General features: G+C 46.7%; 1 protein-coding gene across 3 annotated transcripts; it reads left to right on the top strand.

The window, feature by feature from the left end:
* Positions 1–19,563: 19,563 nt before the first annotated feature.
* Nr4a3 (nuclear receptor subfamily 4 group A member 3) lies at positions 19,564–60,609 on the top strand. Of its 3 annotated transcripts, none has more exons than XM_032904273.1 (8): positions 19,564–20,092; positions 23,311–23,490; positions 25,622–26,580; positions 30,340–30,469; positions 30,930–31,102; positions 41,793–41,992; positions 45,320–45,498; positions 57,292–60,609. In XM_032904273.1, exons 3-8 carry the CDS (start codon positions 25,624–25,626, stop codon positions 57,537–57,539), a joined length of 1,887 nt encoding a protein of 628 aa, XP_032760164.1. In that variant the 5' UTR covers positions 19,564–20,092; positions 23,311–23,490; positions 25,622–25,623; the 3' UTR covers positions 57,540–60,609. The 3 variants fall into 3 exon arrangements, with proteins under 3 accessions (XP_032760164.1, XP_032760172.1, XP_032760180.1); XM_032904281.1 differs by lacking the exon at positions 19,564–20,092 and adding an exon at positions 21,655–21,812 and having other exon boundaries at positions 57,292–57,751; XM_032904289.1 differs by lacking the exons at positions 19,564–20,092; positions 23,311–23,490 and adding an exon at positions 24,233–24,363 and having other exon boundaries at positions 57,292–57,751.
* The last annotated feature ends 339 nt before the right edge of the window (positions 60,610–60,948 follow it).

Raw genomic sequence — 60,948 nt, forward strand, 5'->3', positions numbered from 1 at the left:
GGGTTTCTCTATGTAGCCCTGGCTGTTCTGGACCTTGCTTTGTAGGCCAGGCTAGCCTAGAACTTGAAGATTCACCTGGCCTTGCCTCTCCAGTGCTGGGATTAAAGGTGTGTGACACCATACCTGCCTGTTTTGGGTAACGGGGTGAGGGGGTCCCTCTCTTAAAGTTGTTATTGCACCAATATTTCCCAAAAATTAAACAGCCTCACATTTCTGATGTAGACCATGCTTACAGAAGTAAACATGCTCTATTTGTATATGTTATTGAATTCTAGATATAGAAATCAAAATAATAGATTGGCAAATTCTTTAGGCATCATTTATAAATTTTAAATTCCCACGGAAAAAAAATAAAATAAAATGTGTAACTGACTCTCTGAAGGACAAATTTGTTGTTTGCAAAGCAATGAATAGAAATTACACAACCCAGACCAAAAGTAAAAATAGGAGAGAGAGAGAGAGAGAGAGAGAGAGAGAGAGAGAGAGAGAGAGAGAGAGAGAGAGAGAGAAACAGCAGGCCTTCTAAAGCCAGAGAAAACCAGTTCCAAGAGCAGAGAAAGGTGATCCACACACAGAAGCACCTCCCTGGAAGAATCAGTGCCAGGCCTGAGAGGCTCATGTCACTGGTCAGGGCTAATGAGATAAGCACACCATGATGTATTCTGGAGAAATTTCTAGGCTAGCAGAGTAAAGGGAAAGCCTTGGTTTCCATAAAGAAAACACAAGTTACATGCAAAAACAAACAAACAAAACCAAAAAATGAAAAGGAACAAGATATGGCCCAGTAATGAACAGCTCTCCTAACACCCAAGAGTCTCCAGGAAAGAAACAGTATAAGGCTTGGGGCTATCCAGTGTGGGTGTCATCAGACTTGCGTCATTTACACAAGTGTTGTCTGAGCGTGCCTGAACTGGGAGCCTAACTGCATACAAGTGTCACAAGTCTCTGTCACAGAATTTACATACATGGGTTATTTTGACTTAGAAGACCCAAGTGAGGCATTCTAACGTAATCAAATGTAAGAAACTGATCATACTGACTGAAACCCATTACAAATGTCTCTCCTTTCCCACTCTACCTTTTGGTCTAATTACACAAGAACTATAATAGTCAGCTTTTAGTCATGTCAATCATGCAAAACTGAATATTTTAATTTATTTTGGTTGTTTAAGCTGACTCAACAACTTTGGGGGAACTTCTGCATGAATTCCTTCGGTTCTCCACAAAGGCTTTCTCATTGATGGCCTTTTGGAAAGAACATTTTTTCACTTTATACCAACCAGTTCACTCTGTCTGAAGCTTGAGTTGAAGAGATAATTGATCTCTCAAAGTTTAACACTTAGCACCAGCCAGAATTTCCTTAGTGTCCCTCCACCTTCTAGCTCAAAGTTCCTAGCCCACTTGCCCATTTTCCGGACAGAATCTTACTTTCTCAGTACAAAAGGAAGATGTAGCACTAAATGCATACAATCAATATATCAGGATCGGGGGAGAAAAATTAAGTTTATGAGCCCATCCCCAGTGGCTGAATTACCTTATTTGGAAAGCGTCCTCATGGGTATCGTTGAGTACCAATAGATAAGAGTGTCCCAACTAACCCATAGGACCCTAAATCTAATGATAGAAAGGCAGAAATGGATTTAAGAGATCCCAAAGAGAAAACCCAGAACAGAAAGGAAGCCAATACAGCCATACAGCCGTAGAGGTAGAGGTGGAGTGAAGCTGCCACAAGCCAAGGAAAACAGAGATGCTTCCCTAGAGCTTCCGGGGGCTCCTGGCCATTCCACCAGCTTACAGCACTTTGCTATAGCAACCGCGGGAAAGAAGCACAGTGAACAAATGAGGGAGACATCTTGGTGGGGCCCTGGGTCCAAGTCCTCCTCCTATCATTCAACCCCATCTGCTCTAATTTACTAATTCCATTTACCCCCTCTGAGCCTCCAGAGGCACCACCTTCCTCCAGAGATCTCAATAAAAATGAGTATGCATAAATAAGAGTGCTAAAAATACTGTATCTGTGTGAATACAAACCAGGATGTATACTTGCCTGAGATGTCAAACAGGGGTTGGAGCCTGCACCCTCTACTCAAGCCCGTTTACTGCAAATCTTTGCACACACCAATGCATGCCTAATTTTGGCAATACCATCATCATATCGATTCTTAATATCAACTTTTATATATGGAAGCAAGCAGTCACTGAGGTACAGTTGTCTCTCTTTGCCTCTGAGATCTACTCACTTCCTGCAGACAACCTTACCCCAGTCACGCTAATTCAGTGGGGACCACCCAATCAGCTTACTTCTCCCGTAGACACAAATGAATCATTTAGAGTTAAGTCGATTTCTGCATTATTTGTGGACTCACTCACCATGATCCTAATTCTCACTCTCACTCGCCTAACTTACTCTCTTGTTCCTTGCTGACCTCTACCTCCAGGTCCTGGATTTCCCCACCAGGTGACCCTGCCCTCCTCCCAGACCTAGTTCCTCTTGCCTGAGAGATGAGTACCTCCATGGGCTGCCTGCTGAGCTCTCCAGCTCCATGAAAGTCCATGTCAGAATGCCACACTCTCCCCTTGGCCACATCCACATAAAGTGTTCATTTGTATTTTCTTATAATTACCGTCACTGTGGCAATAAGAAATACCACTGTACATGTTAAAAATTATGGAAAGGCTGCTCTTCTACAAGCCTCAACTTTCTTGAGGATAAGAAGATTTAAAACTTAAAAAGAATACATGACAGTAGTCATGGCCTTTAATCCCAGCTCTTTAGATGCTTGGGCAAGTGGATCTTTTTTAGTTCAAGGCCAGCCTGATCTATATAGTGAATTCCAGACCAGCCAAAGCTATATAATAAGAGCCTGTCTCAAGTAAATACATAAATGGCATACCAATAAATATGTTCTTGTACCACAGTTTATCATCTTGTACCTTAGCCACTTTTTTCTGCACTAGAGACGGTGCAGTATTTAAATCCTCCTGGTTATATCAGAGTGTCAGAAAAATACTATTCTCTGAACTTTTACCTCTTCGAAAATCTTTAAATGAGCATTAAAAAAAAATCTTCCCAAGCAGGAATTAAAATAGTCACAGAATTGTGGCCATCCCATGTGCCAGTGAGAGGGCTCACTAGGTAAAGACATTTGCTTTCAAGCCGACCTGAGTTTTATCCCCAGGACCTATAGGCTGGGAAGGGCGAACCAACTCCCACATGTGTCCACTGACCTGTACATGTGTGCTGTGGTATGAACACCACACAGGTGTACACAGAACAAGGAACACACATAAAAAGAAAACGGGCCTTTGAGACTTATAAACAATCACAATCTCTATTATCAGCAACATACATTCACAACGCGAGACATCTTTCAAGTGCACTGAACCTTGGGAAATACAGTATTCAGTACAGTTAGCTTCACTGCCTGTCTCCAGGCAGAAATTAAATCACTTCTAATACGAAAATTAAATATCTGGTGGTCAGAATTACTACTAAAGATTTCCAACCAAGGTCACACTTTGAAAATGTACAGCCAGCATGCTACACAAATGTCAGTGAATGCTGCTGCACATGCTACATGTGTGTCAGTGAATGCTGCTGTACATGCTACATGTGTGTCTGTGAATGCTGCTGCATGGCATTACCTGCTTTGTCATTTTTAAGTTTTTATATTTATTATATGTATGTGTGTGTGAACTGAGAGGGTCAAAGGATAACTTGCCAGAGTCAGTTTTCTCTTTCTGCTATGTAGTTCCAGGGATTGAGTCTGGGTCACCAGGTCTGGCAGAAAGTGCCTTTGTCACCTAAACCACCTTAAAGACCCAACCCACAACTTTTAATATGACTTCTCTCTGTCTCTCTGTCTCTCTATCTCTCTGTCTTTGTCTCTGTCTCTCTGTCTTTGTCTCTGTCTCTCTGTCTCTATGTGTGTGTCTCTCTCTGTTGTTCTCTCTCTCCTCTCTCTCCTCTCTCTCTCTCTCTCTCTCTCTCTCTCTCTCTCTCTCTCTCTCTCTGGATGGAATTAAAAGACACCTACTCTATCACTTCTTTCTAACAATAAGTTTAGCAGTAATGATCTAACTTCGGACCATTCTACAACCTTCGTAAAAATGGACTCTGAACATCTCTCCACTATCTCGACCTCTACGTTTTCCAGTGAGTTTTTATCCCGATAAACCTGTTTCCCGGTAAGGAAACCTAAAGATCTTAACTCCAAGGACTCAGGATCCCTTTTAGCACACAGACATCTTAGAAATCTTCCATTCCACCACTCACCACAGCAGCCAAGTGTAGAATCTGGCCCCTCGCCACTAGAGGGGGTATTTCACTATCTCCTAATTTGAGAAATTCTGGTCCAACAAGAAATTAAGACCCAAGCCTGGCACCCAGTCCTTTACTTCTCTTGTACAGTGTCCCTGTCCTCTTCTTCTTCTTCTTCTTCTTCTTCTTCTTCTTCTTCTTCTTCTTCTTCTTCTTCTTCTTCTTCTTCTTCTTCTTCTTCTTCTTCTTCTTCTTCTTCTTCTTTTCTTTTCTTCTTCTTCTTCTTCTTCTTCTTCTTCTATTATTTCTTCCTCCTCCTCCTCCTCCTCCTCCTCCTCCTCCTCCTCCTCCTCCCTCCTCCTCCTCCTGACTTTTGGTGAGCAATAATACAAATCTCACTTCCTACTTTTATTATTCCCCACATCACCCTCATTACCTTTTCCAAACAGACTAATAAGCTACACAGGGCTCATCCTAAAGACTTAACATTAACTCACTGGAAAATAACCCTGAAACCCAACTAAGCTGTAGCAGATTTTTCTTTACTTTTTTAAAAATTTATCAAGTTCATACTCTTTCATTTAAGCCAGAATAAGTGCAAAAAATAGGGGGGAAAGTAGACAGTAACAAATTTGAAAGAATAAATTCAATGTCTTCTGGGATCTGCTCAAAGTTTCAGGTAGCAAATGGCGAGGCCGAAGTGAAGACCATTTGGGTGGCTGCTTATTCTTTGCCTTGAATAAAAGGATCTGGGTGAGAAACAGACCAATACTAACCTACTTCCTCCTGACCTTAAGGGTCTAGAGTCTAGACTCAAAACACAGGGGGCTACTTATTTCATTAAACTCCTTTTCACTCCTAGAAAACATCCTATGTCCCTACAGCAGCCAGTCCCTAAGTAAAAGACAAAAGGAGGAGGGGAGAGGAAGGAAGAGAGGGAAACAAAGATATCAATCTAGAGCCCAAGTTATCAGGTACCACACACAAGGGTCCAAGATCAAAGCCAGCATCAGAATCAGAAGTAAGAATGAATGGCAAATGGGAAGAACCTACCTTCCTACCTACCTACCTACCCTTAGCTACTTAAAGTCAAAAGGCTCTGTGGAGACAGTACTGCTCTCTTGTTCCCTACTGTTTTCCCTGAAGACCCCTGGTCTGAACATTGCACTAAGAGAAGACAGAAGAAGAAGTGGCCAGATAGGCTCTACATCTAAGTTATGAAGTCAGAAGATAGATGGGAGAAAATAAAAGAACCTCTGATAAGAGGAAAGCTATCAGAATATGATCAAATCTTCATGGCTTGGACCTGCCTGCGACTCGGGATGCTTTGACTGCAAGTGGCAAGGTCCCAGATCTCACTAACTTATACAAGGAACTGTGTTATCTCAGAGAACTGCAAGTTCCGAAGAAAGGCACAGTGTGGCCAGCAATTCCACAAGGTCAAGCTCAGGTTTCTGCTACACTCCCTGAGATTCACTCCATCTTCAAGTGGCTTTTCTCAGCATGTCAGGATGGCCAGAGTTGTTCTAGCCAGGATGCTCACATACATCCAAATAAAGAGCAGGAGCCACATGTATCTCCCCTCTTTTAATGTCAAGGAATCACTTCCTAAAAGCCTTTGGCCTCCATGTCTTACTGGCCAAAATAACTTACTTGATGCTCTTTGGGCAAAAGAAGTAGGATTTCCCCATGCTGATTTAGAATACTCATCTGAAGCAGAATGGGTGTTGGAGTACCTATCACTACAGCACAAACTCAGGAGCTCATGATGCTAAGTACTCCTGAGGAGCTCATGATGCTGAGTACTCCTGAGGAGCACATGATGCTGAGTACTCCTGAGGAGCTCATGATGCTGAGTACTCCTGAGGAGCTCATGATGCTGAGTACTCCTGAGGAGCACATGATGCTGAGTACTCCTGAGGAGCTCATGATGCTGAGTACTCCTGAGGAGCTCATGATGCTGAGTACTCCTAACATCATTTTCAGTCCACACCGAGCCTACAGCTGCACTGTTTCCATGATCATAACTGAGATGGCTGAGCTTTGAGGTTACTATTTGCCCACTTCCCATCATGAACTTATATGTCAGCTATAAGATATGGGAACTTGCTTGATCTATCTGCTTGAGGAAAAAATGTAACACGGAGATGGGTTTAGATCCCAGCACCCATGTGCACCCATGTGATTGTGGCAGCTCACAATCACTTGTATCTCTAGAGGGCTCCAATGCCTCTTCCAACCTCTGTGGACATCTGTACACATGTGGCACACACACACATACACTTTATTGCATGCAAGTACATGCACACAGACACACAACACATACACACACACACAGACACACACACACACACTTAGTTGCATGTAAATATATGCACACACACAGAGAGATAAATACTTTTTAAACCACAACAAAGCAAGAACGGTAAGCAACTCACACAGCAACTGCAAAGAGGACAGCCTCTAGGGCCCCATTTTGAAAATGATTCATTCTGCCATTAGTCTGGCTCTGGAGAGATGTGGTAACTGGTGAGCTTACATACATATGGGCTTGGACTCAGGTACAGCACACAACATATATCAGACAACCTTGTTTTAGAGAAAAATCTCTTCAGTCATTTTCCTCCATGCTTGAGTACAGTGGTACAGGCCTGTTGTTCCTGCACTTGAGGGGTTGAAGCGAGAGAATCTGGAGCCGAAGACTGGCCTAGAGTACACTGCAGCACGTCTCTAAGAGCAGTAACTCCCTCCACTGAGGTGAGTTCTCTGTGGCAAACCGCATTCACGGTAAGGCAAACCTACTCCTTTGTATCTGCTGCTACTACTTAACTTGTACAGATAATATTTAGCAAGCATGAACGTCAAAAATATCATATGGAGAGGTGAAGGAAGGGAAAAAGAAAGGAAGGGAAGGAAGGAAGGAAGGAAGGAAGGAAGGAAGGAAGGAAGGAAGGAAGGAAAAGGATGAATTCCACAGGAATTCTCAACTAGTCCCCTTTGGGAATTTGAGAGAAAGGTTTGGTAGAATGGCTTCATTTACAAACTGTCCTACTTACAGCAAACAGGAGTGTCTAGAGAACCCAGGCTGAGGCAGAACGGACAGAAGGGAGGAGAATGGCAACCTATATATTAAATCTAATTATAATTTATCAAAAGTGGGCTAGTCCCCAGTTGTAAAATGAAAGGCTAAAGGGAACAGAAATCTAGTCTGGGGGACAAGGTGATAAAATAATACTTGAGGGACTCAGGTCAATCAGGGCAACTGATGACAGTGAGCAGAGTCAGTGCACAAAATGCCTTCCCAACACAGAGGGGCAGCGTAAGTTAGTCATAAACTCATCTGCAGCTCTTTTTATTCTTTTTGTCCTTCTATTCCTTATCTATATTTTTTTCTGAGTGTCCTGTACTGTATGCGAATGACCTTTTTAATGAAGGAAAAAGAAAACAATCAAGCCAACATGTTTTTATCTTGCTACTAGATGTTTTGATTCATTCCAAGTAGCCTCTGCTACTACTTAGTTAAGATCACTTTTGTCCAACTCTCCCCAGCCGCTGAACGGCTAAGCTGGCTTGCCTTAACGTTTTGATGTCACGAGCAAACACCATGCTGCTGTAGCTAAAAATGAAAAGACTATTTAAAAAAAAAAAAAAAAGCCTCAAGAACGAGTCAGTAGTGCTGGACCACTCCCATGAGGCTCTAATAACACCACTCAAAGCCTAATAGCTTAAGATACATTGTGGAGCAAACCGTTGTTGCTTTAACCAACTTCAATTTACATAAAGTATATTTGACCAGAATAACTTCTAAGCCAAACTGATACAGGGCAGAGTGTACCACCGCCCTCAGAGGGAAGTCTGAAGGTGGAGATAACAAACAGGATCAAAAAGTAAGACTCAAATCATAAAGAACAGGCAAGGTGGCCTAGGCAGGTTGGGGCGGCAGTTCAAAGTGGAAGGAAGTCTTTTATTAAAGTGCACTGCCAGGAGCCAAGGATAGAGTGGGTTTAGCCCTAGTAGCCTGGACGTGCTCTCCTGGGACGACAAAGCCAGGGTGCAAAACAAAAATGGTTCCCGTGCAGTGAGAGGTTTCATTCCGTCCATCCACAGCCACAGTTCCAGTGGAGGAAGAAAAGGGTTCCGGAGCTGGCTAGCACAGAGTGGAAACACGAGTACTGCTTTCTGCCATGTTGGTTCCCCTGGAAAGTATAGGAAAAGCTCACTCAGTCAGACAAAGCAGAGATGGCAGGAGAGGGGATTCCGCATAGAGAGAAACAAGCCAGACCTCAAGAGTAGAGGACTCTGGTAGTGTGGCTCGGCTTCTAGAGAGCTGGTCAGCCGTGAACATCGAGAGCCAGGGGCGACTTGGGGTTTGACGTCTCATGAATGAACTGTAGTAGACTTAGGATTCCTTTGGGGCTGATCTCTGCACCATGAGAACTGGCAAGCCTTCTAGTCAGCCTGGATCCACTCAAAAGACTGCCAGGCTGCCGGGGCTGTTGAGGAAGGCAGAGGAAGGCAGAGGCAGCACAGTGAAAGACAGCGGCACCACTGCAGAGGGGCTCGGCGTGAGGAAAAGCAGGAGTGTATTCATGTTCAGTCACGGCAAAGGTGTGAAAACAGGAAGTGGATGAATCAGCCCTGCTTCCAGAAGCAGCGAACTGGAGAGAGCAGACTGCTGACAAATGGGGCTGAGGCAGCTGGATGGCCACTAGGAAAACACACTACATTGGACTGCTTCCATACCATACACCAAGACAAGTGAATCAAATATGAAAACCTAAAATAGAAATGACAGAAGGATACAAGTCAACATGAAATCCTTCATAAACATGGGGTGGAGTGGGGTTTTCTAACTGACGAGTTCCAGAAGTCGCCAGAGTGAATACTGACAAGTAAGACCATATATTTTACAATCTATGTGACCACAAGACCATAAGCGAAGTTCAAAGGCTGGGGGAATGTGGTGCCATTCAGATTACGCCAGCAGATATGTATACTGTAACAGAGACTGCACAGGGATGTTTAATTCCCTCTACCTCCCAAAACATGGCAAAGGGTCTAGAAGATGCTTCACAAAAGAGGAAAGAGAAATGACTCTTGAATATAGGAAAAGGTGTTCACACTTACTCATAAGAGTAACAGAAAGTAAAACCACACCAACAGTTTTCACTTACCAGACTGAGAAAAATCCCGTTAAGAAATGTACCTTGCTGCCAAGAATATGCATTAACTGGTATTTGCCTTTGTTTCAAGAGAGGTATAAACTTTACAACTTCTGTGGAGGACAATTTGGCCTTGTTTATCAGGCTACTACCATATTTACTCTTTGGCCCAGCAACCCACTTCTAGGAATGTTATAAATATATTTGCACAAGTATAAAATCCTCCTCAACGCATTTATTGCGACAACACTTCTAACTACAGACTTGGAACTTCCTAAACGTCTATCAGCACAGGGCCTGCTAAGTGAATGATGCACGGCCAGCCATACGAAGCGATCGCTGAGACACACTAAGAGGAAGGTATCTAAGATTCCCTCCACTGATATGGAACCAACTGGATAGACTGTTGGAACCTCCACTGATATGGAACCAACTGGATAGACTGTTCAGTGAAAAAGGCAAGGACAGCAAGGAAGTGCCCTATCTGTCTAACAAAGAAAGCGACTTCATGTCTGCACCAGCTTGGAGATGTGTCTAAAACCTGTACAAGAGCCGGGCATAACGGTGCCCAGCTGCAACAACCTTGGAAAGCTGGAGCAGGACTTCACAACCTGGAAACCAGCCTGGCTCCAGTGCGAGAGACCCTGTGTCGGGGAGAAAGTAATGTCTGGAAGGATGGAAGGTGACAGCAGGTGGGGGCCGGTGGGAGGAGACAGCAGGTGAGAGGGGGAAGGGCATCAGGTGAGAGGGGGAAGGGCATCAGGTGAGAGGGGGAAGGGCAACAGGTGAGAGGGGAGAAGGGCAACAGGTGAGGGGGAAGGGCAGCAGGTGAGGGGGGAAGGGCAGCAGGTGAGGGGGGGGGGGGCAGCAGGTGAGGGGGAAGGGGCAGGTGAGAGGGGGAGCAGGTGAGAGGGGGAAGGGCAGCAGGTGAGGGGGGGGGCAGCAGGTGAGGGGGGAAGGGCAGCAGGTGAGAGAGGGGAGGGGAGGGGGGGAAGGGCAGCAGGTGAGGGGGGAAGGGCAGCAGGGGGGAGGGGGAAGGGCAGCAGGTGAGAGGGGGGAGGGGCAGCAGGGAAGGGGGGAGGGGCAGCAGGTGAGAGGGGGAAGGGCAGCAGGTGAGAGGGGGAAGGGCAGCAGGTGAGAGGGAGAAGGGCAGCAGGTGAGAGGGGGAAGGGCAGCAGGTGGAGGGGGGCAAGGGGCAGCAGGTGAGAGGGGAAGGGGTGAGAGGGAGCAGGGGAGAGGAGAAGGGCAGCAGGTGAGAGGGGGAAGGGCAGCAGGTGAGAGGGGGAAGGGCAGCAGGTGAGAGGGGGAAGGGCAGCAGGTGAGAGGGGGAAGGGCAGCAGGTGAGAGGGGGAAGGGCAGCAGGTGATGGGGGGAAGGGCAGCAGGTGATGGGGGGGAAGGGCAGCAGGTGAGAGGCGAGACAAGGGCACCCTCAGCACATACATAAATGACCTGAAGGCCTTGACAAGAAGCATAAAGGGCCAGAAAGCACAGTAAGAGGCATGGTTGGAAATCTACAACTACATGGGAGGATGTCACCAATGTCAACACTTTTAAACCAAGGACAGGGGCAGTGAAGAAAATAAGAATGAAGTCTTGCAAAGGCATCACAAATGGCTCATCAAAACAAAGAGACACCCAGAGATGTCTGTAAAGGCATGAACACTTCAGCTCAGATTCCCCCACACCCACGAAGAAAGCCACACTGCCTGTAAGAGTGCACATCTACAATCCCTGATCTAGAAACCATGGGTGGAAACACAAGGATTCTCAAAGCTCACCGACAAGCTAGTCTGACCCAGTCTATCAATTCCGCCACAAAAGCAATATCAATAAAGAGGGATAGACCTCTAGCCACCACTCCAGACAGAACCATACAAATACAGCATATATGACTGACTTAATTACGCACACACACACACACACACACACAAAACACACCTGTGTGCACACACAAAGTAGTACAACAACTCCTTCAAATGACTAAATTGGGTCTACATTTGTCAGTCTAAGTGACTCAGGAACATCCTAAAGTCTCAGTAGGGTAGGCCCAATGGTGCACAGGTGGTGTAGAATGGACTTTCTCTGCACCTCTTGTGCCTGAACCAGGAGTAAAACGACCTCAGGAAGCTCAGAGGGCTGTGGGTGGGTAAGAATAAAGAAAAGAGAATATTCTGAATAAACGTCTTGCAATCCAGTTTCATAGATTCATCAAAGGCCTTACAGAGTGCTTACCCTGATAAAGAACTGGATTGAGGGCTCAGTAAAGTCACCCAAAGAAATAGTCATGCCAAAGAATACAGAGACCCAAGACAACTGGAACAAGAGTCTCTCAAAAAATGTTTGAAAAATTAAAATGTGAATTCCACAACTATAAAATGGTATTGGCACTATGGTAAATACATTGCAATTTTTATCCAGTTTTTCTATTGTTGCTTTTTAACAGGGGAATAAAATTTTTTCAGAAATTAGAATAAGACAATTTATTCAATTTTACTGCACTTAAATAGCAGAAATCTTTAAAATATGGCTTTCTATTCTCCTCACCACAGTTGATAAAACAGGAAAACATAACTGGAATAGGGAACTAATCTAGAACAGATGTCAGGGAGGAATTTTTCCAGTACTGAACTATAAACATGCAGAATAAATACTGGAAAATGTACTATGGTAAAAAAAAAAAAAATCAGAATCAGTTACTAATTACACGATCTAAGTAGGAAACCAGATACCTAAATATGTGGAAAGGGTTCTTTAAAAATAACCCTAATGGACAAACGGTCTTTACTCTCCGAACTTGACTTCGACAACACAGAAACCTGCAATCTGCTAAAATTCAGAACTTTCCAGTGCCTACAGAGCTGGGTTATTCATTCAGAAGATGAATCCAACCACAGAACCAACACGTTCACGAGCAGAGTCTGCTGTGCTTCTCATCATCACTTTGCCCACGTTTCTTCCACTCGATATGCTCTTGGAACTGCTCAATGACCTTCCTCTACAGTCCCCTCGATATGCTCTTGGATCTTCCCAGTGACCTGCCTCTACAGTCCCCTCGATATGCTCTTGGATCTTCCCAGTGACCTGCCTCTATAGACCCCTCGATGTGATATGCTCTTGGATCTTCCCAGTGACCTGCCTCTATAGACCCCTCGATATGCTCTTGGATCTTCCCAGTGACCTGCCTCTATAGACCCCTCGATATGCTCTTGGATCTTCCCAGTGACCTGCCTCTACAGTCCCCTCGATATGCTCTTGGATCTTCCCAGTGACCTGCCTCTATAGACCCCTCAATATGCTCTTGGACCTGCCTCTATAGTCTACTCTACAGTCTACTCAGACTCAACACGACAGGCAAAGACTTACATCCCACTTCAGCTTCTCTAGGAAAAAAAAAAAAACAGAGGACAGCTCTGACCTGGCTGCTACTCTTGAGAACCCGCCTGTGCCTAGCATGCAGGAAGGAATGAAGAGCAGCAAACAACAGAATCGGCTCCAAGAAAGTTTGCTAATTTGTATGAAGTCAATTTGTGACTCATCCATATTCAGATGAATGTTCAAAGACAAATTCCAAGGCTAAATATAAAATGACTTTTGGACCATCCAGGCTTCTGCTCATTTCCAGCTTGCGGACAGGGATGGGGCTGTGATGTTGGCAGTCCACTAACTCTCTCAGACCACCGAGATCCCACTCATTTGATGGCTGGAGTTCAGAGTTCATTACCACGCAAGCCAAAGCAATTTAATAAAATACTACTACCAATGTAACAGTACTACCAAAAGCAAAACGCTACATAGAAGAGCTACTGAGCCTCCTGACCGCAGTGGTAACATAGGAGAGGGGACTGGGATAAGGCTGGCTCGTGATTCACGGAATTTAAGTGGTTCAAAAAAAAAAAAAAATGAGCATTCAACTTTAGAACCTTCGAGATCAGAAAGGTAACTCAACACTGTCATTTACAGATCCTGGCATTTAGGCCCCTAAAAGATTAATGTACCAAGGTTCAGTGGCTTCATGGTAGCCAAGGCTCGTCCCTGCCTCTGTGCCACACGGCCTCTCGCTTTTGGAGAGATGGAAGGCGCCAAACTTCTACACATGAGGCAGTTTTTTTTTGTTTTTTTTTCACAGCTAGGATAATGGGCAAGAATTGAGCAGCTAGGTAAAACCTAAGCCGGCTTATTACACATGACCAATAACCCTTCCCGCCTAAATGACTGCAGTCTTCCCCATGCCAGTGACCAGGGAGAACATGACTAAGAGATCAAATAATCTTTTAAACGAGATTACAAGCCTATCCTGGCCATTGGCCACTGTAACACAGTGGAGAGGAAGCCATTCACGACACTGTGGAATATCATTCGCCCTCACACCACAGATTAGTCTTTCCATCTCAGGTTTTAACATTTTAGAAAACATTCTGTAAGATCAGAAACCCTTCCTGCTTTGCTGTTTTGCTTTGTTAAAGTAAGATCTACCACTTTAAGTTACATGAGCTTCTAACAAATCATAATCCCCAAATCTTTGCCCACTTCGTCTCCCCACACAACAGAGCGGCATACGAGTCTATCTCAACGTTTGGAAAGATAAGAAATTCAAGAAATTTTTTTTTTTGCATCTAACTGACTGAACATAGATGTCATAGTTCCCGATTTTCTAAGTATTCAAGTAGTTTCCCCCCCAAGAAAAGACAGGAACACTTGCAAGCCTAAAGCATCCATACATAGTTCATTGTTGAAAGCAGCACAAGAGAAAGTACAAACGGAGAGGAAAGAACTTAGAACAGAGTAAGAGTCAAACCAAAAGTCTGCCAGGAAAGAAAAGAAAAGATCACAGCAGAGCTTCCTACGCAACAAGCCAAACTGTCATTTCCTTGTATCACCAGGCAGCCGTCTTGTGCTTCTGGCGGGCACCTTGACAAGCTGCCTTCAGTCAGGAATATGAAAAGTTCAGGTAAAGCAAACAATGCTAGTGACCTCAAGTACATCCATCCACGCCAAAAATGCCCTATCCGTCCACCGGCCATACAAATCCCCGTGGCAGTCATCTATCTGCATTCAAATTAGACAGGGCATATTTCATGGCTACTTATTGTCTTGGGACCCACAGAAGACTTGGGGATGTGTGAGGCAGGGTTTTGAAGCTTGTGACTTGGCAGGGGTTCTGGGCTATAGACAAAATCGGGAGAGAATGTCATGAAAGTCTCTGGCTCAAGCTGGTTCTTCACAAGCTCCTGTTAGACACCGGATAAGATCCCAACAAGTGGAGAAGGGGAAGAGTGTCCATTAAAAGAGAGAATGTGATGGAGCCTGTGTGGAAAACAGTGAAGATAACAGTCCGGCTATACCAGGAAAAGGCTGGAAATAATAGACCTTTGGCCTTGGGGGAGACAAAATCCAGCGGCTGGAGACGGTTAAGGCCATAGGTGCCAAAATGAAAGGTGTATTTTAGGAAGACTTATCTTACAAAGATAGAATTGATTTGAAAGTTTACAAGGGTCCTTGATTCGGGGGCCAGGTACAACTGAAGGGTGTGTATGTGTGTGTGTGTGTGTGTGTGTGTGTGTGTGTGTGTGTGTGTGCTGAAGTCAGTAAATTTTATATATACATGTTGTGTGTGTGCATGCATGTGTTGAATATGGAGCCTCTGCCCTGGTTTTAGAAAATAGACTTAAAATTCAAAACTTACTTTCCTTAGGTGATAACTTCTGGCTTGCAATTTGTGTGTGGCAGGGTGTGTGGTGTGTACAATGCATGTAGGTGTGTATATGATGCATGACTGTGTGAGAGTGCACATACATGTGTAAATCAGAGGTGGGCATACAATTCCCTCTGTAGCCTTCCACCTTATTCGCTTGAGACAGGGTCTCATAGAAGCAGAATTGCAACCTGGTTTAGCCAACAAACTCCCAGGATCCACCTGTCTCCTGTCTCCCAAAGCTAAGTTACAGACACAGAGTCATGCATGCATGGCTTTTAACATAGATGCTGGGGGTTCAAAGCCTGGTCTTCATGCTTGCATAGCAAATGTTCTTACCCACTGAGCCATCTCCTCAACTCCTGGATTATAGTTCTCTTTCACCTTTCCTTACTTGCAACAGTAACCATTCTTTACACACTGGTAAAACCAACAAGATTACACCTCATTCTTCTTAGGCAGCTGTTTTTAATCCTACTTTGTTCAAAAAAATAATAATTGCTTTATATAGAACACACAAAATTTCCTCAAATCCCTTATTTTATTTTTCGAGAGAATATATATCTTTCATTCTTACAGGCAGATTGGAGCTACAAATCCACATCAAAATAAAATAAATGAAAGTTATCTTACAAACCTATAATAATTACTGTATAGTTTTTAACAGATTGATGTTAAAAGAGATTACTTTCTTAACGTTACAAACTAGTACATGCATGAAAGTCCTTTCTTCTTTTTTTTTTTTCCTAGAAAAAAGCCCAAACTTGGGAAGTCTTCATTATGCCACAGACTAAGGCATTTATTCTAATTTAGTTTCTCAAAAATTGGAGATCTAGCTGTATCTAGTATTGAATTTCACTTAGGAATATTGTAATCAAAAAAGTAATGTAGATTTCTAAAAAAATCATTGCATAGGCCTCATAAAATATTATTTTCTATTTGTAGTAAATCTGACCTTTAAAGTGAAGAAAAGTATATATATATATATTTACAAAAAGTAAAAATAAAAAACAGGACAATTCTGTTTGGCTCATGGAAAGAGCTGCCTGCCTTTAGGGGCCTTTGATGAAGCAGAAAAGGGTATCTGTAAGAGAGCCCAACCCTGACTCTGCTTCCATGACTTTTCTTCTGAGTTTCAAAAATTTGTCAGTTATCAATAAATAACCACTGCAAACTCTCCAAGGATGACTCCAGCTTCCCACTCTCAGCAGCCCCAGCCAGGAACGGCAGACTAGCTCACCCTGACTGAGCATTAAGGAACTAAGGCAGGTGACCTGAATGATGCTCAGGACTGAAAGGAAGTAAAGGAAAGCACAAGAGGAAAGTAACATAAAACTAGCCGGGATAGGTCCCAATCGCACACCCACTCAAAAATCTGTTCCTGGAGATTTCCGGCTAGCTAAGGGTGAAATTTATTTATTTTTTAAGGTAAACTAGGATAATTGTTTCCCCTCCAGTACGACTACCCAGAAAAAAAGCACTATTTATAGAGAGAGACTCCTAAGTGCTAAAAGTCGGAGAAGATCCTCCTTCAATCCAGGAGTGTCCGTGATGTTGGTTTTTGTTACCAACATACATGCAAGTGGCATTGTCGTGGATCTGGTAAATTACTTCTGTCTCAACTCAGGACACGGGAACCTCCAATTCACATGAACAAAGTTAGTGACTTTATAATAAACTGAGTGAGCAAGGGCCTTTCACATATTAAATTAGAAAATGGAACGTATTCTATAATTCCATGGAAAGATGTCATGTCTCCTAAAAATTGTACCTAATTTTAGGGTTCCTGAATTGAGTGATTCCAGCTCTGCATGAGATTTTAAAGTGAAGGAGAATGGGTGGGGTGCAGAACACAGATGAAATTTTTACAGCATGGAAATAAAATTATTTTTAAACCTTCTTAAGGGTGAAGAGTTAGGCAAGAAGTAATACGTGGAAAACTGTCAAGTGCTTCTCTACACACCCACCCACCAGATACCATCGCAGCCGGCTGGGGGAGTCTCCCTCTTCTTGCCTGACAGCTTCACTTTCTTTGAGGTCTGGAACTGGTGATCACACTGGTCCGTCATGGTATTTTCAGTTAACAAAGCAGATACTCAATGGGGGGGGGGGGCACAAAGGATCGGGGCAGCTGCTGCTTCACCCATGATGCAAGTGCAGGCTGAGCCCCGGGCCGCCACCGCCGCCTCGACTCCTCCGTGACGTCCGGGATGGGTATCCCCGGCTCTCAGGAAGTGGCGGCCGCCGGCAGCTCCGCCCCCTCGCGAGTCAGGGCCGGCCCGGCAGTCTCGGTGGCGGGACCTGGCCCAGAGGCTTGCAGAGCCCCGGGCGAGCAGATGGGGGGTACCGCGCTGGGCCATGAGGGCGCGCGCGCCATAGGCAGCGCGCCTCGCTCGCGCCCGCGCTTCCCTTCCAGCCCCCTACTCTCGGCCCCAAGTTGCCCAGCACCAGACAGGGTCGAGCCGAGTACAAGATGGCGACTCTGCAGTCCGCTCTCCGGGCCGAGTCGGGGCGCCCCTTGGTGCGGCGCGCGCGCGCGCCCGACGCCCCACTAAAAATAGCCGGGACCCGTCTATATTTGGTTCGCCGGATCCCGGCGCGGACGCGCGCGTCCCACCCCGCCCCGCCCCACGCCGTACCGCGCTGAATGGAGACGGGAGGGGGTGACCGAGGGGAACCTACTCCGCTATCTGCCGCGCGCGCCGCCGCCTGGGCCCGGCCAACCGCCCAATTTAGTAACATCGCCTGCGTCAATCACGCGCCTCGCGTGCGTCAGCGCCGCGCGGCTCCAGGTCCTGCTCCCCCAACCCCCAGCCTTTGAATGGATTCAATGTAGGAGCGCCCTCCTTCCTTCTGGGCTAGGATGGGAACGCACCCGCAGCCAGGGGGCTCGGTTCCTCTGGGCTGGGACAACTTTCCGAGCGTCCTCTCACGGTCTTAAGCACACCAGCCTGCTAAAGTGAAAGTGGAGGCGTAAACTTAGAGAGGCACACTATGCACGTGTTGTTTTGTTTTCGAGTTTCTGGTCCCAGTTCGAACCTTCTTCGATTCTGAGGCATGTGCTATGACTAGGGGATCCTCTTCCCCCAACTTTGCCACCCACAGGCTCAAGTCAAAAAAAAAAAAAAAAATGCCACTTGGGATTCTAGCAGACCACCAGAGACCGCGTCTGTCTGAGTTGTTTCATTCAAACATTTCCTTCGTAAAACAATCATTTCTGAGAGAGGTTACTTTCACTTAGCAGCCACCTTTGGAACTAAGAGTTCCAAACTCGAACATGTTTTGGTTTTGTTTGTCTGGTTTGCTTTGTTTTCAGCAAGAAAGTGACATCCTAAATTCATTTCCAGGAAGAAATCGCTGTCCCTTATACAGTCGCCCAGACTTTCTGCATACTTGGAAGACAAATGGACCATAGGAAAGATCCCCTAGAGACCGCTTAATGAATCCTGTTGATTGATTTTGAAATATTTCATTTGAGAGATGGAAGGGGAGGCGTCTACGACCCTCAAAAAAAGTGAAAGTGCGAGTTCCAAGTGTGACCCGGTGCTGGGGAGGAGTAGAGGATCTGTTTAACAGTCAGACTCACTCAGCTGTTCAACACGTGTGGTGTGTTTGTTTTATATATAGTTTCTCGTGCAGCGCGCGCGTGGCTGAATGTGCATTTCTTTGGATTATAAAGTGTCCAGTAAAGAACACCACACCATAAGTGTAAAGAAATAAAATCTTGTCCCTGGAGCGGTCTGCATCCTAGGGCGAAACACCAACAGCAGACAGGAGGAAGAGGCAAATTAGCCTAGGCGCAGAGGGCCAGAGAGACGTAAACAGCCTTAGAACCACTGCATGAGGAAAGCACAGCTGCACCTCAGGGAGTCTTCGGGCTGGTGCCAGACTCCTTCAGCAGTGACTGCCAGGTCACTCGGAGAAGCTGGCTGGCGTAGCCTTCCCTTTCGGAAGAGCTGTCCTCTCTCTTACCCCCTCGACCTGGCTAGGTGCCTCGGGGCAGCCTCGGAGGCGAGCCAGCAGCACTCCTCCAACTCTACTCCACCCGGAGCCTGACAGCTGGGCGGTCCCGCCTGACCCGCGGGCGGGCTGCGGCACCCTCCGGTAGACCGGCGCCCTGGCAAGCAGCTCCGGTGCAGAGGGGTTGGCGGCGCGAATCTGAGAAGCCTCAGGGCTGTGGTCCGCAGCTCCCCGCGGTTTCCATTGTGCGGCCGTGAGAATGGCCGGGGAACGCGCGTGAGCGCGCGCGCGAACACACACACACACACACACACACACACACACACACACACACCCTCGCACACGCGGAACCGGCTGGGCCAGGGGAGGGAGGAGGAGGGTGACGTAGCGTCCCATGGCGTCACATTGACGTCTCGCATTCCAGGCACTCTATGGAGAGGCCGCTAGGGCTCCTGTGGCATAAATGACGTGCCGAGAGAGGCGAGCGAACGCGCAGCCAGGAGAGCCAGTCTCCTGCCTCCCCCCCCACCCCTCCAGCGCCTGCTCCTCCTCCGCTCCCCATACACAGACACGCTCACACCCGCTCCTTCACTTGCACACACAGACACACGCGCGCTCACACGCTCCGCACACACACTCCACTCTCTCCCGCGCGCTCACACCCCTCTCTCTCGGCGCCCTCGCCGGTGTCGCGCCGCGCCGCAGCCGGACGCCCCTCCAGGGCTCACTTTGCAACGCTGACAGAGCGGGCAGTGGCCGTGGAGGTGGGAAACGTGGCGACATCCTACCCCCTGGTCGCAGCCGGAGACTGGACGCCTGCGGAACCTCTCGGCGGCGCTCTCCCATGAGTTGGGATCGCAGCATCCCCAGCCAGCCGCTGCTCACCGCCTCTGGGAGCCGCTGGGTTTGTGCACCGCAGCCCTTCCGGGACAGCAGCTGTGACTCTCCCCCAATCCAGATTTCGGGGTCGCTCTCTAGAAACTCGCTCTAAAGACGGAACCTCCACAGAACCCAAGTACGTACGATATGCCCAGTTAATATGGGGACTTGCTTAAAAGTTGGCGCGCTGGGAAGTGTCGCTCCTGAAATTGACAACTTTTAATGTGGGGCTCCCCCCCCCCGCCGCCTCCCCTCTCAGGCTTTGCTCGCCAGGCGAGCGGTGGGCTCCAATCTGAAACTTTTCCCCTGTAGCTGGCCCTCGGGGACTCTGGAGCTTGTGAGATTCTTCTCCCCACCCAAAGAGGCGAAAAGCCTCTAACAAAGAGGAGGACCTGGATTTGTGCTATAGCTGCTCCAGCGTTGTAATTCAGGGTATTTCGGCTCTAGTTGTCATGGTAATGATGCTCTCGGCGGCGGCGGCGGCGGCGGCTGCGGCAGAGAGTTGGAGCCCCGGTGATGAACGGCAGTAATTTTCCTGCCTTTTAAGTGGGATTGAAAATAGGGACTCTGGTGGGTCCGAGTTAATGTGTCTAATGGTGAAATGAAGCTGGTTGTCTGGGAGAAAGCTTAGGAGGGACAGTGCCTGGGCAGCAGCGGCCAGAGTTTGCAGAGGCGCTGGAGGAGCTCAGCAAAGAGGGTGTAATTGTAGGAATGCGGCTTATTGTATTGAAATGAGCCCGGGGCTCCACTAGGCACGTCTGCCTGGCGTCGCCGACTTGCTGGTTTACACTTTTCCCCACGGAGGTAATCGGGTGTAATTGCCGACTCTCGCGCCCCGACACGCGTGGGGACGGCGTCCCTCTTCTCCGGGCCTTGGCTGGTGTGGGAAAGGCTTGTGTTATTACTTTTCAATGCGCTTTCGGAGAAGTTGCTCCGAGTGTTTTTATTCTTGGTAAGGAGGAAAGTTCTCGATGAAAAAGAGAGCTGAGAGGCAGAGCGCAGTCTGCGGAGACTGGCTTTCAAAGGCACTTTCTCGAACCTGTTGGAGGCTTCCGGCAGTCAGGAGGGAGCTCATGATCATTGGTCCCTTGATTTCCAAGAACGTTCTTGGAGGTGGCCTTTTGTTTATGAGCCCGGGTTCTCCCGAGGGAAGAGCCGCGGGGAGTGTGGTCATCAGTACTCTCGAGCTGCTTATCCTTGGGCCTTGGAGTGCTGGGAGAGAGGTTACAGGGTTCGGTTCAGCCATCCCTTCGCTATTCCAATTCCGGAGCTCCTTTCCCAACAATCGGGAAATGTTTCTCACAGAACCAAGTTAGAGAAAGAAAAGCTGCCCAACGCGCATACAGAATACAATGAATGAAATTACTTTATTGGAGTTGTTTTAACGCAGCAAGATACGCATTAACGTGAACGCCAAAGACTGCCCGGGCCACCACTCCCTCCACAGGCGCCCCCAGCCCCCACCCCCAATCCTGGACCCAGCGCTGGCTCACAGAAATTCTCCCCCGGGGTTTGTCTCAGCTCCCTCGGTCTTTCTGAGAATCTCTGTCTTTCCCTTTCTGCCGGTCTCTTCTCCACCTCTCTTGCCCCCGCCCAACCTCCGCCCCCGCTCCCCATTGGAAACTCCGCGGAGGAGCCCGGGTCACAATGGTGTGTTTCACGGTTTCCTCCACACACTTCACCACGGGGAGAGGAACACGGGGGTGTTCCCTTCGTCTGCCCCGGAGAAAGAAAGGGGCTTTGACAGAGGTAGTTATTTCTTCCTAATTTACAACCCCGAGGCTCTGTGCTCCCGGCCCCAGCGGCCACGAGCCTGAGCGACAGAACGTGTTTCCAGGCGCAGAGGCTTTACCTAGGTAACCGGACCATCGGGGCGGGGGACGGAGAGAGCGATGGGGCTCTGGGCTGGGCTGTACGATGGGCGGTGTGCCGACCTCTGAGAGGAACCCCTTTCCTGGGGAGGCGCGACCCCCGCCCACCCGAGTTCAGAGGCTGCCCCTGAAAGAAAGACTACTCTTGAAAGGCTCCGAGAGACAGTCGGGATAGAAAACCCAGTAGAACTGGGGGTGGGGTTGCTGGAAGACCCCCCCCCCTTTGAAGATGCGAGAGGGGGAGGACGAGAAGCACATGCTACAGCTGTGGAAAGATCCACTCGTGCCAACGCTTCAGCGAGCGCAAGGTTTCCGTCGGAGTACCTCGGGTTGGGGATGGCAAGGGAATCCCCCATTTCCTGGCCATCGAGAATTTCCTAGACCTGGGGAACCCGAGCCTCTTTCTCTCTACAAGCAAACTCTGGGCGCGGGAGTGGCAGGAGATGAAACTTACCCCACCCTTGGGTCCAGCTTTCACCAGAGATCTTTTGGTTAGTTTGGGGGTTGGGTTCCCCACGAGGGGGGAGGGGGCACATTTCTAACCTTTGAGCTGTGCCCACCCCGAACAAAGGGGGCGCTATAAGCCGGAGTTAGGGGCAGCTGGAGCCCTCCTCCCTGCCAGTCAAGCTGCGCTGCCAACTACAAAGTTTCACTAGGCTGTACACCGGGACTTTCGCCCCGGAGCCGCTCTGGGCGCTCTCCGGAATGTACCCCCCTCTGAGCCACCGGGTGGCCTGGAGCCTTGAAGCCGCCCACCCTCGGGGACACCGCCCGCTGAGGACAGGGGACCTCCCTCGGTCCGTCGCAGCCACAGCCGAAGCTGTCTGCCGGAGCGCGCGGCTCCCAGCTTAGGCCTTTCCTCTGTGCCCTTTTGTTTGCTTGACCCCTGGCCCTCGAAACTCGCGACTAATAGAAGGGAAGCTCCATTAGCATTTAGAATGAAAAGCACAGACTTTCTTAATTCCTCGGGGCATTCATGCATTCGTTCCGGACCTTGTGCATTTCCTACGCGGCGTGTAAAATTTGTGTTTGAGGAGTGGGGGCCGTCGGAGTTGAAAAATGGCTATTTTCTTCAGCATACTCACTGACACTACCACCACCCCCAATTCGGGCTCTATTCGTTCCTTAAGTGTCTCCCTGACTTCGGTCTTCCTGACTTCGCAAGCTGGAAACCAACAGTGGGTGTAGAAAAGATCAATTTCTTAGCGACGACCATGCAGGGATTTTAGCATCATGTACCATAAAAGAAAGGGCCGTGAACTCAGTGGGTGCCGGCAACCTCCCCTTAGCATCCTACGACGATGTGGTGCTTCTTGCCCAGGACTCCGTGAGCCCTAAGCACTTTCACTTAACCTTATGACATTCTTTGTAATTATCTAGCGTTTCTCCAGGTCCCCCACCCCCACCCCATTCACCCAGCCCTGGGAAAAATGACCCAGCCTAGTCTTACCACAATCTCTGTCCCCTCTCTCGGTGCCTGCAGAGCCCACTGCGGGAGAGCGCAGCCCGACAAGCCCGGGCGCTGAGCCTGGACCCTCAACAGAGCGGGCCAGCACAGCGGCGGCGGCTGCTTCGCCTATCCCGACGTCCCCGCCTCCTACACTCTCAGCCTCCGCTGGAGAGACCCCCAGCCCCACCATTCAGCGCGCAAGATACCCTCCAGGTAGGTCCGAAGCCCTTATTCCTCCGGAGCAAGGGAAATGGGTGGAGAAACCAACAACCAGCGGGCAGTCTGGTCAACCTGCCCAGTACCAACATGTAGGGCTACTGACCCTACATTTCACAGCACAGGTGGCTTCCTGGCACGAAGCTCCGCTGTATACCACACCCTGTTGCTACCAAGCAGAGCAGACAGAGTACACGAAGCATTTCTCCAAAGTATGTTTCCTAAGAAGAAAAGCAAATACTCCAAGCGATCAGGATATGCTATGTTTTTAATGGCTTTCTTTTTGTCCTTTTATATCCAATATATTCATTTAAGGGATCACTCTGGGAGATAGAGAACCTTTTTATTGATCTAAAACCCAGATCATTTGTGGTGCAGGAGTTTGAGGTAATAGGGGCTCAGAGGTAAATGAACTACAGGCAGAGAAGTAAAGGTAAAGGCCCGGATTTGGTTTACACGGCCTCTTTACAAATTTGGTAAAGGTATAAGAAGAGGCGGGCCTGGATAGGCACCAAAGATACACAGATACAGTCACTCTCCTGCTGGAGACTTCAGAAAGACAAAGAGCCAATAGGGAGAGGACAGAATAGCAGGTGATTCTGAGAGATTCTTAGAGATGCAAGAGGGGGAGGGGTGTAAAGGCCACGCTGTGTGTTTCTTCTTTTTAAACAGTTTCCATTTCATCCTAAGAACTAGACACCAAGCTAAGTAATTCTTTAACTCCAAGCTAGCTCAGGAGGCCTCCCTTGAGAAGGCAGGCATGAACCGGCCACTCCTCAACACTGCTTCTTCCAACAGGCCCTCAGCACCTTTTTTCACGTCAAGATTTCATCCCATACACGCATGACTCAATCAGCTTTGGAAATGTGGGTAAGAGAAAGATGTGAAGGGAAATGTGAAGCACCCACTTTTCTGCTAATCACACCTTCACACCACACCCTCCAAGAAGACTGGAGGCACCTGGGTTTCCTTTGCCTCGGAAAAACCAACCACCAGAAACTCCCCATGCTACCACTTTGACTTAGCCATAAAAAAAAAAAAAAAAAAGGAAAATTATTAGAAAAGTCATTCACAGAGCCAGTAACTCTCGGGGCCTTCACACCTTCCTCCACCTCTGTGAATATAGCAAGCACCTCTCTACCAGCTGCTTTGGGGGTCCAGCCTAGGCAAACTGGCAGAGAGACTGTTTTTGAAATTGCTTTCATGAGAAAATACCTAGACCAATGTGCCTGTTAGAAGAGCTGTGAGCTGTTGTTATAAAACCGCTCTGATCCTACTGGGTTAGATTATCCTATTAGTCAGAATTGGGAAGGGTATACATATATGCATCCGCACACAGCATATAGGAGAGAGCGGGTTTGGTGGGTGTGCTGTTACAGCTGAGCTTTTTCTTTGCAGATGGCACCGACTCCCCCGGTCCATTTCCTGGGCCTACATGCCCACCTCACCACTTAAGCGGGCTGAAGTCATCAGTAGGGGTCCAGTTTGTGCAGGCTGCTAATCCTGTTTGGAGGAGTGGGTGGGAAGCAGCAACCACAACTTGTGTGGGCAGCCTTAGTTGGCACTCATAAAATGTTAGCATGCCACTGCCTCCCTTGTCCCACAAGGGACCTCTCCCCCCACCAATAACTCACAGGTTTACAAATCAACCTATGTATACCTTGGGGGATCAATGGCCTCCTCTCCAAATTAATTAATAAGTTATTTCCTTCCTTTCCCCTTGGCCTTCCCTATGGCTAAAGAGACCACTCCAATTGTTTTTTGGGGAGTGTCGTTGTTGTTGTTGTTGTTGTTGTTGCTGCTGTTGTTGTTGTTGTTTAGGAGTTAAACTAATTTTAAAAATGGGCTTATGAGAGAAAGCATCTATATCAAAGTTTAATGAACAGAGCAAGGGAGAGAAGATGGGTGTAGCCACCCCAGGGAGTCCATTTTATTGCCCCTGGGCCCTTTGTCAGTCAGGGTCTCAGCTGTCTTCCCAGGGAGGAAGAAAGGAGGCTAGGGGCATTCAGCCTTCGCCAGCAGGTGGGAGAGGATGCCACTCTGTTTCCTGATTCAAGCGAGCAGTGGATCCAGGTGGTGACCGATGGAGTGTCAACTGGCTTCTGAGCCCCTTTCTCTGTCCCTGTAGATATGCCCTGCGTGCAAGCCCAATATAGCCCTTCGCCTCCGGGGTCCACTTATGCCACGCAGACTTATGGCTCGGAATACACCACAGAAATCATGAACCCCGACTACGCCAAGCTGACCATGGACCTCGGTAGCACGGGGATCATGGCCACCGCCACGACGTCCCTGCCCAGCTTCAGTACCTTCATGGAGGGCTACCCCAGCAGCTGCGAACTCAAGCCCTCCTGCCTGTACCAAATGCCGCCTTCCGGGCCTCGGCCTTTGATCAAGATGGAAGAGGGTCGCGAGCATGGCTACCACCACCACCATCACCATCACCATCATCATCACCACCACCACCAGCAGCAGCAGCCGTCCATTCCTCCTCCCTCTGGCCCCGAGGACGAGGTACTGCCCAGCACCTCCATGTACTTCAAGCAGTCTCCGCCGTCTACGCCGACCACTCCAGGCTTCCCCCCGCAGGCGGGGGCGCTGTGGGACGACGAGCTGCCCTCTGCGCCTGGCTGCATCGCTCCGGGACCGCTGCTGGACCCGCAGATGAAGGCAGTGCCCCCAATGGCCGCTGCTGCGCGCTTCCCGATCTTCTTCAAGCCCTCACCGCCACACCCTCCCGCGCCCAGCCCAGCCGGCGGCCACCACCTGGGCTATGACCCCACGGCCGCAGCTGCGCTCAGTCTACCCCTGGGAGCCGCGGCCGCCGCGGGCAGCCAAGCTGCTGCGCTCGAGGGCCATCCGTACGGGCTCCCGCTGGCCAAGAGGACGGCCACGCTGACCTTCCCTCCGCTGGGCCTCACAGCTTCCCCTACCGCGTCCAGCCTGCTGGGAGAGAGCCCCAGCCTACCATCGCCACCCAATAGGAGCTCATCATCCGGCGAGGGCACGTGTGCTGTGTGCGGGGACAATGCTGCCTGCCAGCACTACGGAGTCCGCACCTGCGAGGGCTGCAAGGGCTTCTTCAAGGTGAGAGCATGCCTCCTCCAGGTACTTCCTCCACTCTGCAGTCAGACCCCTTGCTGAGGCGTCTACGTGAGTGTAGCTGAGTCCTTGCCCTTACCAATGTGAAAGCTATAATCCCACACACCGTGCATTCCGATTCCTAGGCCTAGAGCTTCAGGCCCATCTTTCCCAGGGTTTTTAAACTCAAAGTTTCCGCATAAACTGTCCATGCATTTGAAGGGCCTGCCCCAACCTCCAGACCTGACGTTGCTTTCTGAGGGTTTGGTTTTTTTTTTTCCTGAATAGAGGTTTCTGCAAATTCTCAAAAGGATCTAAACTTCCACAATGCTCAAACATCACCACCATCATCACCCCTTCATTGTCTCCCCAGAGTGTGAGGAAATAGCACCTGCGTGGCAGGCCTGGGCATTTGTGTCTCAGTCTACACAGGATGAGCTGAGAGACTTAAGATTGGATTTTGGTCATTCACTGGCGTGTTTTTTTTTTTTTCTTTTTAATTCAGTGTGCCTTGAAGCTAGATGATAATTATCGTTGTTTCTTAGAGGAGAAAATGGAGATTCAGAGAGGTCATTCCACTGCCACAGAACTCACACTCAGAGAGTGAGGTGGAGACAGGAGGTCAACTCATAATCCATGTGCTCCCAAGATGCTCTGGGGTGGCAGTATAGAGGGGGAAGGCCGTGTGGCTAGAAGCAGCTTGTGACAGCTTAGTCCTCAGAAGGGTAGAAGGTACCTCAGGCCCTGTCAACCCACCCTTTCCTCCAGGAATGCTTACCTCCCTGCATCTGTGCACGCACAACACCCACGATGATCATTCACTCATAGTGGAGAATTTTTCAGTGAGAGTGGCCTCCCCATATTAGCAAAGAAACTGAACCCTGGAGAAGTATCCTATGGTTAGTCTTGTGCAACAATGTTGCTTGTATATGGGATAGGAGACAGCTGGCTTCTCTTGACTCTGGAATTCAATAGTCTTTCCCCCTGCCCCCATATGTGAGGGAGCAGTGCTGTTCTTCTGTTGTCACGGAGTCTCAGATGGTTCCAGACATTTCTGTGTCATTCTCTTTACACCCTAACCTACTGATAGATACTTCAGGCACAAACAGAAACACACAAATGACATAGGTGAAGTGGGATGCTGATTGGGTAACAAGGATTTGGGAGGCAAAAAAAAAAAAAAAAAAAAAAAAAAAAAAAAAAGTATATATTTAGGAGCCAGAATCAGGGCTGGAAGATTCAAATAAAATTCCTAACTTGTCACCTATCAGTTATGACATTGGACATAGTCCTTCTTTCTAGATCTTAGTTCCCCAACCAGTGGATCAAACACAAAGAAAGGCCATACTAAATAAGATATTATTTCGTCTTTAAGACTTCCTAGCCTTTAAGTCACAAAACGCTAAGTACTGAATGAAGACTCCGTATTTATGACCGTGCACATGTTTGTGGTTAGACATACAAGCCAACAGGCATCTGGTTGTCACATGACAGTGGTTATCACACCACTCACTGAATTCTCCATGTGCATGAAAGGATGCTTGGGTAAGGATGTTGCCGTGCTGAGGCCCCTGAGGATAAACACGTTTGTGATGTTTTAAGGGCAGGACTTCCTTCTAATAAGCCATTTGTTTTGCTTCATAAGCCTTTGTCTCTTGCCCTGAGTGCTAGGGGCTGAATCCGGGGCTTTGTGATTGCCAGGCACTGAGCTAGTCTCCAACCCTGGGTTAGCCTCCCCCTTCTCTTCCTTTCTCCCCCCTCTCCCTATTACTCGAAGTTTCCCATAGCCACTACCACATACCTGCGTTCCCTTAGCGGGTTTGAGTTTTATCACATTGCCGTGGAAATGCTGAAGGGTGATAAACAGTCAGCAGGAAGGGAGAAAAGAAAGACATTGGAGGAAGAGGGGAAGGAAGACCCCACAGCAGAACCATCCCTAAACACTGAGAACGTAGCACCACACAGGAGTGTAGCATCCTGGCTAGGAATGCGCAGTAACCTTTCCCCGCCGCCTCCCTTTTCCTCAGCAGTCCGCTGGAAACAGATCTATACTTGAAAGGATGGGGGCAGGCCAGGGTAGGACCACCCCACAGATCTGTTAATTAAAGGAACTGGAACTGGATTTACCCAGTGGCTTTCTACCATTAAATTGAATTCTTTAAAACTGTGACATGAAGTGCAGTTAATGATGGGAATTCGGTGATTGGACTCTAACGATCTCTCTGTCCTTACACCACACACACACACACACACACACACACACACACACACACACACACACACACACACACACACACACACGTGTGGACAAGGCTTCAGGCTATCAGAGAATCCTCTACCTGCAGCAAAATGCCACGGGCGCTTAGATCGGCACAGTGCCTTGGGGATAAGGGCAAGAAGGGGTGCTAGAAAGTACGGGTGTGTTCTGGGAGAGAGAGCTTCATTCGAAGGCTGCTGCTGTCAGTACAGAGAACGGAGGCGCTGAAAACTCAGATGCAGCAGCCATGCCTGAGACTTGACACAGGTTGGCCTTGTCATGTGTACAGCCACTGATTCCCTTGCATGGGACGAACACATGCCAGGGTAAAACTGAATCCCTGGGAGGCACAAAAAGCGGGAAGTAAACGTCAAAAGTAAAACTAGAATTTTGAACCCAAAGCAGATCACTAAGCATAGCTTGCCTAAACGTCTCTTAAAACACTACCCAGCCTTCCCAAGTACATTCCAGTGTTCTGTTCTGGGTGGGGCCGTCTAGATTCTGGTCCTTTTGGAATACTTCTTCCTAAGTGATAAGATGCAACCATTTTCAAAAAGCTTTGTTTTTATGGCTTTTTAAGCATCATTTTGCATTCAGAGCATGAGAGATGTTTAATTATTGTCCCGCGAGTCACTTCAAAATTCTATGTGACTCAGAAAAACGCTGTTATTTTTATCTCCAGCATCAAGTTTTATGCTGTGCCTTTGATAATGTGGTTCTTTTTGGTGTGTAAAATAATAGTCATTTATGTAATCCCGGGGTCTATATGACTTTCATATTTCTTTCCTTCTCTTATTCTTACTTGACTTTGGGTTTTCTTTCTTGGCTATGACAGTGACCTTTCGACCCAACTTTAAGAATTTGCTTTTCAAAGTCAGAAGTAGACAGTTTATTATCTGTGTCCTTTAAAGATAAAGCAAACCAAGAGGTACAACCACATGGATTTATCTTTTAATTAAAACACAATTTCCTATATGTTTTAGACTGAGAACATTATTTCCTATATATTTTAACAAGACAAACTCAGATTTGACTGTGTACAGTTTCATCTCTATCGATTAACAGAACCAGTTATCGTGATATCTGGCATACAATACTTACACCATACATAGTACAGCCCGGATAATTCTGATTTTATTTTAATAAGGTCAGTGATAATCAGGGGAGTAGAACAAGTAGAAAATTGTTCCCAAGGGGATATTAAAAGTGGAGATAATCTAATCCTCCAAGGTACGATGTGTTGACCTGGTAATTTCAGATATGATTTTATCACTCCGAGTCCGGTGCCTCCTGAGACTCGCTTCAGAACAACCCAAGATGATTTTCACTGTCAGCCAGGAACACTAATAAAATTGTTTTTCCTGCAGGCTAGTGTGTTAGGAAATTAAATTTATCTAATTATACAAATTGCACTGTCGCTTTTCACGTTGTAATTAAAATACGTCTTGTCAGGTCTTGCCTCTTTCCAGAAACCATTGGTTGACTATCTCTGTGTTATGTCTTCTCAGAGAACGGTGCAGAAAAACGCAAAATATGTTTGCTTGGCAAATAAAAACTGCCCGGTAGACAAGAGACGTCGAAATCGATGTCAGTACTGCAGGTTTCAGAAGTGTCTCAGTGTCGGGATGGTGAAGGAAGGTAAGAGCGTGCTTTTCATCTAGTTTGCTCATGCTTATCCTCAGACAGTGAGATCTGCTAATATTTACACCGAGGCAGCAAATTTTCCTAGTGTTCCTTTCTTTCAATCATTTTCCTTGTAACGGTGTTTATATTTACACTAAAGTAACATGGAGGACTGCTCATTCTAATTTCTCAAACCAAAAAAAAAATCAATTTTATAAAAAGCCATTGTTCTATTTGAGAAGACTTTCATCACCAAATGTGAGTATGGGGTAGCTTTTCTTTCTCCTGATTATGTCAACTCTTGCTCAATCCCGGTTGAGCCTTCTTCCAAACTTAACACTGCTCTGAAATGGGAGGTCTCATTCATCATTGCCAGACTCTAATGTGTTTGAATTCCTCTTCATGATTTATGCCTACTCCAAATGTGATCTTTAAACAGTGGTGGTTTTTTTCCCCCCTCTCTGTGTCTCGTCAGTTGTGCGTACAGATAGTCTGAAAGGGAGGAGAGGTCGTCTGCCTTCCAAACCAAAGAGCCCACTACAACAGGAGCCCTCGCAGCCCTCCCCACCATCTCCTCCGATCTGTATGATGAACGCCCTTGTCCGAGCTTTAACAGACGCAACGCCCAGAGACCTTGATTACTCCAGAGTAAGTTCCGTGAACGCTTTCGAATGGTTCTGATTTTCCATTCATGATCGTCGTAGCAAGGGTTGGCTGAATGACTGCGCCCGGCTCTGTGCTAGTTCTACTACTAGTTTTCTACCTTTCCTATAGTTCTCATTTCATTTAGCAAAAAGTGCATTCACTCTACCAAATAATTTTTGCTTTATTGGATCTCTGAGTGGCTTTAATAAATGACGCTGACAGGGCTACACCTGCCACCCCTATGGTGGCAGGATTCTCTGTGGTGCCAATGAAAAGCCCCACAGGTGAACTGCAATTTGTAGGGTTCCTCTTCTTCTTTTGTTTTGATGCCTTAGACATTGTGGAGTATTGGATTTCTCACATTGTGAGCAGACTCTGTTGCTGAGCCCCCAAGTTAACCTGAAGTAGTCTACCCGGTTGCATCCTCGCTGATTAACTCGATGCTTGTATGGGGGTGTTTGGGGTGGGGGTCAGACTCTGGGGAGGAAGAAGCCCTGGGCTTGGTGTCAGAGGCATCAGGAGGACTGGGATGGAGCACTACAGTTTCTGTTCCCTGCCTGTGTCACCTGGCTCCTGTTCTTGGCTCTGTCCTCCCTGCAGGGGAAATGATTACAATATTTAACACCAGAGGAGGGGTTTTGAGCATCAGTCACACAAGGATGACAAAAACCGTGTTTTTTAAAAAAACATAAACGATTACCAATGTTGTTATCTCAGTCAACCAAAACATATCAACATTTCAGTTTCGCATAGGACATCATAAAAAAAAAATAATCGCCAGTCTGAAGTCTATCAATTTCCCTAAATCTGAATGCTATTGAGAAGGGCGATCAAAGGTTTTTGAGAAAAGCTACAAACATTATGACGAGGCCATGTCTTATAGAAGTTTGAAAAGCGGAGCTCTAGTAAAATACAGTCTTATTACAGATGAAAGAGGAGAAAAAAAATGATCCTAGTTGCTGAATAATTCTTCCTGTTAAACATTGTGTCACACTGTCTCACTGCACCCTTGAAAGGGCCATGTGCTGCTCTAAGGGCCACTACTTCCACTTAGGAACACAAATGAAGAGAGGTTGGTGTGGGGGTCTCCCACTGGTTGATCTGATTTCCTTCCCCATGGCTAATTCAGCGTTTCCGGCATCTGGGTGAATGCCTGGCAAAAAGACAGGAGTGTGCCTTTGCTACTGGGCCTCCTCCTGGGTTGTAGTGTTGACAAAAATGCTGAGTGTGCCCGCTGAGATCCTCTTGCCCTCCTCCCTGCCTTCGTTCTAGGCCCTCCCTACACCTGATCACAAGACCCCTTGTGAGTAGCTTGGTAGATCCTTAGCACCAAAGGTTGAGGACTCTTACTCTGATTGTAAGTACCATCTCTTGATGAAAAGTCGGGTCTCAAACAGCCTAACAGAGTAGTTCACCGACTAAGGGTTCAGGCTCTGAAAGCAGGCAAGTCTAGATAAAAATCCCAATGCCAGCATTTACCAGCTGGGTGACCTTGAGAAACTGATACGTTCAGTGCCTGGATTTCTTCATCTTTGTTATTTGATGATATTATCTGCTTCCTGAGATTCTTTGTGAAGATTAAATAGGATGGCACTTGTCAAAACTTCAGCATGGGACCCAGTATATTGTTACCTTGATCAAACCCTTCACTCTGGGCGTATATCCAATGTGCTAATAAGTATAGGCACCACACAGTGAGGTACCGTGTAGCAACGCCATTAATATAAGTATTATGATTCCTATGGCCCGATAAGAAAATCAAAACAGAGAGAGGTGAAAGAACTGAGTAGCCCAAGGTCACACATAAAACGACTATCAGAGGTCAAATTAGGAGTCAGGGTTCACTGACTCTCTGGTTGCAGTGAGGGTGGGAGACACAAGGGTTTGGGGCATGAAGATTCTCCTCCCCCAAAGCACCCCACCTCTCCCTCTGCACTTCATCTGCAGTAATGAAACCATAGTAACTGCCTCGGCTAAGAACACAGCACACAATCTGCCATCATCCCAGAGCATTTGGCATTACTTCTGATGGTCAGTCGAGAAAAGTTGCTCCCCCCCCAAAATGATATCGTGTCCCCAAACTATCTAAATTGTCAGTGTCTATGGCCTAATTTTCATGCGGCAGCAATGTTTCCCCTAGTATGTTGAGTTGTCCCAGCTGGGAAATGTCTCTACATTGAAAAAAATCAATCCAGTGTGTTTGCTTGTCTCTGCACCATTCAGTCTGTTAGTCTGGAGTCATCACCCTCATCAACAAACATTTATCCAATTTAATTGTTAGCTTTGCCCCAAATAGCAGATTGCCCATGCCAGAGTCTGGGTCGTGCTGATGCTACCTTCGAGGCCTAGCTCAATTTTGCAAAGCATATTTATTTCAGTTGCATTGTTTTGGAATCAGGTTGAACTTCGTCGCTTGGGTTCTCCTGCATTTAGATAGCTCTACAAAATTATCAAAAATTGGACCCAAATCAACTAAATTAAAAAGACTTTTTAAAAAAATACAGCAAGCTTTCATCAAAAAAAAAAAAAAAACTTGGAAGAAGACAGAGGAGCATGCTGATCGCATTTGCAGATGACAGAAAGCTGGGCGGGATCGCTAATATGATGGATGTCAGTATCAACATTCAGAATGATCTCGACAGGTTGGAACAGGAAGGGCTGAAACCATCACGAAGAAAGTTAACAAAAATAAATGTGAAGCTCAACATTTAGATTTTTTTTTTAAAGGGGAGAGCCTTGGCTTGTCAGTGGTTCATTCAAGAGTTTATTCCACAGACACTCAGATCCAACAAAGTATGTGTATGTGGAGGGGGGGAGGGCGCTAAATTACCTGCTGTGGCGGTAGACATATGCAACCAGGATCCAATCCCATATGGCCCCACGCACTCCGTCCTCTCAGATCACACTTCAAGGACAGAGTCCAATCCAAGACCAGGTTTAAGGGGAATGTAGTTTCTCTGGAAACGTGTGCGAGATGGGTGGACGGAGAAAGAAGATACATGGGAAGGGGATTTTAGAAATGAGGTCACTCTCTTTTCCCTGTGTCAAAAAGGAAAAGAATACCTCCCTCCGTTCTCCCGGGCAAAGCTAGAGAAAGAAGATGGCAGGGACGGGGAGAACGCTTTCAAACCTGCTCTGTGGACAAGTTCTCTGGTCCAACACCTACTGCTGTCAGAGTGAGGTCAGCAAAGAAAGGAGTAGTCAAGGACAGCCCATAACAGGATTCTCCACAGAGGGAAAGGTTGTCTATGTGACAACATTAAATCTCTTCCAACTCTTAATTAAGACTTTATGATGCTGAGGTTTACTTTTTTGTTCCTTAACGTAAGAGCTTAAATGCAACGATATGCAAGAATGAGTATATAAATGTATAAGCACACACACACGCACACACACACACACACACGCACACAGACACACACACACACACACACGCTTGCTATTGGCTTTGTTAACTATCAAAACATTAGAATTGCTGCCAAGAAGGAGATGTCCAAGTTAGTGAAATGTGCATCACACCAGCATGAGGACCTGAGTTCAAATCCCTAACAAGTGTATAAAAATCCAGGCATAGCAGCAAACTCAAAATTCCAGGGCTGGTGAGGTGGCAGTATCCCAGGATCCCTTGGGGTTTGCTGGCCATCTGTTCTAGCCAATGGTGAGCCCCGGGTTCAGTGTAAGAGTCTTTCTCAAAAATAAAGTGGATTAGGAAGAGGAGTTGGGGATGAATATGATCAAAATATCTCATATGCATGTGGTGTTTTGAATAAGAATGCCCTGATAGGCTCATATCATTTGAATGTTCAGTCACCAGGGAGTGGCACTGTTTGAGAAGGATTAGAAGGTACAGACTTGTTCCAGTAACAAGTGGGGCTTATTGAAGGAAGCATGTCACTGCAAACCCCCAATTAAAAATTTTCTTTTACGAGCTGCCTTAGTAACTGTGTCTTTTCACAACAATAGAATGTCGACTAAGACAATTCATTGACAATGTGACATTTCCAAAGAAATTAGAAAATTTTAAAGGTTGGAGAGTAGACAAGGAGGTCACTAGATGTTAACCTCTGGTCTCCACCCACATATGCATACACACATGTGCATATACCCTTACATGCACATACTTAGAACACAGAATTAATGAAACAGGCAAGATGGCTCAGTGAGTAAATGCTTTTGCTGCCAGCCCTGAGGGCCAGAGTTCAATCCCCAGAACCTCCATGGTAAACAGAGAGAACCAAATCCCACTCCACGGCACTAGTGTGCCCATTCACATATAAACAAATAAATAAATGGGGGGAGGGCTTTTCTAAATGAATGAAACAAAATGGCTACTTCGAGCCAGACACCATCTTAAATATTTTCACCTAAGCCCTCATCTCTGCGCCACAGAAAGTATGGTGTCAATCTTTTTAAAAGATTGTCGTTGCCTGAAATTAAGCTTGTCTTAATACCTTCCCCTTAAAATTTTGTAACTATAAAATCACAGCACAGATGACCTTGAGATCATCTAGGGCAACCGCTGTGTTTTCAGAGGAATGCACGAAGGTTCAGCAGGGTAATTCTGTGGTCTAAGGCGGGTGCAGGGCTGAGATGAGATACGAACCATCGCTCAGCCAGGGGGATGCTTCTATGCCCCTATACTCTCCCTGCTGGGGAATGACAACTTAGGTGAAAACCTACAATAATGATATGTATTTATACCTCATCATCACGTTTATGCTATAGAATTATACGGCAACATTATATCCTCTTTCAATCCTTTCCTTTAGAAGTAAATACAAAGAAACATTGTTTCCTGCACATTAGCAGCTGCCTCATCTCTCTCAACTACTAATATTAACATTTTAGTATGCACCCATAGCTTAATATATGTCAGACAAGTTGCCCTGTCAAGTTTCAGCCTAACAGTTGATTTGGCCAACAAACCTATTAACTGCTTCCCCCAGTGATCAGGTCACTGGAGAAAGAAGAAAGTGTCTGCCAGACAGTGCCTTTTAATCTCCCTGTGCCTTAAAGCAGAATATGTGCCTTAAAGGTAGAAACTGAGCGAACCCCTTTCTCCCCGAATGTGGAAAAAGGAAGGGTTTTGTTCCAAGTCACAGAGGGAGTGAATGTTTTAAGAGGCCAGGATGAGCGCTCCTGAACTCCGTGACGCATTCCTGGCTCTGGAACCTTCACTTCTCCTGTGGGCCAAACTTCTCTCCCTCAAAAATGAGCTCAGATCATTGTACATCAGTGCAGTCAAAACATGTCACATTTGATTTGTTTCTACCCGCGGTGCTGCTATTCCCTGCCCCACAGTTGCTTTTAATTTAGCAATACAAGTATATATAGATACCGGGGTTTGGCTTCAGTGCCTGCATAATTACTAATGAGGAAATATACTTAATGTCCTCATTAGTTGGTCATTCCAAGTATTTTCAGCACGCTAGCGTGTTTTCTGGTAATCAGTGCCACTTAGAGCAGTCACAGACTGCAACTACGAGAACTATTGCTCACACAAACCAGACGCCAGCAAATGCCCCTTCAATGTTAATGAGATAGCCTTCAAGACCCAGCATGGCCAGCACACGCTGGACTTACAGAGACCACAGCGCGAAGGCTGCAAACACTGGTTTCAAGAAGCTTTGGGGGAGACATTTCCCAGTTAATTCACTGGGTGGCATCAGACAGTTCCTTCCATCAGGGCTTTCGGTTTGAATGGTGAAGAGATTGGAGGAAATGCATTTATTTCTGTGATCCCTCCTAGTGTTCTGATTCCCTAGTCCTCCCATCATTGCATCGGCTACATACAGTTCCACCATGAGTGTGGTAGGCAGACTTCCTCCAGGCCAGCATCTCCCTGAGTGTGGTAGGCAGACTTCCTCCAGGCCAGCATCTCCCTGAGTGTGGTAGGCAGACTGCCTCCAGGCCAGCATCTCCCTGAGTGTGGTACCCAGGCTGCCTCCAGGCCAGCATCTCCCTGAGTGTGGTACCCAGGCTGCCTCCAGGCCAGCATCTCCCTGAGTGTGGTAGGCATGAGTGTGGTAGGTAGACTGCCTCCAGGCCAGCATCTCCCTGAGTGTGGTACCCAGGCTGCCTCCAGGCCAGCATCTCCCTGAGTGTGGTACCCAGGCCGCCTCACCACCAACAAATGGCAGTGTTTGCTTTTACATGCAGGTCACACCCAGAGTCACACCCAGACCTACTGAATCAGGCTTGAAAGAAGGAGGCCAGAAAGAATCTTTATTTTAACAAGACGATTATTTGGCATTGTAAGGTTCGAGAGCTGCCAATACAGTCTAATAATGGCAATTTGATTTTACTTTGGATGTCCCCGTTTATCTTAGGGATGAGAAAGGAGGAGCTATAAAGTTTCCAGGAAGCACTCAATTCACTTATCAACTATATAGGGCAGGGGGCACACGGATTGTGGGTCTGATCGAACCCTGCCTTCGTGGAGCTCACATGCCAGTGAAAGAGAAAGGAAGGTACTGGAAACATGGCCTGCAGTGATGCCAAACTGTTTTTTCTTAGTTTTTTTTCTGAGAGAGGAGCACAAACTTAAAAAAAAAAAAAAAAGACGGAAGTTAGGAGAAAAACATATTCATCACCAATTTTTTTTAACAACTTTTTAAATGTCACTTTAAATTTATCTTACTTATTGCCATATGTATGTGTGGTGTGCACTTGTGTGGGTGTGTGTGGGGTGAACACACATGTGTCTTGTGGAGTCCAGAGGTTAATAATGTCTGTAGTCGCCCTCCATCACTGCCCTCCATATATATAGAAGCAGGGTCTCTCGTGAACCTGGCACCAGCCTGTCTAACTAGCCTGCTGGCTTCATGAGTCCCTTGTCTCTACCTTTTCAGGTTAGAGTTATGGGTGGTTCATCATGCCCACTGGCATCTTATATAAATTCTTCATGATTGTACGGCAAGTGTTTAATGCACACGGCCACCTCTCCTGCTCTAAAATGACACTCTTTAAAGTGCTAAAACCCAAGGCTATGTATACATAATCTGGCTCATATAATGATCACATCTGTCATCCACAGTGATATGAAGGCCGAGGGAAAAATGACATACTAAGGGGGGTGGAGAGGGACTCCATTTCCTTCGGATAGTTTACATGTTTATCGAGGGCTAGAAGGGTGATACATATTCAGCTCCATTCTGCTATTAAAACATCACATGGCTAATTTTTCAGAGTGCTTTTCTCTACTCGAGTAACTTACAGACCCGGGCCACTGCTGAAACCTGACCCCCACAGTTGCTGCTGAATGCAGCGTGCAGGCTGTTTTGGTTAAAAATCACATCCTGTTGTTGTGTGCGGCTCCCAGTCCTCCTTCTACAGGGCCTTTGTAGAAATCTCCATCCCACCCTGCCTAACAGTGAAAGTGATGTTCTATCTCTGACCAGTGCTAAAGCCAGATTCTGATGGGTCAAGTATCCTGATGTGCTGGATTGACACATTAGCAGAAATAGAGAGAAAAGATCGTTTTAAAAATTCTTTCTGCATTTGGTCTATGTTTGAATGGAATTATCAATGAACAAATACCTTGGGGTTTTCTTTGGTGACCCCCAAACCTTGCCAAGAGATGCACGGACTATAAGGAGGCATAGCTGGGGACCCCGCTCTTTGACTGCCTGATGGACCAGGCAGAATATGTGGGAGCCTTGGCCTGTTTCTTTAAATGTTATGTTCAGAGGAACATACATGATTCATACACAGGCACATGCCCATATCACTGGGTGCCGACCCACCCCTTTCTAGCCTCAGGTTGTATCCAGTTTGGCTCCAGAATTCTTGGTCAAGAATTCTGCAGGTGAATCCCAAAGGGACTGCAGCCAGGCAAGCTGGGCCTGCTGAGTCTTTTCCTTTACTGTCAAAGTAAAGCCCATACCCCAGGCAGGCAGGGACTGCTCTTACCAGTGCAGGAAGCATGAACTGTGAGCCCAGCAGGGCTTGTCCCTGCAGAGCGCTCTGGTGAAAACTGCATGCTCTGCTGGGTTCTGAGCAAATGCTGGAAGCAGAACTGTTGTTGATATGCTGAAAGCAGTTAGCTGCAGCTCCTATTCCTAGGGGGTGTTTGCATCCTCCCCGTCTTCCCCCTCATTCCAGCCCACCGCTTAAAAACAAAATGGTGCTGGACTGGTGTCAAATTCCAGGCCACAACACCCTGACTGGTGTGACTTCACAGTATTTAGAACCTTAAAATGCAAGCATTGGGGGTGGGGGGAGGGCTCAGCAATTAGCTAATCTACCAGACGCCCAGAGACGACAGGTGCAGAGAAGCCACTGTGATTTTTCTAGAGATGTGTAGCCCATCTCTTTGCTCAGCTCTCCACAGGTTAGGGGAGTGTGTGTGTTAGAAAGAGACACAGGCTCACTCAGGGCCTCAGGGCCTTTTCAAATGTCCTTGGGAAGGGAGCTGCCTCCCTCTCCTGGACTCGTTCCCATGCCCCATGATGCCACCCACCCATGATGTCTGGGGGAATCATAATCCCAGGCGAACTGTGACATAGTTGGGGATAAAGGAGGCCTGGCTTTGGACTAGACCTGATGTTACAAGATCTTAGAAGGTTGAGGTGAAGATTCGAAAGCATCTGCTTTAATGCAACGCAGTCCTTACTGGATAAATGGAGAAGGCGAGGGATGGTGACGGTGTCAGAACTCTTATCAATAGCATCAGCATCATCTCCGTCCCTCCCACAGGACCTTTAACCATGTTGTTATCCCCACCCCACCGGAGAGAGCGCTGGGCTCTCTGCAATTTTTCACAAATCAGATAAAATTCCCTGGGCTCAACATCTGATGTCTGTACCTTTACATCTTCCTGCTTCTTGGGGAAAACAGAAGAAAAAAAAAAAAAGACCCATTTGCATCTAGTGTCTCAACTCCCCTGTGAGGGAGGTTTTACAGCAGTGCCTTATGGTCACTGGCTGCTTCTCTCCAGCTGTTTCTTTTCCAGTCAGGTCTGGGCTTTCTGGCAAACCTAGGCACCCACCCTGACTATTGCATTGAAAACAAATGAAGTCAGGTGGGGATGCAGCTCGGTGACAATGCACTTACCTAATGTGTCCAGGCTGTGAGTCTCATCCTTTGGATCGTCACACCTTTTTGGAACGGCTGAGGGGGGCTGAGGACTGAACATCAGAGCCCTAATCGTTCTGAGGAAGCAGTAAGCTGCATCATCAGCCAGCGTCAAACACACTAACAGTCAGCCTGTAGTCTAGTACTCAGGAGGCAGAGGCAAGATGTGGCTGCAAGTGAGAGGCAGGCCTGGCATATGTAGTGAGAGTCAGGCGAGTCGTGACCCCATAGCGAGACCCTGTCTCACAATATAAAGTCAAGAGACACAGGACTATAATCCCAGACACACTTCAAACCCTAGCGTACCGTGGGCAGCTATGTAACTTGGGAATGTTCCATAGCTTCCTGGAGCTTCAGTTTCCTTATAAAATAAGGGTTAAAATCCCTGCTGGTGAGCATCAAGGTTGGGGCAGAGCGGGGAGGGCAACTGCTCTCTTTCCAGTGAACACGAAGGCAAGGATGCATCTGTTCACACCTGTTCACACCTGTTCACACCTGTTCACACAGCATCTCTCACATCTCTGCTCTTGTCCTTTGCTCTTGCTGCCTAGATTATTCTGCCTCAAGCAGAAGAGGTGTTGCCTCCATTCCGAGAGGCAAAACTGTGTGTTTACCAGAATACCCAAAAGCTTGGGAGAGCCCTCCTCCCTCTCCCCTCCCTCCTCCCCCTCCCTCTTCTCTTCGTCTTCCTCCTCTGTCTTCCTCTTCCCCGCCTTCCGTCCACTGCACCCCAAGTTCCTAGCTCATGCGATCTAACATGTCTTTCTTCAATGATGAACATGTACCCCACCCGCCTAACTTTTAAGCACCTCAAATATGGCCAGTGTGATAAAAAAGAAACTTGAATTTTTAATTTTATCTAATTTTGATTAATACAAGCAGTCACAAATCCCCAAGTCTGGTAGCATATGGCTGTCTGGGCTCTGCCGCAGAGGAACTCCCCAACCCAACACGCCTACTTCCAGATTTATCTCATAGAAATCCATCAGCAGTGAGCAAAGCTCAATCATTTCTCTTCATTGGTTAGTTGTGATTTTTCACACATCAGTGGACATTAGACCTGGGATGGCCACACCGAGCACATTACTAGCTGCTGCTGAATGGCATTACTGGGCTACAGACTGTACTTTGGCTCCTTATTGGGAGCATCTTATTGGACGACCACTATGCGATGGCAGAACCCAGAAGGCCTACTCTGATCCAAGGTCCTAGGACAGTGGCTTCCCTGTGGACAGTGGTTTGTCCCGTGAGATGCTCTGTGGAATCATCTATGGAGCTTTTAAAGTTCCTAGTGGGCAGACCTTACTCTGAACCACTTAATCTAACCTCTCCGGAGGCAGAACTGAGATGCGAATGCTTTATAAAGCTCCCTAGATGACTTTGACAAACCCCTGCTCTGATGGGTCTTGAAGGAATTTCTGTCTATTGGATAATAACAATAAATTCATTTTATTTTATGTCCCTGGGCCATTGGAGGATCAGATGAGGCTATGAATGTCAGTGGTTTTTTAAAGGGCGGTAGGGTTTGGGCATTGACGTCTGGACAGAGTCAGTCTCAAACGATGGCACCAGCCTCATGCAATCAGGGTAAGGCTGCTGTCTGTGCATTGCCTTCCAGTACTGTCCCACCGACCAGGCCACTGCGGGCACAGACGCTGAGCACGTGCAGCAGTTCTACAACCTTCTGACGGCCTCCATCGACGTGTCCAGAAGCTGGGCAGAAAAGATCCCCGGATTCACTGATCTCCCCAAAGAAGATCAGACGTTACTTATAGAATCAGCCTTTTTGGAGCTGTTCGTTCTTAGACTTTCTATCAGGTGGGTCCTATTCTACCTTCTGTCAGCCTCCTCATTTATAACAGTGAGAAGTCTGTTCAAGAAGCAAAGATGAAATGCATTCAAACATTCAAACACTGAGTTGTGGGGAACAGAAAGCCCCGAGGTGAGGGGGCGCAGGGAGTAGGGGCAGGGCGCCGCTAGGACCCTGGGCTCTAGTCTGAGGTCTAGACACCTTGTAGGGCTCTGAGCAGAGCATTGCCTCACTAGAAATCCAGTTCTGTATGATGCAAACCAGAGAGCATGGATCTGATAGTCTCTCACGTCCATGGCCCCAGTACCGTTCTCATGGTACAGAAGGTGTTTGTGGAAATACCGGGTTGGCCTGATGAGTTGTATCTCCCGGGGGACTATTTATTGCATATGGGCCTCTGGGAGCTCCACAGATGAGCGCTCGGCTCAAAAGATGTGGCTCACCCATGAGCGTTGAGTGTCAGCGAGCATGAGGAGGAGTGGATTTCTTTTATTTTTTTTAATCTATTTTTACGTACATTGGCGTTTGCACACACATATATCTGTATGAGGATGTCAGATCCCCTGGAACTGGAGTTATAGACAGTTGTGAACTGCCATGTGGGTGCTGGGAATTGAATGAGGGTCCTTTGGAAGAACAGCCAGTGCTCTTAACCGCCGAGCCATCTCTCCAGCCCCGAGGAAGTGAATTCTACCTGCCTATCTGTCTGTCTGTCAATTATCTATCTATCTATCTATCTATCTATCTATCTATCTATCTATCATCTATCTACCTATCATCTATCATTTATCTATCATCTATCATCTTTCTATCTATCTATCATCTATCTACCTACCTATCATCTATCTACCTACCTATATCTATCTATCATCTGCCATATATATATATATACCTGTGGATCAATAGGCCTCACTAGGTAGTTTAGACTTGAAGACTTACAGTGAACCTTGAGCTTGGAATCTTCCCTGTTCCAACCTCCTGAGTGCTGGGGCCCAGATGTGCACTGCCATGCCCAAGAGAAAGTGAGTTTTCAAATAGCTTGAACCCAGACCTAAGCTCCTCTCCACACATGTCCCTTTTTGAAGATAAAAAAAAATTTTATTCACCCGGGGCATATTTAATTCCATCTTCCTTGCTTCATTTCAACTACATATCAGAAATAGGCCCATACTTCACCGGGCATTATAAGAAAAACTGTCATTTCCCTCCTTCTCTCTTCTCTAGCACCTGGTCCCATTTCATATTGTGACACCAGAAACTCCTACATAAAATGTAGCTTCTATGCTCCCCTCCCCACCACCCCCACCCCCACGCCCCCCACCCCCACCACTCTGACCTAGCAGCCTATAGAGTATAATACTGGAAACTGCATTGTAATTCCTACTCCCTTGATCCTTGGACAGCGGTTAGAAGTCCATGTTCAAACTCGGTGGAAACATTCTGTCCATCTGCCCCCTGTGAAGAAGGATCCGGCGGAGAGATGGGGGCTTGTGGCTAGAGTGTCTGGTTTTAGCTTAATTCCAAGCCAGTGCAGTGCACGTGAGAGTTGGTAGTGACTTGCCTGCCACCTTAGGCAAGTAGGAAGGGACTCAGCCAAGGATAAACTCCGTGCAGGTGGGCACCCCAGCTCACCCAGCTCTCTGTGGCGCCTGTGTCCAGCAGCTTCTCGTCCTTGGTGCTCAGTAACGGCTGAGTGAAGGGGTAAATAGAGCTATTCATCGGGAAGAGCAGGCACTGGCTTGTGGATGCGGTCCTCCTAGAGAGGGAAACCTGGAGCCAGAGAGTTGAAAGTTAAGGGGCAGCCAAGATTAAAGTAAGGATCCCACAAAATGGAGACTTGGTTACACCTAGTGCTCCCTGAACCATTCTGTGCTAGACTCTATGCACCGGCTTTCAAAGGCCTCTGCAACCTTAGGAAACCATGATTAAAATCCTGTTTCACAGATAAGAGAAAGGAAGTCCAGAGAGATGAAAGGAGTGTCCAAGGCTACACTGCTAAGCCGTCAGGTCGGATGGAGGTTCCAGGGCTCCTTTTGTAAGAAGGGGATGGTTACAGATTCATCGGCAGATTTCCAAACAGCCCTCTATAGCTCCCTAGTTTAAGTCCAAGGAGACAATGCATTCCGCCCCCTTCGGCTCTGAGATTGGCACTTGGAGAAACTTGCTGCTTTGAGTTTACATAATGGAATTACAGAGTCTAGCCTCAAGCCTTATCAGCTTCTGGCATTTAAGGAAATAAGGGAGCAGCCTTGAACTGCAAGCCCCAAGGGGGAAATCTCCCATTTGCTGCAGAGAGGGGGCCATTGTGTGACTTTACTTCAGGAGACCTCCCAACAAAGGTCTATTCACCCCAGAGAGGGGACCAACAATAGGCCAAAGAAATGATTTTATCCAAGTTCAGGATGACGAACCAGTATATTTACTGGGCTAACTATCCAGAACACATATGAGGGTCTGCTTAAAGTCCTGTGGGTGTGTCCCTCCCAAAGATGTATCACCAAAAACTCATACCTACATCACGTGAATAATAACCTCCCAAAAGTTACAGAGATGGATCCCCTGCTTCAGCTGGTTTCCCGCCTCCCACAGACTTCAGCACTGCCCTTGGCTGCATGGAACTGGGTGGGGCAGCAGTATGCACTTCTGGGTGTGGAAAAGCAGGGGAGAGTCAGTGGCTGTAACATCTGCTGAGGGTCTCATGCTCTGCTCCTCACTTCTGTGAGGGAACCTCGTAGGCCTGCAGTTGTGTCAATAACCACGGCTACGCTGATTTCAACAGAGTAACAGATATGAATTAGCCAGAAGTCATGTGCTAGGCATCCCCCAGACCAGTGGTTCTCAACCTTCCTAATCCTGGGACCCCCTTAATACAGTTCCTCATGTTGCAGTGTGGTGACCCCCCCAGCCATGAAATTATTCTTGTAACTGTATTTTTGCTACTCTTATGAATTATTATGTAAATATTTGATATGCAGATGGTCTTAGGTGACCTCTGTGGACACCTACCCCCAAAGGGGTCACCACCCACAGGTTGAGAATCACTGGACTAGATGTTCTCTGAGGATTTGCCTCTCCACATTCCCTCCCAGACAAGCCATTAGCCTATGCTCGCCCTAGGCACACTCCATGTCTTGGCCTATGTTCCCTGAAGACGTTAGCACGGACAGACGGTACAGGCCGTCCAATCCCAGGAACACACCTTTGTTCATGGCAGTGCTACACAGTTTCCAGTGCTGCCCCGTGTGATGTCGGTACCCGTGTATTAGGACGATACCATGTTAGCCAGACTGAGAAGACCTATTTAACGTGTGTCTCCCTCCTCTGCCCACCCCCAGGTCAAACACTGCTGAAGATAAGTTTGTGTTCTGCAATGGACTTGTCCTGCATCGACTTCAGTGCCTTCGCGGATTTGGGGAGTGGCTCGACTCCATTAAAGACTTTTCTTTAAATTTGCAGAGCCTGAACCTTGATATCCAAGCCTTAGCCTGCCTGTCAGCACTGAGTATGATCACAGGTAAGCTCCAGTTGCCGCCAAGAGCCAGCGACCGTGGCCCCCTTTCTTGTATCTGTGGCCAGGCAGCTTCTGTACTTCTTTATAGCTAACCACCAAGTTTGGCTACTTTAAGCAAAGAAAGCCTGTATCCACAACTTACCCTTAGGGACTAATAGGAGAGAGGATTAGTACTACTGAGTTATTATCAGAACCCGATTCCTCAGGAGCCTGCTGGCAGCTGATCTGACTCCCTCAAGGCTGTTTTTACAGAAGGTCTCCAGAAAGATCATCTTAACCAGCCTGCCACTCCTATGGGCTTCTTCCCAGTTCTTGCGTAGAGACTTAAAATACATCAAAGAGCTACAGCATATGGGAAGACAACATCATTCACTGATCCTGAATGGGAGAGAATCGGGAAAAATGGGTATTTGTCAAAAAGTGAAAACGACTCCACTTCACGGTTTTTTTTTTTTAAAAAGTTCAAAAGCAGAAGTATGAAATGCGTTCCATTCCTAGAGCTGAGGAGATAGTTCAAGTACTAAAATGCTTGCCTTGCAAGCCCGAGGGCCCGAATTCAATCCCTAGAACACGAACTAATGATCCCACACTGAGGAGGTGACAGGATGGTCCCCGAGGGCTGACTGGCCAGCCAGCCTCACCTAACTGGTGAGCTTGGACCAGTGACAGACTTTGTCTCCAGAAGGGTAGGTGGTATTCCTAAAGAAGATACCCAAGGACGTCCTCTGTCGTACACACAGTCACATACACACACACACACACACACACACACACACACACACACAGAGTCACACACACACACACAGTCACACACACACCATGAAAATACACACACATAAAAATGCTCAGTTTCTACATTACTCTCTCCTCACATATCCCATCATCCTGTCCCCTAGAGATGCTGCTATGGGTCCCCCTTCACCCCTCATCCTTACAGTTTCTTATTAAGTTGCATCTTCATTGGTGGTCATCAGTGGACCTGGGGAGAAAGTGACTTGAGGCACAAGCTCCAGAAGGGGTTAACTGGATCTGCAGATTCCTCCTGCCTTGGGTCAGACCCAAGCCCAACTGGGCTGATTGGCTGAGAGTCAAGTTCAGACTGGATATGCTCTTAGCTAGAGGAAATATTTCCCAGATAGGCGATACTGATTATGTTCCTCAGCAAAGCCGGCCTCCGCTTTCTAAAACAGCCTCGCTTTGCTGAAGCCAGCGGCTCCCAACCTGTAGGCCACAAACCCTCTGGGGGTCAAATGACCCTTTCACAGGGGTCGCCTAACACCATCTTCATATTAGACGTTTACATTATGATCCATAACAGTAGTAAAATTACAGCTAGGGAGGAGCAATGAAAATAATTTTATGGCTGGAGGTCGCCACAGCATGAGCTGTAGTAAAGGGTTGGTCGCAGTGTTATGAAGGTTGAGAGCCACTGGTCTGAGCGCTGTTTACATGCATCTGCGTACGTCATCTCTGAGCCAAAGTTAGATGTGTCTGTGTGCCCCCAGACGCCAGGCTAGCCGTGTGCGTGACTCTCTCCTCCTGGTCTTTGGTCCTGGAGAAGCTCAGTTCTTACTAGGGCTGCCGTAGTATTCAAAGACTGCGAAACAAAAGCAAAGACAGCTTCAGAGGTTATGGATTGCACCGATAGGGCCTTCTGACGTCATAGCAAAACACAAAGCCAATTGGTGTTTAAGACCCAAGCGCTTCACCCCAAAGACTCTGATGAGACTCTAGTGTTATCTAGCTCCATTTCAGACCCATTCGGCATTTCTGGGACAGTTAGACATCCAAAAACTGGGAAGTATAGAACAGGATTGAATTTATTTACAAAAAACAAAAAAAAATTTTTTTTTTTGAGTGGGCTTTAGCCTTCTGCAGCTAAAACCAGTTCGTTACCATATCACTATGGGAATAGGAATTGAATATATATATTCGCTGGTCCAGGTGCTGTCTCACATGTCACTGGGTTTTCAAAGATGATGACAGGCCTACCTGGAGGAGACAGGATGTGTAAATTAATCCACAGGATGCAGAGGGTTGAACAGAATGTGGAGATGCTCGAGAGGGGATCAGGTGTCAAGAGACCACAGGTTAGGGGGCAGAGAGTGTTTGCAGGCCACTGTAGAAAAAATAATAACTCTAAGCATAAATAAAAATCTCCTGAAGCTATTGGAAAGATGACTGACCTAAGGGTCAAAAAGGAAATGGCTAAAAAAGTCTAGTGATGGGAGAAGCCACTAGACCTACAGAAAGAGTGTTGAAGAACATAGAACCTTTCCTCGGCCTTCCGCACCCAGTGAGGCAGGTGGGGGTCTGTCTTGAGGTCAGTGGAGGGAGAGCCACAGAGCGCTTTGAACGGAGGAATGAGATGGCCAGATTTGCATTCTAGAATGATCTAGGGTGGCAGCTGGCTCTGAGCACAAAGTAGGTCAGGAAGAAGAGGAGGAAGCAGCAAATCGTGAAGCATAGGGGCCGTGGCTCACAAGGAAGGCCTGGCTTACGAGGCCGGTTCTTGTTTTTGCGTTGCTCTGTGGAAATTAGCAGACACCAGGGTACCACGTGCTCCCAACCTAAAGAGACCACATAGCACCCAGGTAGAACATAAGCGGTGCTAGTCTCTGCATCCACTTGTGCTGGGTTGTGATCAGAGCTGACCAATCCACTGCCCACTCAGGCAGAGATTGCTGGAGGAAGAGGCAGTTTGGCATGGCAGGGAGAACATGTGTTTCTGGTTACGGTAACCCCCCTATTAATCTGGAGTCTGCTGTTTCCTTAGCAAGGACTACTGAGTCTTACATTTGTCTCCTCTGCACTTCTGTTTACTCATCCACAAAATGGGAACAATACCTTCCATTCCATGGGGTGGCAGTGTAGGTTACAGAAGACTAGGCTGATGATGCAGCCAGATTGGACTCTTGGCAGACATTAGACCTCCTTATGCCTCTCCTTGGAGCGGCACTGGCAGAAGCTCCCTCAAGTTGGGGTCCGACCTGTCCTTCTCTTTGGAAACCTTGAGCGGTGCGAAAGCGAACTCAGTGTCATGAAGAAAAGTTGGTAGCCTTCTACGGCAGTAAGAACTGAGCCTGATGACTCACACCGACAATTCCAGCACGCGGGAGACTAAGGCAAGAAGATCGTGAGTTCGAGGTTAGCTAGTCTTACCTGGTGAGTTCCAGACCAGCCTGTTTCAAACAAAACAAGGCAGGACAGTATGCTGGGTGACTATTTCCTTAGACACTCGGGGGACGCAAAGGATCACAAAACGGCGAGGGAGCTTAGATGGGCTGAATGATTTGTATGGAGGTCTTTCTCACAGGGCAGCTCCAGTTCCTGCCTTCATTCCTGCCTGCTTTTATAGAACAAACTGTCAGAGGTGCTGCCTGTGTCACACAAGCAGAATTAGCCCTCTAATGTCACAAGACTCTTGGGATTTGGTAGCTGGGAGGAGGGATCTGGGAAGCATGAGACCATTGGAGAACAGAAGAAGAAATACGCCTAGGAAACACTCCCACCGCTCTGAGTACCCACTGTCAGCGAGGCAGGCAGTGCCAAGAGTCTTCTTGAAGTCTCAGGGTGCCTCATAGTCGGAAAGAGTGGTTGTGGAGCATCAGATGAGCCCTGGGGAAATTCATTCAAGAACCTGTCTGCTCTGAAACCAGAGGGGAACGTGTGCAAGGGACAAGGGATTTTAGCCCACTGGCCAGTCCGGCTTCCTCAAGGCGCCTTCAGAAATTGGATAGTGGTGGTAGTTTACCCAAATATGATGTCTCCCCCTAGTTTATTTTTCTTCTTCCTCCCCTGAAGTACTGGGTGGTGAGAATGGGCCAGGAAGTCGTTTCTTTTTGATCTCTCTCCCATGCTACAGTAACAGGGAGTTCCCCCACAGTTTGTGGTTTTCACATGTTTTCTGGGTCTCCGGTTCATCTGCCCTAACCATTGCCTCCTGCCAAAGCCACATCCCTGGAGCAAGGTGAAGGCTTTGCTTCTCTGACATTGATGGGGCGCAGTGTGCTGTGATAGGCTTGCAATCCTCCAAACGGAAAGTTAGTGTGGAGTTACCACTTTACCAAGTCCAGGCCCTGGGGCCTCTCCGGGCTAGGCTGTCAGTGGGAAGGAATGGGAAGATGAACCTCCCATACGTCCCGATGACAGGAATCTTGTCGTTTACCAAGGGGCTCTGCCTGGTGGTTAGAGTTTAGGTCCTTTTGTCTTAGTTTGGTTTGGTTTTTGGTTTGTTTGTTTGTTTGTTTTGTTTTGTTTTTTGAGACGGCTGTGCCGGAACTCACTCTGTAGATCGGACTGGCCTAGAACTTACAGAGATCTGTCTGCCTCTGCCTCCAGAGTTATAGGTTTAAAGGCAGGAGCCTTATGTCTGGCAACATTTAGGTTCTTAAAGGGATAGACTCAGTGAAGAGGAAGTCTGGGTAATTGCTGTGTTATGGCGAATTAAGAACACTCAATGTACCGGTCATGAGTAACTTCCCAAAGCAGTAGCGTTTAGAGGAAAAGGTCATTCTAAACCAGGGAAGCCAGAGGTCCAGGGCATGATCATAAAACACTCCAGCACAGTTGTGGGGGAATCATAGATGGTCAAATTACTTTCTTCATGTTATTTAATCACATACATGACCAGAACAGCAAGAGGGAGAACATTTCAGAGAGTCCAGGCTCTGATTCCTGTTCTGAAGGAAACATGAGAGCAGAGGCAGGAGCCCACTCTGGAAGAGAATATCGCTCGCCTCCAGAGGCACCAGCTTGCAAGTCGTCTCCGGGCTGTGGGGAAATGGAAAGTTTTTTTCAATGAAACAACTGATTCATTGGGATACTTACCTTGTGGCCTCATACTATGAACTAACCTTGGAATATAAGCATGTATTTTCTATCTAGTGGTTGATAGGGAAATATGATCTAAAGGGTCCTTTGGAGCCAGATAGCAGAAGAAATTTTGATGCCTAAATGGAGGTTTTCTTTTTTAATTCCCCAAGGTGTTCTTTTCCAGATTCAAGTCTTCTGTCAGGTAGAACAATGAGTTCTTTCTCTTCTACCTATTTTTCCTGGTCTTATTGGAACATGACCTCTAGGATGGAGGAGGTGGAAAGACAGACCTAGGGACAGTGGTGAGATCAACACTTGGCTCTACCTGTCTTTCCAGAGCTCTTCTGCTCGCTTTGAATATCTATCTGGTCATTCTGACTTTTGCATCAAATACAACTGTCAACAATGTAGCAAAGGCAAGTATGGGCAAGATTTGGCGGAATGATATAGTTTGGAAAAGAAGGGGAACAGTTTCAGGATTTGGAGATTAAAAGTCTGAGTTTATTTGGCCACACTTGGGATACATTTTGGGTCCAAATAAAAGTCTAAGGGCAGGGGGAAATCCTACTAGTCTTTAAATTTACCCGTCTGGTGCACGATGGTATTAATTGAACAGATGTGTTGTAAATATCAGAAAATCTCTCAAATCAGGAAAATCTAAATTATTTTTAGCCCACCATTGTTATTAGAAAATAGCCTGACTCCCTGAAAGATGCCCAACTTAGATTCATTCAGTTGGTGTCTGGGAGCTCTGCCACGTGCCAGGTGAAATAGTCCCTTCCCCTTAAGGAGTCCATGGTCTTGGAGATACATACAGAAAAGAGAGCTTTGTGCACCTTGACCTGAACCCCCTGACCAGTGGGGGTTCTGGGGCTGCCCAGCACTTGGCAGAGGACACATGGTTCAACAAGCAGCAGCAGTGTAACTTCCTAGAGAGAGAGAGGAGGGGCTCAGAGCAGGAAGTCCTGTTAGATGTTTGCTGTCTCTGGAACAGGCCCCATTTCTTTTCTTCCTCCTTGGCTAGAACTGTGTCATCATCTCAAAGTTGGCCAGTGTCCCAAGACCTGCTAAAAAGCCAGCTTGGGGGATGGGCTACTGCTGAATACTATTCATCCCTGTCTATCCACGGCTCTCTGCTCTGAGGAGGAGGTCCTGGTCCTTCTCTTATCGACCAAGAGGCAGAAGGGTGCCCTGTAAAACAGCAGAAGTTAGCTCAGCGTAAGAAGCGAACCTGAAACTGTTTGAAGTGGGAATAAAGCTTTGGAAGAGCGTTCTTGTAGGCAGTGCCGTGTGGAAATAAAATAAGATTAGTTGTGAGACGAGGTTTACAGAGACGCAGTGAACCCAGGGCAGAGAAGTTGCCCAGCAGCTTTGAGGGCAAGGACTCACTAGGGCTGAGCTTCTCCACCCGGCATTGGACATATTGTTGAGTTGCACGTGCTGGTTGTGTGGGCCTGGAGCAGGGCCTAAGGTTCTGCATTTCTCACAGGCTCCTAGGCTTTGTTGACGCTGCTGGGACGAGAGCCATGTTTGTGACGAACAAGGGCACCTGTGGCTAATTGGGATTCTTTGGCATTAATAATAGCTAATATTTTTAAGACCGTACCTGGCACTGTGCCAAGAGTTTTACATGCGTGGCTTTAGCGTTGCTTTACACGTTTGAAAGTACCTGAGACGGATCACAGCAAGGAAGCCAGTCAAAAGCAATTAAAACAACGTAGGCAGCAGATATTAGAGATCTTGTCCAGAGGAAATCGTCACTGAGAAAACACAATGCAAGGAACACCACGCAGAGGCTCTCTAAAGTTTCTGGGATAGAACCCCAGGGAAGGAATCCCCAGAAGTTATTATGAGTTTGGGGGAAGGGAGATTTCTGTGCCATTAGCAGAGGAATTCAGAGCCATGGCTGACACGGAAGATAATAAGTTTTTAAAACAGAATTTGCAAGTATTTATTAAGTGTCTACTATATTCCAAGTGCCTGACATTATTCCAAATACATGGCATGTAAAAATCATTTCGTTCCTCACAGCAAGAGGCAACTGGCATTTTTAGCCCTCTTTCACAAATATGGAAATGGACCCAAAGTCACCCAGCTAATAACTGACAAAGCTGAGGGGTACGAAGAGGGGAGCTTCTGCCTGGGAGGTCTGGGATTTTATAAAGTTCTTTCCTATTGTGAGCTTCTTGACAGCTCCCAGTTCACTCTTTTAATCTGAGCAACTCTCACGCTTAGTGTTCAGTTAATCATTTCTTAAATGACTTTGGCCTTCCGACTTACAGATTCGTCTATCGGATGGGTATTAGGTGTCATCGGTGTGCTAGGTTTGGTGTAGGAGATGGGACTGCGGTAAGCAAATATAGGACACTTCTCCAGGAGGCTCAAACCTAAGGAAAGAGGCAGGCAGTTGTCACATGAGTATCAGATTTCAAACTTGCATGTCCTGCAAAGGGAGATCCTGTACTCGACGAGAATCTGACCTAGACCAGGAGCCAAGAAGGAAGTTCTCTTGACAGAATGTTGGATCAGAGATGAGTAGGTCTTAACTGGCTGAGGGGGAAGTACACAGGCATAGACCTGAGTGCCTTATTATTTCACTCACTCAATCCCACCTGCCCCCCTCTCCTCCCCCCTTCTCTCCACCTCTCCTCTTCCTTCTTCCTCTCCTCCTTCCCCCTTCCCTTTCCCTCCAACTCCCTCCTGCCCTCCTTATGCTCAGCAGAGTCTTCTGTGGCATGGGTATCTAATATGCTAATATGCTAATATGCTAATAGGAATCCAAACTTGTCTTAGATTCGAACTGCCCCGTACCATAGAGTGAGCTGTTCTCTTCACTGCTCTGACCCCACCGTATACAGTACTGTTTGCCCCAGAGTAGATAACTTAATAAACATGTATTGGAGGAAGTAATTAACTACTAATTAATTAGGTACACAGAAAGTAGGGAGGCCAGTTCATCTCAGGATGAGGAGAAACTTTCTAACAGAGGCAGTCAGAGGCAGGTAGTCAGCCAGTAGTGAGAGAAGATCCTCGGATTTGGTTTGAAAGAAACCAAAAGTCACTTAACTCTTCGAGTCTTCTTACTTATTAATTAAAGAAAACATTTGTCTTGCCTCGTTCTGAGCTAAAATAACCTAAGTAAAAGAGTATCCCATTAAAGGCTATTAAATGAGTTCTACCAGCAGGTTAAAATGTCTGACCTGCCAGGCCAGGTGGAACCAGACTTTGGGTTTGTAGTGCCTTAGGTGGGCATTCTTCTCCTAGGTGGGGATTTAAGCAAAGCAGATCGAATCCCTTCCGATGTACACGCACAGTGTTTGTGATGTGTGTCTAATACTGAGCCATGACCGTGAGAGTTCTGTTTTGACATCTTGGAAACCTAATGCTTGAGCTAAGATACTGGATGTGGGATTGTATAAAGATCGCATAAACCTAATGCAAAAAGCTCATTTGGTTACATCACTGGGGGGGGGCGACAATTTTTTGGTTGTTGTTGCTACTGAGGATTCAACCCAGGGCATCACACGTGCTAGGTGGGGACTCTACCACTAAGTTACACCCCTCCCGCACAGAAAAAAAAAATCTAATTTCGATGTATAAATCTCTATGAAATGAGAACATATCTGACTCCCTCTCTCCCTCTGTATTATGACTCTTCATTTCGGCTCCGTAGCTGTTTGCCAGTCTGCAAGGGGTTGGGGGGAAGTTCCCTTCAACTGAATGTCAGTGGTTAGAATTTTAAGGAATTTTAAATTGCAGGGAAGGCCCCAGACAGTTGGTGGCTCCCTGGTGAACTGAAAACCTTGCCGTCTGCTGGCAGGAGTATACACAGAGACTGAATTTTTATCTTAGCTCCTATGGAAAACTAAAGAAGCCACAGACCCTGTGAGTGTTCACAACAACAAAGGCAGGGTGAGGTGCCTTTGGCTCCTAACAGGAGTATCTATGAATTCCTCAAGGAATTCCAGGCCCGGTTGATCCAGCTGGCAGGAGGTATCGATCTCCACTTCAATTCACTGAATAAGTAATGGTTGCCATAGTTATTGAGCAGCCGCCACTGGCTGGAGAGCAGAGAAAACTCCATGCTCCCGTCTGTGAGTTTGGCCAAGAGAAAGTCTAGCTCTAAGGTCCCACAATCAATCGACGACCCCCCCTGTCCCCCCACCCACCACATCACACCTGACAGTTGCTCAGTTTCTTCATCCTGATAATGAGGGCGGAATCTTGGATGTCCTGTGAGCCAGGAGGCCCTGGAAGGATGGAAAGACCGTGCTCAGTTAATGGACTGGCATTTGATTGTGAGAGACACCTCCTCGCCCCAGCTTGTAAATCAGATTTACTGTATCTCAACGCTAATAGAATTAAATATCGGCAAGTTAGTGCTCGGCCGTATGGTACATGGGGCAGGACTTCATGAAGAACCGTCTCCCATCTTGTTCTAACAGTATTCTCCAAATAGCACTAACCCAGACATTTTAAAAGAAAGGTAAAAGAGCCATCTAGTTATCTCACAAATAGGTTCATCCTTTTTGTGAAGAAAAGAAAATACACTTCTTTATAGTGTGCATGTGTGTGCATTTTTGCATGGTCCACAGTGCAATTCTGGAGGTCAAAGAAGGCAGCATGGGGGAGCCCATTCCTCTTTTTCTACCATGCGGAGATCAGGGACTAAACTCAGATCATCATGCTGGGCAGCAAACACCCTTATTTGCTAAGCCATCTCGCCATTTTTATTATTATTTTTGCATCAATGAGATCGTAGCCTGGGTGCTATTTAAAAACTCTCTTCTTCCTCTAATGTTACCAGTATTGTTCAATAATCTTCATACTTATCTCCGATAGCTCCAGGATCTTCCGCTGTATGGGCATGCTGTTATTTACTGAACAGTCCTCCTGTTCTTCAACAGCACCCCTCTTCCCGGTGCTTGCTTCGTTTGGGTTCTTGGGTGTGGGGTGGTAACAGATAAATGCTGTGCCGTGTTTCCATACACGCAGGGCCATTGCGTTTGTTTACTTTGACTTTCTTCTTTGGATATACTCCCAGGAATGGTGGTAGGTTGGTCAGAGGCTATGGGCGTTTTTATACCTCTTGAATTGACTGCCGAACTTGCCACCTGGTTCTGTGCTTTGGGGAGAACAACTTAAACTTTTCAGCAGCTCACCACCGCAAGCAGGGTTCCTCAAGGTTCAGCCGTTGTGTTTCTCCTGAGCCTGCAGCAGCAGGGCTCTGCGTTTAGTAAGGGTAAACCAAGTGGGGAGGTGTGCACCTGGCTAAGCAAAGTGAGAGCTGCAAAGCTTGAGGCTGGGTTTCCTTTAGTCTTGCAGCTGCCTCCCAATCACCAAGTGTCAGCCACTGTCTCAGGTGCTGACTATTCCGGTGTGTGGTGCACTATGGTTGGTATAGGTAATATCATCTTAGTTGGAGGACATTTATAGGATGATCCCACTTTTCAGGTCCTTCGCTCTCCAACGTTTAAGATGAACAAGAAGAATAGGACTAAGACCTGTGCATTCCATGCTCCTAGGAAGACATTGAGTCTTCTAGAGATTGAGTCCCAGGCAAAGGGCAGAGCCAGAATTAGATTCACTTCTAAACCCTGGGCTTCTTTCTCTATAAAACACTTCATCTTACCAGAAACCTGAACGTCATAATTCACTGAGACACCGGGGGCAGTTTCCATTGATGTACTTAAATACATCTTAACCCAACAGCTCTGGAAGGGGCATTAGGAGTCCTCAAATTCAGCCTCCTCTCTTAATAAGGCCTTAGTGAGGAAAGCTCTTACCCCAAGTCATATCCACGACCCACACTGAGAACGTGGGCTTCCTGCTCTGCAGGCCACTTTTATATGGGACAAGAAAGGGGAAAAAAATGTCCTGGTAGGTTTTTTTTTTTTTTTAGCTTTTGCTTCAGGGAAATAACTTTTCTAACAAGACCTAGGACTAGAACGACTAAATCAAAGAGAGGTTAGAAGCTAATGCTTGTTCACTGTTAGAAAGATACCTTCCACTCTTTAAAAAGTGGAGTTTTATATAAGGACCGGATTGGGGGAGACACCAAGGTCATTGTCCGAAAATACACACATACATATACATATGCACACGCATGTTCAAAAACGAGTAAACATGGTTTTTAGATATAAATATACCAATAGAAGAAAACTAGGAATAGAGGAGACCCCACTCTTCCCTTAGAAACGAGGTTCTACTTTACGCTGTCAAACTTGCCTGTGTGGGATGCCAGGCCCCTGTGTCATAGTGAGACCCAACAGTGTTTTCTAGCCAGAGAACAAACTCTTCCTGGAAGACTGGCTTCAAATGCCAGCTTTCTGCAACTGTATGAGTGAGAACATCACCAGCTTTACCAAAAGATCCAATTGGCTAACATGGGGACCCTTTTCTGTATAGTTTTGTGGAATTAAGAGGTACTCTCCATGTCTTGATAAATGTGTGTCTTCCCAGGCCTCCCTCTCTCGGCTGTGACTTTTCCTGTCTTCTCTGTCTTAGGAGGACCTGTGTGTTTCTGTGGAGTTCCAGGTGCAGGTCAATGGCTGTTCTGAGGGAACTCTGGAAGGAAAGGTGGCTTTTCTAGATGGTGGCCAGCACAGAAGCAGAGGAACTCACTTAGGACCAGGCGCTAAGGGGCTCACGTCAGTGGCTCCCTCCCTAGTTTGTGGCTGAAACATTAATTCACTTTTCTGCACCAAGCCATGTGGGCGAGACTGGCTGTCCGGCCCTAGATCCTCCCGTTTCTGCCTTCCTATGGCTGGAGTTATGATGCGGCTACATCTGCTGGGATCTGGGGAATTAAAAGCAGGTCCAGACCGAGTTTCTAACAGAGCTATCACCCCAGTCCACAAAGGGCCATCCGGTTGTAAAATGTCTAACCCATCCCACAGAGAAGGAGAGAGACCTTAATTAGGATGTCTAGTGCCTTTGATCTGCCCCCACGCTTACCAACTTCTCTCTGTCCTTCTACAGAGCGACATGGGTTAAAAGAACCAAAGAGAGTGGAGGAGCTATGCAACAAGATCACAAGCAGCTTGAAGGACCACCAGAGGAAGGGACAGGCTCTGGAGCCCTCAGAGCCCAAGGTCCTGCGCGCACTGGTGGAACTGAGGAAGATCTGCACCCAGGGCCTCCAGCGCATCTTCTACCTGAAGCTGGAGGACTTGGTGTCCCCACCTTCTGTCATCGACAAGCTCTTCCTTGATACCCTGCCTTTCTGAGCAGGGGAAGCCTGAGCAGAGAGCTACTTGCTCTGCTGGCACTGGTCATTAAGTGAGCAAAAGGATGGGTTTGAACACCTGCCCCTCTATCCTTCCTCCAGGGGAAAAAGCAGCTCCCATAGAAAGCAAAGACTTTTTTTTTTCCTGGCACCTTTCCTTACAACCTAAAGCCAGAAACCTTGCAGAGTATTGTGTTGGGGTTGTGTTTTATATTTAGGCTTTGGTGGGTGGGCTGGGAGGGGGTAAAATAGTTCATGAGGCTTTTCTAAGAAATTGCTGACGAAGCACTTTTGGATGATGCTATCCCAGCAGTGGGGTGGGGAGAAAGGATAATATAACTGTTTTAAAAACTCTTTCCGGGGGAATATGACTATGGTTGCTTTGTATTTAAAAATAAGAACAGCCAAGGGCTGTTCACCAGGATAGGGCTGTGTCTTAAGACTGATCCCTTTAGTATGTACTTCCCGGATCGAGGCACATAAGTGGTGCAAATGAGGCGGGGAAATTCTTCATTTCTTCATTTCTTTCTTCTTCTTAAAAAAAAAAATGGCAAAAAAAAAAGATGGAAGATTATCTACAAATCAGACTTAGCAAAATGATAATGGCTATTCGCTTCCACATACAAGTGCAATTTTTTAGAGTGCTGTCTTACTAAGTCTTGTTTGTGAACTCTCCCTCATTTTATATGAAAATAAGAAGGAAGCAGTCATGTTATCAAACGGCGTGCTCATTTTCCTAGCTCACCCTTGGTCCACCTGTCCTGTAGAACCCTTCGGAGGTATGGCCCTTCTAAGACTTTCAGGCCACTCTTGATGGAATTCGACACCCCTCCCCCCAACCCATGACTATCCAGATGTCCTGAAGGGGGATCAGGTTATAAAATGGATTGCATACGACTGTGTTCGCTGTGTGTTTGTCAACCTGGACAGAGTTCTCTAAACCTTCTTTAGTTGTAGCAAGTTCCTGATTCCTCCATTCAGAAGCCCAAGGAGCATTGGGTGACTCGATCAAGGGTTAACCCTAGGAGAACATGCAAATAAGTAGGAACTGGGTCAGACAGGGTAAGCACCAGAGATGATAAGGATTTATATATAAATATATATAAAATTAATTTTTGTTATTGGTTAGAGACAATTTTGGAAAGCAAGAGAATCATCTCTCTTTTTTTTTTTTTTAAAGAGGAAAAGATAGTATTGATGTACTAGCAAAGATTAGTGGGTTGCGGTTCAACATTCCGTGTTTGTGCCCCCTTTTCTATGTTTCTACTGTTGATGGCATATTATTATGAAATGATTCGTCGCATAGTGTCCTTATTTGTATGAACATTTGTATGCACGTTCTATTGTAATCGCTTTGCCTGTATTTATTGCAAGACCACCAGCTCCTGGAGGCTGAGTTACAGAATAATCAAATGGGGTGTTCGTGGTGACTTGGATACACCGGTTAGAAATTATATAAGCATATATATATAAAAACATAGCAGGTTACATATATATTTATAATGTGTCTTTTTATTAACCATTTGTACAATAAATGTCACTTCCCACGCAGTTATTTTATCCTTCATTTGCAGTGACCTTTAAGGCAGCACTGTTTAGCACTTTGATATGAAATTTTTGCTTATGTTTTGCTAAATTCAAATAACGTTTGAAGATTTTTAGGTCTAAAAGTCTTTATATTATATACTCTGTATCAAGTCAAGATACCTTTGGCCGTTTTGCTAAGACTCAAACTTTGAATGTCAAACCAATGTCACGGTAGCTTCTGTTAGCTTTTAATCATTTTTGCTTTAGTCTTTTTTTTTTTAAAAAAAAAAAAAGAAAAAGAAAAAAACAAACTATACTGTTTATATTGTCATTAAATTATACAATCAAACAAATGCCAAATGACTTGCCTAATTGCTGCAAAGTATAACCCGGATAGCGAACCATGTCCTCTCCCTTTCTTCGCAACTCACTTGGATATTTGATCATGTATTTTGTTTGTGTAAGATTTTATGAGATATATTACCTTCCTATCACAATGACAGGACCTGGAATGTTAAGATTTCTGAACCTCAGACTTGGAAGGGTGCCTGACTCACCAGATCTGAGAAGATCTCCTGAAATTCCCAAAGGAGGAAACTGGGGGCCACTGCAGGGCAAGCAGGTAGCAACAGAATTAAGACTCAGACTTAATTGGCCTTTCCTTAGTCTCTCCCTCGTCTTACTTTCAAAAAATAGACTTTTGAACATAGTCACTCATACTAACGTTCTTCCTGCAGACGGCCTTGAATAAAGCAGTACTTTGGCATTAATTTATCGAGCTTACATGCAAACCTAATAAACATCATTAAATATCAGGAAAGCTAACATTTCACACGAGATCGCTTCAGACCAAATTCAATTTGAATTTGAATAAATTAGAAATACTGTGCATACATAACCTTCTTGTGCACCTTGAGTATTGGAAAGTTAATCCTTGGTTTTTTGTTTTGTTTTGTTTTGTTTTGTTTTTTTGTCCTGTCTGAAAGGCAAAGCAAAACAGCAGCACGGTGCTCTGGGAGATGCTGTGCCCCTTCTGTCCTCACACCCACAGACTGAAGGGAAAGGACTGACTGAGCATCTATCTGCTGGGTTGAAGAATGATGAGGCTGTTTTAGTTAAGGGCCAGACACTAGTGCTGAAAGGAAAGACTACAGCCAGTGTCCTTCTGTCTTCCATAGTTATCACAACTATGAGAGCCTCTTAGGTCACCATTTTTAAATGTTGACACCCAAGTGTACACGGAGTGGACCGGCACACTAGCTCTTTGGAGGACAAGCATTAAAGCAGGTGATTCCTCCCCCTGAAGGGAGGGCTCTTTCAGTGTGAACCCGTCCTCAGTGGGGGGTGGGGGGGAAACAGGAATCCACTTGCTGTTCTTGGAGAGTGCCTTGCTTTTGTTTCAAATGGCCAAGTCTCCCAAGTCCTTCTCCTCTAACGGCATTGCTTTTAGTAAGTGTGTGTTAACCTGTGGTTTGAAAGAAATGCTCTTGTACATTAACAATGTAAATTTAAATGATTAAATTAAATTACATTTTACCAATGGCTACTGGTGTGTTGAATGAGCCTGCTTCCTTTAACAGCTTTCTCTTAATCGGCAGAGTGAGGTTTACTGTGAACTCTTTAAACGCATCCACAAATGGATTTTTTTTTTTTTTAAGGCTTAGTGATGCTGCAAAGTTAATAGATATTCTGAATCGGGAATAGATTAAACCTCAGCGATTGGGAAGAAGGACGCTCTAAATTCAATAACCATTTATTGACTGTTTTCTGGGGGCAAAGCATGCTGGGTGGGCCTAGAAAACACACACACACACACACACACACACACACATTGTGAAACACCATTTCTTGTCCAACTGCCTGTAACATGGATAGAGCTAACC

The sequence above is a fragment of the Rattus rattus genome, chromosome 1, assembly GCF_011064425.1.
Source record: "Rattus rattus isolate New Zealand chromosome 1, Rrattus_CSIRO_v1, whole genome shotgun sequence".
Lineage (NCBI taxonomy): Eukaryota > Metazoa > Chordata > Mammalia > Rodentia > Muridae > Rattus > Rattus rattus.

Excerpts from the sequence above, each read along its gene's own strand:
- Nr4a3 (XM_032904273.1), top strand. The coding sequence starts at position 25,624 with ATGCCCTGCGTGCAAGCCCAATATAGCCCTTCGCCTCCGGGGTCCACT. Across the intron at positions 26,581-30,339 it reads GCTGCAAGGGCTTCTTCAAG|AGAACGGTGCAGAAAAACGC; the intron begins GTGAGAGCATGC and ends ATGTCTTCTCAG. Across the intron at positions 45,499-57,291 it reads AGCACTGAGTATGATCACAG|AGCGACATGGGTTAAAAGAA; the intron begins GTAAGCTCCAGT and ends GTCCTTCTACAG.